The following is a 72,089-nucleotide window of genomic DNA, read 5'->3' as shown; positions in this document are numbered from 1 at the left end:
ATTAGGTATCGCTATACTCTTCACTAAAAATCAGAATCAGGCAGAACTGAACAGTGAACTTTTCATTAACCCCTCCATTGAATCTGTGTCTGTAATGATTGAAGGCATTGCAAATAAAGTGTACGCTCAGAAGATGATACCAAGACAATTTTGGCGAGAGGTGCGACGGTATTTTGCTGAAGATAAAGATTGGTGTGAAATTGATATAGATGAGGCCGATTATTTGAAGAATAAATTCTGTCTGTTTATCGATCTGCGTAGCTTTAAAGATATTGAGTTTCATGGAAATAGTTTAAAAGTAATTAACACAAAGGACGGAATTCAACTTGAGATCCTGAAGAAGATACCGTGTGGGTTGGCGATGACGCTCACAATGATAATATATTTGCCCACATTTATGTTATCAGTGATGCCCTAGTCTCTATTGAAAATAGTAGATTAATGTCTTTACAATTTTAAACCGTAACCATGACCCGTCGTCCGTCCTATCGGCCATGTTTCTGCCAGCCATTCGCCCGTGTCTGGATTGTATAACTGCACACGTTTGATATCATTTGGCGCCATCATGATTTTACTGCGCTTTTCACTACGGATTTCTCCAGCCTTTTTCCGTACAAACTGTACAAACTGTGCCGGCTCGGGCTCCTTCCCAGTTTCAAACAGATCTTTATAATCTTCAAAGTTCAAATGTTTTCTAACACAAACATCTTTCACCCCTTTATTTTTTTTCGTCTCCGAAGTTGGAGTTCGAAAAGCATACACTTTCGAGCGTATGCCGACAAAATCAAGAATGGTTCACCATTCAACTCATCTTTAAATTTACCTATCACTTTTTTATTAATCTTCGGAAAGTTGGGGCCGCTCATCCCACTAGTATCATATATAGACTTCTCACCATTCTTTTCCACATCTTCTCGGACTATATCATTGAAAGTTACGTTCGGGGAAGGTATCGGTACACTGTAAACAAAACTGTCAGTATCCATGTAGGCTAATCGTATTCCAGGGAACTGGGTCCGAAAGTAATTGTAATGCGTCTCATACATTAGCAGCTTAGAAAGTTCAAGCACCGCCGCGCCGATGAAAACTGGTTTTACATATTTATGCTCATCCGTTTTCAGTTCCAGTAGGGCACTGTCGCAGGAATCGCCATCCTCTTCGGAAGTTATGAAAGTTATATGTTTCATCTTTGGATTATACTTCTGAATCTTTTTACGGCCGGAACCGCGGTCCGAAACAAATTTAAAGTCTCTGTACTTTCGAACATCCTCTATTGTCTTACCGAACATTGCATTATTCATCAGCTTATAGAAATTCTTTTCAAATCTGTCTTTCCCTTTGTCCTCATTTTAGTGTTAAAGTCAATATATTTTGCAAGACATGGAGCTTCATCGAAAGCAAGCACCCGATAAATCTTTTTCAATCTCATTCCCATCCGAAGATAGAATTCCAGCAACTTGTAGTGTAAGACGTATCTCTCTCTATCCATCACACTTGTAATCAGTCGACCGCCCTGCCTCGGAAATTCATAGTGATGCGGCGCTAATGGCAAATCCGAATGTTCTTCATGTAATTCGGGGGGATATTCTAAGTCTACTTCTAGAAAACTTGGTGGAAAGGTGGAACCAGGTCCCCACGCTCCGCCAGCTCCACCGTCTCGGGCATACCATTCCTCCCACTCTTCCATCGTCATCCAATGAAGTCCGCCCGTAGGCATTGCCTGACTCATTGCCCAGCCGTAGAGATTGTTTGCATCGAGATATTTTATTTCGGTCACTGGCTTCTCTGGATCCCAGTTCCCGCCAGCTCCGTTTGTGGTGTAAGCAGGATGATTGTCTGTAAATAATGAATATTACACTGGCTGATACCGCCTCAAATTCCCCTCTGTACGAAAGTCATCTGCTCTTTATCCTGAATGAGCCCAAATTTATTACCCGTGTAAAGTAACATAGCATCCCATGTCAAGCCGGGCGCCGACATGTAATGGGCCGGATCTAACTTGTACGCTTCTAAACATGTGTCGCGGAAATTTTCGAATATATTTGCAAGAAGGAGAACGTCCGTCTCACAATAGAATTCCATATAATCTTTAATCGTCTTACATCCAACTTCGTCCCATACCTTCAATGCATGCTCATAATCAGATTCTGAAATCCCCTCTTCCGTCAATTCGCTATAAAATTTGCCCCTCGGTGGTAGCTCCTCTTCTTCCAATCGCTCTGGAGAATCTAAATATTCATACGGAAAGAAACCTTTCGCTCTTTGAATGTCCGGGTACGAAAGTGGCACCGCCGCCCATCCGTGGTCCGGCACAGTCTTTGCCAACTTCGCGAGCGACCCAGACATCAACTGAGCACTGTCCATAAACTTTATAGAAAAGTGGCGTCTCTTTATCTCCATCTCCCCATCGACAACAATTGAGGCGTGAAAAATAAATGTTTTCGAGAGACCCATAATTCCACCATTGCTCGTCTTAGCTATTAAATTTGGCTCTTGTCCGGGACCATCATCTATTTCATGTAACTTTTTCAAAATAAAAGAACCATCGTATCCCTTGAGGTTGTGAAAGTAGATAGGAATGGTTCTCGACGGACGGCACTTTTCACAATAAAAAGTCGTTCCGTCTTGGTATCCTGCCGGCTCTCCACATGCAATACAGACTGGATTGCCGTAATTAGAAGGATCCCCCATCGTTTTTATTTTCAATAATACGATTTCGAATAATTCTCAGCCCTCCGCTTCATATCCTTTAGAAATTCTGTAACACAGGAGAGCCCCGTGAATGTTCTTTTACCATAAACAGTGGGTGGTCGCCCTTCGCCCCACCGTTCCACCATAACATACGACAGACAAATTGGAATGTGTCGGCCAGTGCCCCGCTCAATAATTGCTTCAGTATCTGCGTAGACGACGTAGGGGGCGGGACCTTCTTCCGATGTCCTTCAAATTGACATACTTCCTTAGGAAAAACTGGCTGGGCAGTGTCTGTTCCACAATAATTCTCATGTTCTTCCAACTCTCCTGTTGACGCAAATCCTTTTCCACAAACCAGGCAAATACACTTCCGTCTGTGCACATTCTTACGATTTTTATTAGAATTAAGAAGGCGATTTTCCGCAGTAATTGGTACGAAGTGGGCCCCGCCGTCTTCGCCGACTATTAGTAAAATCTTCGCTGTCTGGACGGTTCCGGGACGGGTTCTGTTAGGAGCTCCGCTACTATAAAACACAGTTATACCGGACGGATCGGGATCGGAGTCTGATGCCTGGATTTTGCTGCTCGAAGCGCCTGAACACAGTCAGATCGGCGGGTGTAGGAAAGGGAATACCTTCCCAACAGTAATCGGCTATAAATGGAGAGTACGTATTCCAATTTTTTCTGGTATTACCAGCCTTCTTTTTACGAAACTCGGGTCGGCTAACTTTAAACTTGCTACGACGGCATACTGGAAGCAGTCCTCGGCGCCTCTGAGTAGGACCAGATCGCTCACACATTTCTTATTTTTCAACCATTCCGGCAGTTGGGGGCCGGGGCCAGCCCCAAGTAGTAATTCTACCAGTCTTACTTTAAAATTAAGTATCTCCTCGAGAACTAGACCAGAGCCCTCAACAGCTTCAGCTTTATCAAGCCATTCTTTGTAGTCTTTTACTAATTGTTCTTTCACTGCCGCCCCTCCCTTATCTTTGTGTATATACCCTCCTTATAGTTAACATAGTGTGTGCGATTTTGCACACTTTGATCTTTTGGATTTGAAATTTGACTTCCATTTCTGTAAAAACACGGTACATCTTTCTTTCTTTGGCCATACCTTCAATATCAATCTGCGCGATATCCTCGACTCGCTTGACTTCGGAGGAAAAATCTTTTTCTATAACTACACCTTTGAATGTCCTCCGTAAGCGGCGTTTTTTTATGCTGTAATGCACAGTAAGTCTCCTTGGAATAAACTGCGGCGGCACCTTCTCCCATTTCTTCACCAATTCTTCTCTAAGATCATTGAAATCTATCCATGGTTTTTTACCGAAGGGATTTTCTAGAGTAAAACCTTTACCTGAAGAATCTGTTAAATCTGTGTGAGTCATGGTATACAGATAATTCTGAGTGTCTAGCCCTCTATTTAAATCGAGGTCAAGTATATCGGCCAATTGGTTTATCTTATATTCATTCACGATTGGATCCATTGTACTGTCCTATATATATCATAAAAAATTTTCTTAAAAGAAATATCTATTCTAATTCATCAAAATCCACTATAATATTTTTGGCAGCATTTATTTGTTTATATATCTCGCCTAATCTTTCTAAGTCGACTAGTTCTTCCGCATCTTGAATTTCTGGTTTATTAGGTGCAGCACAAAATATTAATCTCTCAACAGTGAAAGAAAGAGCACGCTTACTTAATCGCGGTTTAAATGCTAAGAATTCTATCTTACTACCTTTCCTGATATTACGAGGTACAATAGCAGGATTTTCTCGGACTGGCAATGGGCTCACTGTTTTAAAAGCACAGTCAATTTCTTGAACCATATCAATACATGTAGCGAAATCAGAAGCCCCTCTTTTAAACCGAAATTTAAAATACGCCACTGGCTGTGCCTCGCTCCCTCGCTTCTGATACACTTTAGATGGATTGTAAAATGTTATCGGAACATTCTTGGAGTGAGCGGCCAGGCTTGCAGCATAACTTTTAGCAGTGCTTGCATCGAAACTTTCACCTAGGGTACGGAATATTATTAAATCGGTAAACTTTTGAAGACTCGGTTGCCAACGGACACACACCCCATCACATGTAGCTGGATCTTTAGAACCATATTTAGGTCCGATGTTGAAAACTACTTCTAGCTCACTGTCTACGTATATGAAAGGATCTACATATTCACCAAATACTAATTTGCCTCCATCATCAATTTTGATGTTTTCTCCGGTTTCAAGTATTTTTATTGCATCTGAAATAGAAAGGATTGTCATTGTATTATCGTATATATCTTAATAAAATAATTTAAAAAAAATTTTTCTATGATATAGTATCCCCAAAATGTCATACATATTCATAAATGGACCAACTGGAAGTGGTAAGAGTTACGATGCAGTAAATTTGGATCCGTATCACGTACCAGAATTTGACACTAGTTTTTCCAGCAACATTGCCGACTTTTATAATGGGCGCTCCACGTTTCGATTGCCGATTTTCAGAACCAGTTTATAGAACATACGCTTAGTTTACAATGTCAGGCTGGGCTCCCTTCAGAACAATACATTATTTGTGACTCTTCCATAATTCAACATCTGACTTTTTCTCGAATCCGGGGCGTTTCCACGGAGTCGGAAGAAAAAAAGATTGTTTCTAGAGCATTTGACCATTTACCCAGTTTCATTATCATATTCAAAGATATGCCTTGGGATTATTGCAGGCGGAATGTGTTGACTCGAGCCAGGTCGTACGAAATAGCCGCCTTAGAAGAACTAGAAGAGATTCACAACAAGTTCAAACAGACTTTCTTAGAAATTTGCCACGACTACAGACTTCCATGTTTGGTAATTCGGAACGCTCTTACCCCCCTCGTTCTCAAGAATATACTTAATCCAACAATTGATACCGAGACAGTCGGACCAGTAGAATATCCACGAGCTTTTGACTTTGGAATTGCATGGAGCGGCGGCAGCCAGGGATTTTTAATAGACGGTTTCAAGGAGGAAAAACTTGAAAAAGCGTACTTCCCACCTAATCAAGAACAACTAGAACAACCTCGAGTCTCACTAAGAACCTACACAAACTTCTTAACGCTTGTGAATCTGTGTGTGCTTATAATGCTTCGTTTGACCTACGAGCACTTGACATTATGAAACCCTACGGTTCTGTAACACCGGACTTTGAAGTTACTTGTCTATGGCTCATGTCATTGTGTACATTATACTTCAACCAGAACTTATATATAAAGCTGAAAAAGGGGGACTCGAAAGAACGGACTGTGGTAACATGAGAAGTCGTTTTGAAGATCTTGCAAACTTAATATGTTCAGGAACCGAGGGGCCCCCACCTCATCCACATACGGCCGAAAAAGATGCAGTAAGTGAACATTACTTACGACAGTACATGATAAATACTTGGCCAGGTGGGGGGTGGAAGTGGGGTGGTAAACTGACACTTTCGGCTTTCAAGAAATTAAGACTTTTTCCATGGTACTTATTGAATAACTTTCGTAAATACTTACGTTAGTACTTACGTAGTACTTGACAAGTACCATGGACAGGAACTTACGAAGTACTTACGTAGTACCAGCACAGGAACTTACGAAGTTCTAATAACATTTTCCTCCGGCTCCCAACTATTGAAACTTTCTGGATAACCTTTCCATTTTATCAGATAATATTTCTTTCCTCTAATTTTTTTCGTCTTCAAAATTCGTTCTACTCTGTACAGCTCGTCGCGTTCTGAAGGTACGCTCTGAAGTTCATCAGAATAGAAAGTGCCGAGTATTTCCTCTCCATTCAGATCTTTTATTTTGTAAACTGGTGGTGTTCCCAAGCCAGCTGCGTACACAACTTTTGAAACTACGAAAATCTCCTCTGTCCAATTTGGCAAATATCCTTTCTTAAAAGTGGTCTTGTATTTTGTAATTCGGACACGTTCTCCCGGCTTGAATTCAGGGTCAACTCCCCCGGCTGCCAACTCAGGACCGAATAGTGTATAAAATGCCTGCCAATCGTTCTCCTCTGTTACGTCCCTGGGTTTCATTTTGATACTTCCGTGAACGGTGTTATTGTAATTCTCGAGAAGTTCTGGTAGAATAGAAAGCCATTCTCGTGTCTGTCTGTATGTAAAGTATTTCCACATCATCGTCTTAAGCGTCCGATTAAAACGTTCAACGACGCTAGCTTTTTTGTCACTGTAGGGTGAAACCAGTTAATTCCCATCTCCTGGAGCCACCCCTGCATTTTTCGATTAGTAAATTCCCGCCCCTCATCTGTCTGAAGTTTGTCAGGTTTCCTACCGGATTTCTTAATTATGTCTTGTAGTGCCTGTAACGTATCATCAGCCGTTTTTGACTGTATCGGCCTGGCCCATGCGTATTTGCTTAGCACATCGATTACTGTTAGCATGTATCGAATGTTACGATTCTCTTTTGCGAATGATGAAGGGAATTCCACGAGATCCGCTTCCCACTGGGCGTCTATCGATGTTACAAAAACGCGCCGGCCGCCCGTACCACGAGTACGAGGTACCGGTTTATGTAGATTATAAGTTAGCTGAGTTTTTAACCAGTCCTGTACCTCTTTCTTAGTGACGTGGAGTCCGCTGGCCCGTGCTGCGTCATATAATTTTTGTACACCTCCAAAACCAGTTTTCGGGTTGTAATATAATTCTCTAAGAGTTCCTTCAGCTTCCATAATTGCTATATTATACGAAAAATGTTATGCAGTACGGATTCCGTAAATGAAATACTAGTTTACTAAATGGCCTACTTTTCAATTGCTTGATTAGGCCCACGGCTTCCCGTTCTGACACCTCCATTCCATATTCTTTTATAATAGTTTTGTTGTCTATCTTGTTCGGTGTGTAAAATAGTACTAACATCTGTATGTTTTCCCTGAATGGTTTACTAATACTAGTATATTGTTGAGTCAGAACCCAGACAGATAATCCGTCATGTCTTGCGCTGAAACCAAGTTGGACTAAAACGTTACTGCGCTTCTTCATATCTTTGGACGAGGCGCAGTCGTCGAGTACTATTAAAGTGTTTGTACCGGCCCATTCTTTATGCACGTAGGCTAGTGTATCATCCACAGCATCGAGTCCGACCGGAAATATAAACACGTTGTCATCGGTGAAAATGAATCTTCTATTATACGCTTTATTATTCATGAATGTTGGGCAAATGAATATCACATATTCGAATTTCCTTAAGTACGGACCGGTGAGGAGGTCCAACATAAATTCTGTTTTGCCAGAATATGTCGGTCCAGTTATAATCATGTTGAATGGTGGGGTTGCGAACATTGCCATCGGATCGGATCTATATACTGTACATTAATGAATCTCTTCTAGTTCTTTTAAGTTACTGGCTCGAGTTAGATGAAACCCAGTCACATCGACAGCATCTGAATGAACTATATAGTTAGTGACTTTATTCCAGTACCTACAATAGTAATGAATATTGCTAAAGATAACAAACCAATTTTACCATATTCATGAATAGGGTCTGCGCCGGTCACGGCTGCTGCCTTAGGAATCCGAGTCGTGTCATTGTGAGGTGACTCTCCGGGTTCGTCCTGCCACTTCACAGGATCCGCCTCTCCTTCCATCTCATGTACAGCACTTTCTCGAACTTCCGTGTTTATATCACCGTTCACCCCGAAGGACATAGATTCTGTTGCGTATTGCAATTCATTATTATAACCTGCGATTGCCGGGCCCGAAAGGATGACCATCTCAGACGGTAAGAGAAGTAAATTGGGAGAGACTGCCATATCAAGTTTGACACCAGTATTCATTATTGTGTCTTGATATCGCCTATAACTAATTACTTTGTCGGTATTACGAATTTCATCTTCGAGGAGAACGCCGAATTCTTTTCTTACTTGCTGTGCACTGCCAGTATCACCCACAATGGTACTACGAATATTCGCTTGTGCGCCAAGTATGCAATATACGTAGGCTTCAAGGCTTTCATTGAGGCGAGCGAGACCGGCCTTTGTTAGTCCGGAGTCTCCTGTCAGAGGGATGAAACTATTATATTGTCCCTCCGATCCATCATTTCGGAAGAAATAGTAGTGCGGTCGTTCTTTGTCGGACAGTACATGTTTTTTCTTTCCAAAAATGGTATGTGTATAGAAAACGCCTCCGTCGGCGGAGAGGAAAAAGTCCCGACCGTTGTATATCGCTTTTGGCTGTCGAACAGGCCCACGATTAGTGTAATATTCATATCCATAACCAAGACCTTTATTTTGACCTTTTCGATAACGAAAGTCGGACTTCGTTGGACTTATATTTCCAAATTCTGTACATAGAAGTTCATATTGGACGAGATTGTACGGATTGTCGCCGGATTTGAAGGTGGGGGTATCGTCTGGAAGTGCAACGCCCATTTCGTGAAGGATCCTACGTATTGTAAAATATACATGGAAACGGCAGAATGATCGTATTTGCGGAGGAAATTTCCCTTCGGAACCGAAGAGATGGGCGAATGATATACCGCAACCAGTAGTGCTGCACCATACAGCGAAATTCAGTTGCTGGTCCCAATATTTCATATGCGGGCTGCCCAGCCAGACATTACTTTCTTTAGCTGATCGATGAGTGATTACGTTATCTTTGAACACATCCCGTGGATGGAAAGTAAATTTATCTGTCGGCGTTACATATATTTCTAAGTCCATGAGAATAGGTTTTATTCCTCCATTCGGTTTGGTAGGAATATCAGCATGCTGTACTGTCGGTACGCTCGTCTTATTCAATTGAAAAGCAACTGGGAATAAGTCTGTACTCATGATTTGTGTTTCTATATACAGATAGATTTAAATGGAGGAGAATTTCCATACTTCGGAATGGTACTAACATTCCAGACCATGTTAATATTATATTTCGGATTCAGGTTTAAACGAATTTTTTATTTTTTACTAAGAATAGATAATATACTGCAAACAATGGAGAATTTAATAAAGACATCGGCAAATACAACTGTGGCACTACCAACCGCAGCGTCGGACAATAATCGATCCATAATAGAGACGAAACGTGAAAAAATACTCTGTGTCATCGCAAGTGGTCAAAGCAAGTTATTTTTGGTAAGGAGATTACAGTTGTTGACGTAGAAAAATGGGGAGATGAAACGGTGAATAAAGCATTTAAAGTCTATGAAGCGAAATACATTTCTCTTATAAGTGATAATATCACTCAAAGTTTCATAGATCTAGGAGCCCGCGCAATAAGTCAGGTAGTTCCAATCGATGATCGAATCAACTATGCCACTGATCTTAAAAAGATTTTATTCTAAACAGTGAAATAAAAAGATTATCAGGACGGATAGCGTACACGTGGGGCCCCATACTTGCTCTAGTTTCCACCGGTTTAATTACGGGTAAACATTTAAATTTTAAAAAAATCGGGTTTAATATAGTACCTGAAATAAATGGATTCAACTTCGCCGACTCAGCAAACGACTCCGGCCCCGCCGACGGAGCCCACACCGGAAACGGAAACGATTCCGACACAGCGCAACATAGAGAAAGTGACGTTACCGCCGAAGCATCCAGGGAGAGTTGCTGCGGGCAAGAAATTAGCGGAATGGAACAGGAAAAACAAGGAGAAGAAACTAAAAGCAATGATTCATGATAGCGATGCGGTAGCGACTGAAGCAGACCTACCGCCTACAATGAAAGAACAGTGTGATAATAATTCACGCTGGTATAATAAATGTTATCTTGTTTTAGGAATTGTGGGAGTTTCATTGACTGCATTAGGGCTATATTGGGGGCGTGCTCGGCATACCCCCTGTCCCGTTAATCGATCGAGTCCAGATCGGAAAGATCCTCCCCAAAATAAGAAAGCGGAAAAAACAGAGCCAGTAGCGGCTCCGGGGGCCAGCTCCTCTACATTGTATGAGATGGATTAACTCCCCATATTTTTTATTTTTATTTTTTTATTTTATATACTAGTCAGCAATCATGGATATTAAAACAGTTGTAAACACAATGTACGATGGTATTGTAATCGCAGGACTTGCGATGGGATATCTTATGATCTCCAGCAAATTTCTGAAAATAGAGGTTGGCGATCCAAGTCGACCAAATTTAACTCGCTTGGCAAAATTAGGCGGTGCGACTGCTGCCGCGGTTGCGACCAAAGATCTCCTTGAACAGAAAAATATTATTCCTGCAGAACCTTATACTGTGTAATGGGCACCTTCGGAATAATAATAATATTCATCGAACACTTATACTTAGTAATATATACAACGTACAACAATGATCATTTGGATTGAAAGCCAAACAGGTGAACCAGTCACTGTTAATTTTTACCCTTGCATTGACACGACACAGTTTACGAAGATAAGACTGCTAGAGTGCGGACTATATAATTCATGGCATAACATAACATCGACAAATAATGTACTAAAATATCAAGAAGGTGACCAACCGAAGAAGACTAAATCAATACGTCCAGGTAACTACAATATCGATACGTTAAACAAAGCAATCGGTTGAAGCAAAAAATTAATTTTGAAAAACATCTGCCGACAAACCATGTTTATCTAACTTTGGCTAAAGATGTTAAAGTTTATTTCAATGTCTATTTCAATGCCACAGGTAGCTTCGCCAACGTCGTTGGTTTTTCAGATAAACCTGAGGACAACCCAGTTATAAAAAGTACTATGAGTCCGAAGAAAGTGGATTTCTTAACAGTCACTAAATATATAGTTCATTCAGATGTAGTCGATGTTACTGGAAATTATGTTTCATTTGGTTCGGGTGCCTCCGGAGGATACATACAGGGGAAAGTATCGAACTGTTTACAAATACTTCCCATCCGGGATACGAGAGAAATGTGAAAAGGTTACTTACGATTTTAAAAACGGAGCAATTTCTATGCCATTGAGAAAAGGGGAGATTACATGAATTCAATGCGTATCTGGATAACAGATCAGGATGGGAACATGATCGATTTCAATAACTGGCCAATTAGCTTTTGTATTGAATTGCTGTAGTCCCGAAGCGGGCCCCCTACCGGTGTAACCCTATCGGAAGATAAACCATCCCACGACCAATCCTCCAGCAATATAGATCATCTCATATTTCTTTTGCTCAGGACTGGGTTGATAATAATCTGAGAATTGAACTGCTCCTTCGGAACGGCCTGACGTAGAGTTGCTTTGCACCGCTTCTGCTTCTTCCAGGATTTCTGCATCTGTATCTCTTAATTCTACCGCGGCATGCGCGTCCTTTGCTTGATTTTCTCTTTCCCAGTCAGCCTGTAGTAATCTTTTTTCTGACCAGACGTTGCGATCATGTTCAAATTTTTCTAATGCTTTATCATGTCGGACCTTTTCTTCAATAAGAGCGTCGCCATTCCCAGAAAGCTTTTGACCGATAATATTTCCTCCTGTGAATGCCGTTGCATTTAATACAGCACCGAGAACTGTCATTCCTATAGCTGAAGCCATGGTTGTGTATATTACAAGGTATTATTTTAATTTTCACTGTATATAGTATAATCATGTCTGATCCAAGTGGCTTCGGTCTAGGTACAATTCGTGTACAAAATCTTGAGCTTGAAGATTTAAGTGATGTTAAAGTTAACAATAATACTAAGATAGCAGGTAATCATAATAAGGATTATGTCTTTCGTTATAAGGACCGCGAGAAACAATTCGTGTTATCGCCAGCGACAGCACAGAAACATATACATGCTGTAGAATTTTCTGAACTTAAAGACATTGATGAAACTGTAATTGACGCCACAAAGGCTTTGAATGATTCTACTCCTTTTGCTCTGACATGGGATGGGGATAGTAAGAAATTCATGCCTTATAATGTACCGCGTAACATCTTAGATATATTGGATAGTGAAATTGCAGGTGGTGTTGATGAACCACCAGGAACTCCGAATGTGATTTATTTTGATAGCAATGTAAACAAATATAAATTGTCCGATTTTCGTCTTTATCTTAAGCCTAATAATCCATACATTACACTATCGGTATACCAGTTCACCTTAAAATTAGTCCTCTTAATACAATAATGTCTTCAGATAATACACTAAGAAGGTGGATAAATGCTGGTGAGAATTATTGTTCATATACAGCTAGCAGAGTTCCAGTAAGATTATTTTGGGACACAACTTTAAAGAAACTAGGTCTGAAAGTGTGGGGGAGGAGGTGGCTGAATTAAATTTACAGACTGTAAATCAACAGATGACAGATAATATGAAAATAATTGAGCATGGTACAGTTGTTATCAAATGTATAAAATTGGGTACAGGAGACGAGTTTGATGATTTAATAGGAAATATTGCTTTAAAAACAGATTCAAGAACGAGTTGCACTATTTTCATAACTATTGATAAAGATCGAAAAGATTTAGATATTTTTACTCATACCGTTCCGACAGGGGAAGAAAGTAGTTCCGACAACATTTCATTTGTTAAAAAAGATACAACTACTTACACTTTAGATATCAGTACCATTTATCTAAAACGTCTCATATTGTTTGAAGTAATGGTCTTCCGACATATTTTAAGTTCAGAGGAAAATTCTAAAATTTTATCTATCGGGTGAACAAGTTCGTACCGATAGGAACTAGAGTCGTTCAGAAAAAATTCCACAGAAAATTTTCTGAAAACTGTAGAGTTTCAGACCTCTGAAACCACGTGACAAGTTGCTAAGTAACTGAAGTCCGGTATTGCGAAACGTTCCGTAGGGGTATTGCGAAATTCCCTACCGGAAAGTTCCTGCCTGAAAACGTTCCGATAGGGGTATTGCGCAACATCCCTATGGTTCCGGTAGGGACTAAAATCTCGTTCCGATAGGCGTAGGAAAAACAAATTCACACAACCAGAAAACAAGTATATACTTACCTCCAGAAGACGAGAATCAGCACTGGAACCCTTAAGGAGCTGTACAGAGCTGCAGCACAGTCGGAATCTATCTAACAAATGATCCGATAATGTTGTTCCGACAGATGTACTGATAGTGAGTCATAGCTAGTGTATTGCGCAAGTTCCATTTGGAATGTGAATGACTCAGCAGGGAATTTCCCTGCTTAGTACAGGACAATGCACTGCTGCGCAAGCTGCTGCGCGTGAGTTCATATATAGGTCAGGGTCACACTTTAGTTACATGGATGGTTAAATTTTCCTTCGCTCCATGTAGATAAATGAATAAAATGGGTGTAAAAATTCTTGTTTTATCCTGGAGGTCAATAAACTCTTACTACTAACAGCATACACACTACCTGTAATATTTCACGGTATTCAGATTATTGTAAATCCTGACATTGTCTTTTCCACAGCAATTCTGACAGTCAGCATGTGGTACATGACATCATTGTGCTGCTTCTTCCCCTGTATTGTATACAAATGATAGTTTTCTAAAGTGACATATAAATGTACCAGTACCCAGTAACTCTTTTGATACGTTTACCTTGTGTGCAGCAGATACTAAAATTCACCTTAGAGTCATGTATACAGATGCCAGAAGGTCTGAACAGCCATGAAAAAGTTGAGAGGATATACTTCCAACACGTCTTCATTCCAGTGGACACATTCAATCACACTTGACTGTAAAAGAAAAACCTCGCCATATGTTCTCAACTTCTCAAAGAACAGTGGTTGGTTTGAAATAGTCCCCTAAGGTGTGGAAAGTGTTGAAGTAGCAAACTCTCAGTTGAAACGTCACGAAAAGGCTGGAAAATTCAACATGTCCACGGCCGGCCATACACTGTAAATAACGGACATCCACTGATCGAAGTTTAACTTACATAAACTCTAAGTGTCTAACGCAGGCAACGTCCTTCAATCATTACAGTTGTTCTCCTAAACCTCTTCTGTGTTCCCTTCATCATCGACTGAGAGAAGTAATCGACGATTTCTCCCAAAAACCGTGGCTTAATGGAGTGAATGATTATCCAGACTCACATATTCCAACACTGGAATTCAAAATGGCAACCTTGGCAAAATTGGCCAATCAGAAGTCTTGTTTTACAACACGTGATGTTTTACAACACGTGATGTTGTAATGTCAAAGTTCGAATACATGATGATCTGTTTGACCTGTGACCTCCTGGCTGCTGCCGCTGCCTTTTCAAACATTAGTTTTGCGAGAATGGGAGAGTATATTACTTTTATGCCAACTTTATACACTATAAATCAGTCAGTGTACCTCTATGGCCTTCCGACATGTATGATTATGCAAGTAACTATCGTGAGTAGTCAGATTTTAAGCCAATTACCTTTCTAAATGTGTTTGCATGTATCAACGTTACAGGACAGTAACACTTTACTGATCAACACATGACGGAGGCAATGGCCTTATTTAGTGTTCGGTGCTACACGGCAACACAGAAAAACCTTGAACAGGGCCCATGGCTAATTTGCAGCTATTCAGTGGTATGACTTGTAAACCAAACAAAAAAATTGTAGTTCTTTTCCTGAAATTCGTCACAAGCTTTTTTGAAACTTATCATTTAAAAACATTAATGTCCAGAGAAATAACCTTCATGCATTGATGTTTTTCAGTACATTTATTTCATATTCCAAGGTAATGGTTTGATAAATTTGTGCATTCCACAAATTGACCTATCTAAATTTTTTTTCAAAAAATAGTATTTCTCAAATCATTAATCCTTTGACTTTTCTTTTTCTTAAGGATTATGTGGTATTTACAGTACATACCACCTATAACTTACTTCGATTTTGTTTATTTATTGAGTGATTCTGATATTTGGTATCCTGTTGTCTTCATCGTTGGACACGTGTTAAATTCTGCCTGAAAATATTCTTTATGATTTGTTGAAGAGAATTTTGCAATATTACAATTTAACCAAAATAAAAATTTAAAACATGGTCATCAAGAAAATTTGTCATTCTAGGACGATGGTCGCATTGATAACGATGGTCAGAAATATAATCAGTCATCAAATAACATGGTTGACCATGGTTGCCGACAATCATGAACAGATCAGCGATGATAGCCGTGGTCAACTGTGATAGACCAAGGTATTTGACTGCTTACTGTGGTCTCATATCATAGCCAACCAAGGTAGTTCATGGTCAAACATCAAAAACCATCAAATACCCTGTTGATCATGGTACATCACGGTTGACATTTCGCCGGGGTTAACACGCTAGGAACATTAAACACCAAGGAAAAACGGCACTGGAGTCAACATATCAGTTTTCTGGCGCATGCTTACAACTGTACCAAGATTGATGCCACTGAGTTCTCACCGTATTACCTCATGTTTGGAACAGAAGCCAGAATACCCATTAATCTCTGTTTTGGTGTTAGCCCAGATGAATACACCAACATGATTACCTACAGTACGTCGAGGACCTGAAAAGCAGACTGAAAGGAGCCTATGAATTACCCGACAATGAAGCGAAGAAGAAAGCACTCACCAGCAAGAGATGCTATGACAGCAAGGTGCGTGGTAGTGATTCGCTTGTTGGAGACACAGTACTAATACGCAACATTGAGCTGATAGGCAAACACAAACTGGCCGATTGCTAAAAACCTGATGTGCATGTTGTTGAGAAGAGATTGGAGGAAAACTTGCCTGTTTATGTCGTAAAGCCAGAAACTGGAGATGGGGTAGAATGGACACTACATAGGAACATGCAACTTCCTATTGGCTATTTGTCCGCCTAAGAACAAGAAGAGGTTGAAATTGAAGAAAGAAGACCAGTTACCAGACAGTCCGCTAGACAACAGACTGATAAGAAAGAGGAGACAGACACTGATTCAGATATGAAGGAATTGTTTCCTACCCGCCAATCCCCAAAGCATCACCAATAGTAACCGACGACAATGATATTAGCACCATAGAAACAGCAGCCAACCCTACTGATATATGCAGATGTGCCTGATCAACGAGAAACACGCCAGAATGAAGTGGAAATTATACCACAACCACCCAAAGAAAGAAGACCAAAACGACATGCCGGACGGCCTGCTGATAAATTGACCTATGACCGAATGGGGTAACACGTGAATTGCAAATTACTTAGCTTGCTAAGTCCCAACACTCATGTAATACCTATACCAGGTACAGAGATGTGTCTTTTTGCCAAGACATGAAATATAATTAGAGTGACTGACTGTTAACAACAATAACAGTGGGTTGCATTGACAATGACTTTTACCCTTTAAAGTTTAATGTTTTAACCTTGCGGTCCTATTATATCAATTACTAAAGTAACTTACACCCGGAGTGTGTAAGCATCTGAGGGGAATGTGTAACCCCGGTTGTAAGTCATGTGATTAGATTTGCTGCGTGTTGTTGAGTGTGATGACACCTGTGTGGAATTTCATTGATTGCATCTTCACCAACAATGCATTGCAATGCTGTACTGATTTTCACTGCTTGAAGATTGTACTTTGGTGTGGACGTACATTTAGGAATTATAATCTGTTTTACTACCAAGAAAATTCCAAGACAACGTAATTGGCCTTTTACATGACTGTGCTCACAGGTATGTGCATTTGAATACTTTGGTATTGAAAGCAAATGAACTTTTAAAAGTCTCAGAGTGTGAGACACACCCTCAAGTTTGAAACGTGGAAGGACCATGTGTTTTTTCCAATTAACGTGGAAAAGTTTCTAAGTTGCTATTCTGTAGTTAGTTTAATTCCAATAGTGATCTTTAAAGTAGTGAAGTTTTATTTTAGATGTTGAAATTGGGTTTTCTGATTTTGAACGAAATTTTCTGTGATTCTTAGTTTTTGTCTCAATGGGGTTTTTGTACAATGTATTTGCTATCATCCTGAATGAGATTGTGTAAACAGAAGGAAACGCTTACATAATTGCCATTGGTCTTTTACATGACTATGCTTACAGAGGAGATCCAGAAATGAATTACTGATAGACTGTGTGTGTTCCTATTGTGTGGCCTGAGTAGAGAGCCAAGGAGTGCCTGGAAGTGTTCGTATCAATCATCAACTCGATTATTGCTACCAGGGTTGGAATACCAAATCCCAAGGGAGGATCGTCTGGAAAGACTGTCATCGTCATAGCAACTGGACGGATATTGATCTACAACTCAAGGAGCAATCATTGTACAACCATGAAAAATAGCCAAGTGAATGAACCCTAGACAACAGCAATTTTATAATTACCAGGAACTTTATGCGACACTTTTTCTCTTCCTGGCCTTTGTGTCGTGAGTTGGGTTAGTACAGGGCTTTACACAGTGAGTATATCTTAACAGGATAAGTGGTAGCCGGCCCGAGTAATACTACACTGCTCAGAGGTCCCGTAAGGGTTTCTAACTTAATGGTACCTGCCGGCGAAGTTCTGCTTGGGTTAACGGCCCAACCCAGGCCAATAAAACACCTGGAGTCGTGTATTACAGCTCTCTGCCATTCGGCTTATATTCTTTATTATTAAATGGTTAAATACAGCATTCAACAGGAACTACAGCAACAGTTTACTGGATCTAAAGTGACAGCTTTACTGCTAAATGGCTAAGACTTATACTCTCTGCTTACTTTACTCAGGATCGTACGTAGCTCCACCCAGCAGGGAATGAATGTCTGGAATGCCAAGTATGCCCACTGGAACTATACGACAGCAATGGAGTACTGGAACGAACTGTGTTTCTGTTTAATAAGACAGTCTAGCAAGGCTAGAGCAGCAACACCAGAGTTTAAGGTGATACTCTGGGAACAGGATCGAGCAGCATACAGCCATTAACCAAGTCCTTAAACTGGATTTACCCATCCTCTCGCTTAACAGGAATCTGGTCTCAGTGGGGTTGGCTTTCAGCAAATTGGCCGCTGGATCGATGCTGAAGCAACTCCAGGCTAAGTCAGCAGCTGCTTAGGATATCTGCAAGAGACGTCTGAGATGTCTCGTACACATACAGCAATTCTGTCCTCTCAGCAACTCAGTTCTATCTTCTTACAAAACTCTAAGTCCAGAGCTTAGAGATCTCTGCTACTACTGCTGGCCACAACAGAATCCTTCCCCTGTGCGTGGAGTAGCGCCCGATGCTAACTCAACAAAATCACACAAAGCACTGGCTTAAGTATGACTTCTCTAGCCAATCAGAAGATACTTTTGCACACGACAAAGCCTTAAGCTAATGACATACAATATTTTCCTCATTATGATTGCCTAATCTGTATATTAATATCCCTACTTAATATCATCTTAATACTAATGCTGCCATGTTGGCAAAATCACTTACCACACACTCTTTGTCTTAGAGTGTGTAGTAAATGATAAATTACTACACACTCTAATTATAAGACAAAGAGATGCATTGGAATGCAGTCCAGGCAAGTCATCGAATAGGTCTACAGACCTCTTAAGGGACTGGTCAGTTTTCTTCAGCCTGGGGGGGGGGTCACCCTGTTTTTGACTTTGGTGATAGGGGGGGTCACCATGTTTTTGAAATACCCAATGGGGGGGTCAGTGTGTTTTTGAATTTTGACACAGGCTCATCATTGCCTAAAATGCTAGTGTCAGCCACAAATTTCATCATTCAGTTGTATTTTTCGGCGCGCCCTTCGGGCGCGTAACTTTAATAATCAGTCATATTTTTCAGCACGCCCAACTTTAACATATCAAGCATACATACATCAGAGATATCTGTATGTTCAATATTTTTCAGCGTGCTCTTCAAGCTCATTACTTTAATATATCAGACATTTTTCAGCATGCCCTTCAGGTGCATGACTTTAATATACAAGGCATATATATCAGAGATATCAGGATGTTTCATATTTTTCAGCGTGCCCTTCGGGCGCCATACTTTAATAAATCAGAGATATCTTGATGTTTGCAAAGTGAAAGTGTACATTATGAAATCTGCATTTCATATGAAAAGGATGACAAATTCCTGATACTTTTCTGTTCTCTCTATGAGAATTCAGTATGAGAAAGCAACATGCACAAATATTTCACAATATATATTTGATACAGTGACTTATTTTAGAGATAGAAAAATGACAAGATATCTTTCCTTCTCATTGATTCAATTATTTTCCTTTGTGTCAAGGTTTCTGTAGAAAGATGCTTTTTTATGAACAAAATAACAGTTTAAAAAGGCAGTTTTTGTCATTATTAGCTGTGCTTTTATGGTTTCAATGTTACAAGAAAAGGTCCTCTCAGACACTGTACACATCAGATTTGGCTAAAAAAGCTCTCTATGGCTTCTCAGGAGATTTAATTGGATGGTTGGCAAGTCTTAACACCCATCAAAGTTTTTGATTCACTGCTTTTTCCTCTTTGATATTAATGATTGACATCCATTTCTGTACAACAGTTCAGGACATCTGGTTAAGCATAGAAAGTGTGAAATACATTCACAGCTCATTCAAAATACAGCTCATTCAAATGTACTGTATTCAAACTTTAAGATTGACACTTTGAAATTCCTATCTTACAACTGACATGTTAAAGGCGGAGCCTCCCTTTAAAAGGGTGCCAACCTATGGCGGCGTTCATTGTGTAAGTGGACACCAAACAGGTAAAATGAGGGCACCACGCTCCAGAAAATGCCACTTTTTAGTTTTTTTCCGACCGCAAAAACGTTGACAGGCTGCCAAGTGGTTAGCATGAAGCTGCTGCCGATCAAACCCTGTGGTTATATTCAAATTCTAACTTGACTGGACGATGTTTTTTAAGGAAATTTGAGTGTGGTGCTGAGGAACAAATGACCGTTAGCAATTTGAACCGACCGTCAATCAAACGGTTATATAAGCTCTGTTTGTAGGATTAGCAAAAGGTGACAAAAGATTGAGATCAGTTTGTGTAAGTAATGTTATAGAAATCAAACATCGTACTGGCCATGTGTTTGACTGGGAGGAGAACTCCACTAATGCGAGAACCTGGGATTGAAAAGTGCGGCTTTTAACAATTTCATTAAAACATAGAATGACTATTTAAAATATAAATATATATGTAAATGTAAAATATAATATATATATATATATATATATATATATATAATATATATATATAGATAGTATATATATATATATATATATATATATATATATATATATTACATATATATATATAATTTATGTCCACCTTTTATATATATATAATTTATGTCCACCTTTTGTTTTACCTATGTCGCGCCCGGGGGGGGTCACCCTGTTTTCGAAATTTGGAATAGGGGGGGTCACCCTGTTTTCAAAATTTGGAATGGGGGGTCAGCCACTTTTTGACGTCGGCAAAAAATAATCCACCGCCCCCCCCCCCAGGCCGAAGAAACTGACCAGTCCCTAAGTGCATGTACCAAGGACAGTACGCTACTCGCTTCTATAATTAAAAAATAAACACAACAATTAAGGTAGCTTTCCGCCTTTGCGACGACCTATTTTCAAACGTGAATTTTGCCATCAAGATGTGTACTTTTACCCTAGTATTATATATCACCTGAAAGCTATTTCTATGAATATTTTTGTTTTATCAAGAAAAATAGTGTGCGATGAATTTTTTTGAAGATTTTAGTGAAAGTGTAAAGAAAATGGGTGGTCTCACATAAAAATGTTTAAGTCTGAGCGGAGAGGGGCTATTGTTTAGGTGTTAACGGGCAATTGGTCTTCAGAATACTGGCTACAAAACTTTGTCTCAGATATTTGAAAAAGGCCTTAGTTTTTTCATATCGTTGAGTCAAAGTTTATCCACCGATTAGTCTTACAATACCGCCTAATTAAGCAGTAATAACTCGACTTTAAAACCTTCATAAAGAAACTGAGACACGGTTTTGGAGACAACCTACTTGACAAATGTCTGTGAAAATCTGGTGAACTTCCGTTCACGCGTTCTCGAGTTAAACTCTTTTGAACGTGCTGCAATGTGACAAAATGCCGAACTGAGAAAAAGGCGATTTAGTAAATTGGTTCGGTTTTTTTCCTTTTGAATGGCAATAAACAATGTACTCAACCGACAAACACTAAAACCAGATAGTGAAATCAAAGTGTTCAACTTCAACAGTATATTCACTCATTGAAATCAGTGTCAACGGTCAAAATGAGGCTAAAAAGGGTGAATTTTGGGAGCGTTGTACTCTTTTAGAGCGCAATCTACACAGTAGCTGATGAGTAAATAAACTTGGGGAGTGCCAGGGAAGGGATTATGCATAACCTGTCGACTGATTAGTTGTAAGGTTTAAATAGAGTATTAGCTGTTCGACCTAACTGTCGGAACTGCTACGGCATCTCGATGCTGTCTACATGAGCGCTTGGACTAATTACCTCCATGACAAGCGTACACTACAGTGTAAGTTTATGGCAGCATTCGATTCGACGTCGGAAACGACTCACGGCTGCGGAATGAAAGCAAGCCCGATGAGTGATATAGGGAAAACAATATTGGCTGACAACAAAAATATCTGCGTTTGTATGTGGATGTACATTTGCGGTGTCTGTGATCATGGAGATAAAAAAGAACAGCTCCATGCTGAGCAGCCATTTTTAGATCTTCACGCGCCTTGAAAACCGATTAACACTAATCAAACTACGAGCATTTCTGAGACAATAGTTCGTCCTCACTCTGAACAGCATTTCTGTGGGTGAAGACAGTTTCTGGAGTCATTTATGCTAAAATGAACCAATCGCCTGTCGGCAGCATAAAAGTCAAAGGAGAGAAGTTGAGAAAACATGAACATAGAGAAAAGTACGTCATTTCATCAAGCGCAAGTTGCATGCGATAGACCGCTCGTCAAGCGTCATACGTCACAGATAGATAACTCTCTGCTGTTGTTCGTATCCAACATTGAGTACCATCGATTCCAGGCGAATATGATATCAGACCCGTCTTCATTACATGTAAATCTCAGGATTAGGATGGTGGTTTGCACCAGTGTGCGAAATTAAGAGAAAATAGCTTCAGGTCATAAGGACCTGCACCAAGCCAAAGCTTCAGGTCCTTACAGAAAACTGCCGGTCCTCAATAAATGCAGTTGTTAACGACCATTAAAGTTAACACTCTCTCGACTAATTACTATGCTTTTGAATGTTGTAATATTTAATTTTTCATGTCCTTTTATCAATACAAAAGGACTATTGTTCACATAGATTGCAGAATAGTGTAAGTCAATGCATCATTCAGCTACATGATCTGGAATCTGAAAAAGATCACAGCCCTCATCTTCCTCACTGTCATGCGCACACATTTATCAATGTTTTCCACCACGGGGTGGGAGGGGGACTATGGGACTAACAGGAGAATTTGACTTTTTTTCTAGCCATGTCAAATCCCCCGCTTTCGGACCATAAAATGATGTCAAACACCCAGGGGCCGGCGAATACAGACTCATGCACTGACTACGTGTGGGTGATGAAAGCGAGACAGTTTGTCTCTCGTGACAGTCTATGGGAGATGATGTTCTCTACATGGCTGTGTAAAATTGTACACTACACCAGGGCATGTGATATTGTGATTTGAAAATGGTTGGCGAGCTGAAAATCACTTCTGAAATTAGCCAACGTGAGTGGTAGAGGAGTGAGTGAATACCTTTAACCCTGAAAACGGTCATGAGTAAGGGGAGTGTGTGAATAATATTTTATGCAAACATTGATCACTACGTCTTTTTTAATTGTAATGTAAAACAGAAGGAAGAAAATACTTGGTATGTATTTTGATATGACGTATGGCTTACTTTAAAATTTTTCAAAAAATAAATGTGCTTAAATGTGGCCTCTGTTGCATTCACGAAGAAACAGGTGAAGTTATACTTTTAATTAAAAGGTCAGGTATCGCAACTTTTTTCTCGATTATAGAAATTGCAGACAACATGAATGGCACACGTCGCCACTCGCGGAAATGAATGCATATTTTCTGATTGAAAAGTTTTGACTGAGCGATTGCTGCGTCTCATCGCCTTTTAAAATGATTCTGAAAAGTTTGACAGACACTCTATACTGCTGAAAACGATCGCGACACGATCAGTTAATGATACTGTAAAATCTTAAAAGACGTATTTTTTGCGATATTTAGGCGTACAGCCCAGGATGACGGTGAGTTTTGCATGCCTGTCGTCAAACGGTATACATCGAAACAATTTGAAGCCCTACTCTCGGCCTCTGAGAGTATACACGACGGATCGTGCAACTCGATAAAACTGTTACAAAATGTTATGATAAGGCCGCTCTGTTATATAAAATGTGCACTTGTTATCACGTCGATATATTGTGCAAACAGTCGGCCTTGTGAACTTTGGTTGAAAACCAACGAGCAAGCAAGATGATCTAGCGGTCCAGAAACAAACGTAGCGAAACGTGAACTTGACTGTCGACTGTAGGTAGCACTATTGGTCTGTCGTGTAACATCTTATCCTTGTATCGGGCGTAGTTCAAAACCTTGGAGGTAAAAAAATACCTCCATGTTCAAAACCAAATATGTTTAGGCAACAGCACTGTACTCGTAGTAGGTTTTGTCTTAAACTCTTCTATGAACCGTTTATGTTTTGAACGCGTCAATTGAAAATCAAAGCAAAGAAAACGGAGTCAGTTTGATAAAATGAAGGGCTGTATGTACATGTACATACATGTACATACATGTACATGTATGTACATTTGTGTAATTGTAAATTCCGAACACTTGAAGTGTGGAATTAGTGAAGTGATACTGGGTGTTGTTATCATATGACACAGATATGCTAAAATTACCAGGGTAATGTATCGCATTGTTGCACCAAAATAAATCCATTCCATTGCTGGAATCTGCATGCACGGACGTAATTCATACTGATCTGAATGTAATCAGCTGCACCGTGCTATGCGCCTCGATCAGAGGGATTAGACTCCGTAAATGTAAAACGTCGAAAGACAAAAAAATACTATGTTGCGACATTGTCATCCCCTCCCCGTCTGGCGTACCATAGATCGAATTCCCCACTACCAGGACACGAAGTGCGATCAATATCCCCTGTTGCCCCGCACTCCCACGGTGGAAAACATTGATAGGTGCATGACATTCAAGTCTGAATCATATGATTCAAAGTTAGTCATTATCTGCATCTGTTACAGGTCTTGACGGAGAAATTCTCATCATCTATTCCAAATTCCAGTCGGTCATAAGGACCGACATGTTGCTAAAAACTTTCGGCCCGACGAGAAATCTGTCGGTCTCGGACCGTCGGACCGACGTTAATTTCGCACACTGTTGTTTGCACTGTATTCAAGTAGTTAGCCCATAAGCGTCTCATTCAATGGTTTACCGACCAATGATGACATGTTGATGAAAACTCAGGGCGATTACGTTATTACGTTGTGACGGTCAAATTCATATTGAAATTTGTCTTCGGTCCTGCAGAATTTTGGCTACTGCCATGATAACTGATAACAATGTTGTCATGTCCATTCCAATAAAATCATTTGATTCACATTCGTCCGGTGTACGATGAACATTTGTTAGTCGACGTATGTTTTTACCTTGTCAAGGTCGGTTTCTCATTTAGTGGTAGGGTGGTTGCATTGTATGATTATTGGGTAATAACGCGGACGAAATGGGACAAGGAAAAACGAGACCGCGGGATTGAAACGACTTCGACATTATCAGTTCACTGCCATTGTGCCAAAACGTCTGCAAACCAAAGCAGCTATTGTTTTGTGGCGTGCGATTTCTGCATCGCTAGGTATTTTGCCTTGGGAAAATTTCCTGTCGCTGTCTTGAAGCCCATGCAATTTGTTTCCACCTTGTATTTTCTAATCCCAAGTAGTTCCAGTGCCGCGATTTCTGATATTTCATTTTTATTCATCAATTGTTCAACTCGCCTTAGTATTCTCATCGAACGGACAATGTCGGGTTTCTAGACCTTTTGGCGCAAAGTCGTTTCGGCCGCACAATTTCCGACCCCAAGACATTTAGGCAGCGCAACCAAAGACGTTTCGGCACTACCTGGTGGGGAACTCGTGCCAAATGTTACAAATCAAAACACTGAGAAGTATAGTGTCAGCATTCACATGCTTTAAAGTTTGTGAGAACATGGTGAAAAACCGTGAGAAAAGAGTTTCATATCATTTTCAATAGCAATAGCCGCCAGTGATAGTGGAATTGTCACTGATCGTGAAACTGAACTCGACAGAGATAGCGGAAGTCAAATTTCAAATGACAACTCTGGTATGATTGCGATTATTTCAATATGTTCCCGAACCAGTTGAGCAAAGACAGAGATTGCAAGCAAGACAGGAAGGTAGGCCAGCTGAGCATGCTGAGAGAAAAGTGCGACAAAGGGTCGGTGACCGACGTCACAAACATTGATGGGGTATCCTGTGGATGTTGTACGACATCAATCTATCAATGACAATTACACATCGGACTAGCTACCAGTATATAAGCTTATATATAATATAGCTCTGTTTTGAATGTCAGATGATACCTGTTGTTCGAAGATGAACTTGTAATAAATATGCATATTAACCTCATTTATGTGGAATATGTTTTAGAGTATGTGTTACCCCTACTGTATTTGACTTAATAAAACGTACGTAGTAATATTTAAAGTGTTACACTGAAAAACATACATTTATATATTGAAATAACAAAAAATGCAACATTTTCTGAATTTTTTTGGTAAAATCCAATATGGCCGCCATGATCACGTGACCTTCCAGGTGTGTCACATGACATTTTGTTCATTTTTATGATGCTCTGTCATATCGCAATACTCACTGAAAAAATTGTCCCGAATACTCTTATAATTACAAAGATACAGCTCATGCATGTAAACCAATATTTATAAGGCCATTTATCCATAGGAAACTACGCACAGGAATGCATGTATAAAAATTTATTACGCAGTGAAAGTGTTAAGGTCATCTAGGGACACTCTTCCAGGGAATGTTTCAGTGTCACCAAGATTGTAGTCTTTAGGCATGGTATTGTCTATCACTTCAGGTGAGGCAGATTTCTTGCCAATTGGGTGGTCTCTGGTCCTGCTGACGCCAATCAACTGCTTGCGTCCCCTCTAGCATTTCAGTCGGTTGTAATGCACTACCTTTGGTTTTGAGTGCTGCCTCCGCTGAATATGGAAAGTGACGTCAGAAAGTTTGTCAATAATCAGGATCGGTCCTTCCTATCGATTTTCTGCTAATTTCTTGAATTTCCTCTCTTGCAGATTTCAGCTCGCAGCCAGACAAATTGACCAGTTGTCAATTCACTTCCATGCTGCCCCTGGTTCTTAATGTCGTTTCTGGGCAATTTCACTTTTCTGCAATGCAATTCTAGCTCTGCGATGTGCTGATTGTAATTTCTCCCTCAGCTGCAAGGCATAATCAATACGCTCGGTCGAGTCAGTTGGTAGGGGTTCGACCATCAAGTCGACAGGTAAATCTACCTGTCTCCGCAGCAGCATCATATCCGGTTTCTTGCCAGTACTCTCCTGGGTGAACTTCTGTATGCCCCCATAGCATAGGGTATCACCTCGTCCCAGTTTGATTGATCAGGGTCACTAGTACTGACACTGTCTTGGCTAGGGTTTTCATGTATTGTTCAATGAAGCCGTCAGATTTTGCATTGTATAGTATCGCCCTCGTCTTATTGACGCCCGAAAGTCGACATACCTCAGCTATCACTGCAGACTCAAAATATCTGCCTTGGTCTGAGTGGAGTTGCCTGGGCACTCAAAAACGGCTTACAAACTCCTTAGTGAGTTTTGCTGCAACAGTTGTGGCTTCCTGGTTTGGGATAGCATAGGCTTCTACCCACTTTGTAAAATAGTCACCTTTCATTAGTGCCCATTTGTTTCCACGTTCAGTCTCTAGAAATGGACCTATGATGTCAAAGGCCACTCTCTCCATCGGCACGCCAACAATATATTGTTGAATTGGTGCATGCCGTGTCTTAGTTTGTGCTTTTTGTGCAGCACAAACATCACACCCTCGTATCATGGATTTGATATCGGCTGTCAGACCTTACCAATAATAACGCTGCTTTATTTTCTCCTTGGTTTTGAACATGCCAAAGTGGGCGGCGGTCTTTGCAGAGTGTAACTCTGCAAAGACTGCTTGCTGGAGTGTTGATGGCAAAAGTAGCTGCCATTCACAAGTGTTTCCACCAACAGACTCATATCTGCAATACAGCACTCCATTTCTCAGTTCGAGCTGCTTCCATTGGCCCCAATATGCTTTGGTTGCCTATGATTGTGGTGATATTTTCTTCCAATCTGGTGGGTCTGCACTCAGCTCTTTGTGTTTAATGATTGGGCCAATGTCAGGATCGTCAAGCTGTAATTGACGTAATACAGGATCTAGACTGATTGCTCTTTCTGCTACCACTGGTGTGCTGGTGTGACCTGCTAAATCTCTGTCCTGAGAGCTGACCTTCTCAGGGTCAACCATCTGTGCAACAAGGGATGGTGCAACAGGTACTGGTAGTGTTTCTACAGAGATGCTGCTCTCCTCTGTTTGTGCAGCAATGGTACACTGTGTCTCTGTCTGCGTTGATACACTGGCAGTAACTGCTCCCACAGTGTGATTGTTTGGTCCCTGTTGATCTGTGTGTGACTGTCCACATTGTCTGCATGGCCTCCGGGACAGGCTATCAGCATTTTGATGTTTTCTGCCGGGTCAGTGATGACATTAAAGTTGTACTCGCTGAGTACTTCTAGCCGTTGTGCTAGCAGTCCCTCTGGATATCTGAAGTTCAGCAGCCAGCATAATGAGCTATGGTCAGTGCGCAAGGTGAACGGCTGCCCATACAGGTATGGACGGAAATACTTCACAAAGTGAACTGCTGCTAACAGCTCCCTCCTCGTCACACAGTAATTTTGTTCAGGTTTACTTAGACTTCGGCTGGCATAAGCAATAACCAGATCTCCTCCATCCTGTATCTGAGACAGGACTCCACCTATAGCGTATAGGCTCGCATCTGTGTCCAGGATCAGTTGTGCACCTGGTATTCGGTATGCCAGGACAGGTGAGTTAACAAGTCTGTTTTTCAGCATCGCAAATGCTGTGTCGCATTCATCGTCCCACAGGAAAGGCCGGTACTTTTCGTTGAGTTGAACCATGGGTCTGGCTGTTATCCTTGTAATCCTGATAATACAGACTCCATCAGTCTCTGGAAAGTGGCCGAGGCATTGCACAAACCAATAACTTGACTTTCCATTGGTATAGTCCTATCCAGGTGGTAAATGCTGACTTCTCCTGTGCATCACCGTCCAGCTAAACTTGCCAGTAACCACTCATTAGATCTAATGTGCTGAACCACTAAGCACCAGCAAGCGCATTTATACTATCTTCAATTCTGGGTATGGCATATGCGTTTTTCACTGTTATATCGTTCAGGTGGTGATAGTTTACGCAGAAACATGTGCTACTTATCGTTTCTTGACTAAGACAACTGGTGCTGCATAAGGACTATTGGACTTTTCGATCATATCTTTCTCCAACATGTCATGTATGAGACGTCTGGTCTCCTCCCACCACCATGGCGATTGTCAGCGGGGCTGCTGACAGATGGGTTGTTGTTGCCAGTGTCAATGTGATGTTTTGTCAGACTGATGCATCCAAAGTCCAGCTTGTCTTTTGAGAAAATATCCTCCCATTTCAATAGAAACTGGACAATTTCTCTCCACATCCTGTGCCAAGTTCATTGATACTCTCCTCCAATAGGGCCTGCAGGTGGTCAGGTACAGGTGTCGTTTGTTTACCTGTCTTGGGTTGACTGGTCTCCACAGGTCGTTGGCCAGGATTGGCCTCACTGTCCACACCACTAGCATGTGCTATAGTTGTCACCTCCTGCATTATGTGGGTCGTTTCGCCTACATTCATAACTTGGACAGGAACAGTGTTACTGGTGACATCAACGAGTACGCGTCCTACCAGGACACCTTCGGCTGACAGTGGTTTGCGCTTGGTCGCATTAACCAAGGATATTGGGTTCAGGTCGATAGCTTGGGACAGGTGTCCAGGTATGACCATCTCATGTCTAGCTTTAACAGCCATTGTCTCTGCTACCACAACTCGAGCCCATAGGTGTCTACCGGTATGGTCAAGTAGGGGTACATTCCTCTCATGGAAACCCATAGTAAGACTATGTGTTCTGATTTCAGCAGACACAGCCAGGATGTGGTCATTGCCAAGTATTACTCCCTCACTGATCTCCGTCACAACAACTCTAATTGTTGCTTTATTCGGCCCAACTTTGATCTGGAAGTCGGCCTCTCCATTCACAGGTATAGGTGTTTTCCGATCAGCCTGCAACGCCCTGATTGTAGATGGCAACAGGGCAGGTTTCTGTGCAGCTGGTATCGAGTTGTAGACATCGGGAGAGAGGAGGGTCAACTCCAATCCAGTGTCGACAAACGAACAAGCACCTACACCATGGATTTCTGCAAGAATATAAAACTGCGGCCGTCTTTTCTTTACTTTTACATCATTTACCTGCAACACCTGCTGGGCTTCCATGTCAGGTTTCTCGTCATTCTCTATTTTGTCGTCACTGGCTGGGACTGGTTGTCTGTTGTCGACTGAGTGTCGGTCCCCACACTCGGTCCTTGCATGTTTCCCGAGGTTTTGGCCTTTGGGCAGTTGTGCCTTATATGGCCTACTTCCCCACATCAGAAACACTTTATCGGTCCTTTCTTCTTTTGTCACTCAGCTTTATCTCTTTTCATCTCAATTTGATCGCATTTACAGCTACCATGAGTTAAGTGAACTCTGACTGGGTTGGCAAACAGGTGTGTTGATCATTAAAGGAGTCTGCAATCTCTACTGCATCACCGTACAGGTCATCATCGATGCCAACCTGTCTGATATGTTGGCGTCATTTCATTCGTCCAGCTTCAGATGCAGGAATGGCTCAGTATGAATAATAATTCAAATTGCTGCATCGAATGTTCTGGGCCGTTGTCTGAATAAGTCTGCACGAATTTCTGCATCAGGGATTGCATCGGAAAAATACCACTACGGCCCAAAAGTATGCCTTAGTGTACTGTATTCCGCAAAGCATAATTTCTATCGAACAGCACTTTCAGCTGGTCGCTATTGACAACAGCGAACATTGTATAAATTTATTTTCAATGGATTATCGATCGAAAATCTGTTTGGATGCCGCTCGTGCTGGGCGCTCGTGTATTGAGGTCACGTCATAATATTTCCACAATAACCTGTATATTGACCTTTACACTTTAACATCAAGGTATCGGTTGCTTTCCTGTACTTTCATTAAATCGACGACACTTTTTCAGTTTTGGTAATACTTTTACGTAAGTTTAAGCACATTTTGGCGCACTTCGGCATAATTTTGCGCAATTGTGAATTGAGAACTACACATGAGTGAGCGAGACAACAATGTATCAATTTCAGACAAAAGAATATCGATCGATAACGTTCACTGCATGATTACAGTGGAGACTCTACGCCCTTTCGCCTCCGTTCTGTGTTATTTTTGCAGTTTACTGGAATTTTCATGGTTGATATTCGCCAAAATTTGGTATAAATTACAACAACCTGACAGGTATTTGGTCTGTACAATTTAAAGGACGCTAACCGATTAAAATGCGTCAATATAAGACCCGATTCTGCATATGCAGATGCCGTAACATCACCATTTTAATGACGGCAAGAGCAAAATTTCAGCGATCGGAAAAATAAAATGCAACAAAACAAGTTTCGTCGAGAAATTCAAAAAACTAAAACCACAGGAATTTTGTATATCAATCAAAAAACACCGTGCCACTTTTCACTATCATTGGTTCAGAATTGAGAAATTTGAACGAGCGAGAATTGTACGGTCCGTTCAGTACATTAAACGCCATTGTTTTCATTGAGAAATCAAGCTCATTAGACACATCGTAAAATGAAAATACATCTGAAAAAAAACTGTTGGTTTAACTTTTTCATTTCGCTGTTTTGTTGATAATATTTGGTATGACACATATCATGAAGGGTAACTAAAACTCTATGGTTTTACTTTTTTGAGTTTCCCTCTTATTTTTATGAAATGACAAGTTGAAGATTGTTTTGCTGTTGACTGCGGTTTTGCTTAATTTTGCATATGATTGTTATCGCTTAGGTATTTTTGAAATTCCCATGTGAAATTCTTCCCAAAATATTATAATTGTAAGAGCAGCATATACGAGAAATAGGACCTGTTACTCTTTCATCAATATTTAGCTGTGCAGCAAGGAAATACGGCATAATTTTCAACATGACATGGGAGGTGAAATTGACTCTCTGAATGCGCACTCCACGTATGTGTGGCGAAACGTCGGGACGCTAATACAGTACAAAATGGGTCGCCTTTGGGCCGTAGTGTACTGCCTAGCCAACTTGTCAATAGCCATTGGGTCAAGTTCAGGATAAGCCTGCTTAGTCAAATCTAGGATAGCTTATCCTAGATCTGCTGGTGTTTCATCTTTCATCTGCTTTCTGCATTTCATCTGGGTTAAACGTAACTCAGCTTTGCCCAAGAACCAAATCGTGCTTCGAATATGGCTACTAATTCATCATACTGCATCTCCTTAGGCAAGCCATAAATACGGGGAAGCATGTTCTTGGCACGGCCTCTCAGGGAAGCTGCCAGAAAATGACCCTTTTCCACTGCATCCCACCAATTAATTGCTGCACTGTCAGTAAAGTGACATTAGTAGTCATGCCAGGACCTGCAGCCATCATATTTGACAGGCATCACAGCCGGCTTTTTCAGCCTGGCTCCCATTACTAGATTATGGGGAATCCTATTTTGTCGACTTCCCCTTCCCCAGGCAGGTGAGGTCCTCTGTATTGACTGCTCTCTCCCTGACCTGAGCTATTTTGTCGCCCCATCACTGGATCAAGACGGGCATTCAGTCTGGCAAAGGGGACATGTATCTATCTGCATTTTCAGCCTTTGGTCTAGCCCCATACATATGGTGATTTCTGCCCTCAAGTGCGCCCTCTCTGTTCCATCTCAGGAAACTGCTTTCTGGTCGGTATGGAAACTGCATTCCATACTCATTCTCACTTTGCAGCCGGTTTCCTAAAGTTAACCATGGCCGCACATTATGGGTGCTTGTGACAAGAGCACTGCCTGAGAAACCGCTGCCAGGGAAACGATAGTCAGGGCCTTTTATTTATCCCCTTTCTGTAGTTTCTCTGATCATGCTGCCACAAGTCGCACCAAAAGCTAGTGTGTCATATCCACTTTCGCCTATACAGCCTTCCACTGTGCCGTAGTTTCCCCTTTTATCTGACGTTCTGCTATTGGACTGTTGACCTTGCCTCTATAGTTTGTCACCAAATGTTACTCTTTATCATACATCCTATGCCTATATTGCTACTCTCCTATTGTTTAGATGGTACTAATATGAACCCGTATTTTAACTAGTGAAAATACAAATTATATTTTCACTGTAACCGAACTACTTACAGCTACGTGTACGCATGACCTTTGCTGGGATGTTCACATACGTGTAAAACTGCTGAGCGAATAGACTTGTGACACTCCGAAAAGTCATTGTATTTGCAGTCAGTTCATTGGCATTGCACTTAGGTACAAGTAGTTGTACCAAAAACATACAAACGACCGCATTGAAAATGTTTATGTTTTGCCGACCCGACACCTGTCCTCGCCTCGTTTCACGGCCAGTCCCATACGGTGGTGATTTCATGTCGTCTACTCTGCGCTGGCCAAAATTACGATCTCGGTTGACAGAACGCCTATACGAAAAGTTTCCTGTTGACGAGTTTAAATATCCGAGTGGTTAATTACATCGTTTAAAGCCGTAAATGAGCCACAAAAATCCAACCGCACTGAAAATACTCACGACAGACGATGTGCATATATAATATTTCCGATTTATACCTGTGTCACTGTCAGTGAGATATACAGGTCATGATAGTGTCCGGTAGCACCTGTGCGGGTTTCGGAGACAATACAAGATACTAGGGAAAGTGAAACATTGTTTAGGTTGTTGTGAAAGAAATTTAGTTCTATTTAGGCAAGCCAGTGATGAAAATATACGAGCAGACGATGAAAATACCTTTGAAATGTGTTATTCATATGGCAACAAAATCACAACAAAATCTGGCAACAAAACATATGGCAACAAAATCACAACAAAATCACGAGTTACGACACTACAGCTTACAGTGTACTCACTTCAGGTTTTCCCTAATCTGCTCACAAATTCCTTTCTAAGATGGTAAATTCGGCATATTTTACGACTGAGGACATTTATAATTCTTGGAGATAAACTGACTGGTACGGCTATTACATCCACTGTGTATTCATAGATGTCGCAGAGCTGCTTGCTTAATGCTCTCAGCTGCTTGATCGAGTTTGACATCGAACGTTGGCGCGGCGCGAGTATTTTGACCCAATTTTGGCTTGCCTTATAACTTTCGCGAAGGGATGAGTTTATGTTTCAAAACACGGAAACACACTCATTTTACACACTCCAGCCTATTTTTTACATCCACCGCCATTTTAAGTAAAAAATAAATCTTCTTCAAAGTATGGAAACCTGTGGACAACTTAATATTGAAATTGTTTGCTTTAAAAGTGTGCTATAACCCTCCTTTGAAGTGGAATGGCCCAACAGCGGAATAATATCAAGAAGTGATACGGTTGTCATCACTCCTTAGCAACCAACTTTTTATCAGTACAGCGAGTAGAAAGCAAGGTCGATTTCAGTTGATTTCGTCGCTAATTTCGGAACGTCCGTAGGAAAACAGTCATAACCAAAGCATGCATGTATGATAAAGGGGTTATTACACGAAGTTTGGGCGATACCGCGTCGTATTCTCGTGATGTGTCCGCATTTTGACTCATTGCTGCACAACTCGTCAAAATACGGACACACTCAAATACGACGCGGTATCTCCCAACTTCGTGTAATAACCCCTAAGTATCATTTATTTGCCTAAGTCAGAATATCATTCAACCGCTGCCACCATTGCGACACTTTTTCTCTTTCTGGCCTTTGTGTCATGAGTCTGGTTTGTACAGGGCTTTACACAGTGAGTATATATTAACACGATAAGTGGTAACCAGCTAGAGTAATACTACACTGCTCAGATGCCCCGTAAGGGTTTCTGACTTAATGGTACCTGCCAGCGAAGTTCTGCTTGGGTTAACGGCCCAACCCAGGCCAATAATACACCTGGAGTCGTGTATTACCGATCTCTACCATTCGGCTTATATTCTTTAATGGTTAAATACAGCATTCAACAGGAACTACAGGTACAGTTTACTTGATCTAAAGCAACAGCTTTACTGCTACACAGCTAAAACTTAAACTCTCTGCTTACTTTACTCAGGGTTGTACGTAGCTCAACCCAGCAAGGGAATGAATGTCTGGAATGCCAAGTACTGAGTACTGGAACGAACTGTCTTTCTGTTAAGACAGTCTAGCAAGGCTAGAGCAGCAACAGCATAGTTTAAGGTGATACTCTGGGAACAGGATCGAGCAGCATACAGCCATTAACCTAGTCCTTAACTGGATTTACCCCTCCTCTCGCTTAACGGGATCTGGTCTCGGTGGGGTTGGCTGTCAGCACACTGGCCGGTGGATCGATGCTGAAGCCCCTTGAGGCTAAGTCAGCAGCTGCTCAGGTCATCTGCAAGCCTTGCCGTGGAGACGTCTGTGATGTCTCGTACACATACAGCAACTTCATCTATTAGCAACTCAGTTCTATCTGCTAACAAAACTCTAAGTCCAGAGCTTAGAAATCTCTGCTGCTACTGCTTGGCACAACAGCATCCTTCCCCTGTGCGTGGAGTAGCGCCCGATGCTAACTCAACAAAATTACACAAAACACTGGCTTAAGTATGACTTCTCTAGCCAATCAGAAGATACTTTTGCACACGGATACAGCCTTAAGCTAGTGACATACAATATTTTGCTCATTATGATTGCTTATCTGTATATTAATATCCCTACTTACTGTCATCTTAATACTAATACTGCCACGTTGGCAAAAACAACTATCAGAAGAAGTGATAAATTACTACACACTCTAAGACAAAGAGACGCATTGGAATGCAGTCCAGGCATGTCGTTGGATATGTCTACTGACCTCTTAAGTGAATGTACTAAGGACAGTACGCTACTCGCTACTATAATTAAAACGTAAACACAACAATTAAAAGGCACTGAACTAATTAAGAAACTATTACAAAGACGATTACATATAAAGAAATGTCACATTCATTACTATGGATGAACTTAAGATTTTGCACCTGGAAATTATTTCAAGTAACAATACTATCAGTTTTAATCATTGTTGACCAGGTTTTATTCTTTTATTATTATTATCATTAGTAGTAGAGATTGTAGTTGAAGTAAAATAAACCTCAACATAAACTGCAACGCAAATTGTGCGATAATCATCTTTCCTTGTTGTTGATTGAATAATATGTACTTGGGTCGAGGTTTAGTTGACTGCCATGGCAGAGTTAAAAGACAGTTTCACTACCTGAGTTACAAAATTGGGCGCTTGTCCAGTATGGAGGAATGAGTTACTATCGTACAGTTTGTTGCAGTTTGTTTTTACATTAATGTCTCGGAACTGGAGGTTTTAAAAAATGGGAAAGACCAACCACGTCGTCAGTCGTCACATCACCAGCAAGATGGGTGATACCACTCACGGCACAGGTGTATCAATGCCTTTGTTTTATTGTTAGTTTTATATAGTGTAGATGGAGGGAGTATTTGGATGAAGAGAATAACTGTAATGAAGTATCACACATGACATATGATTCCTGAGGGGAATAGGAGCTTTGTTGCATGTTTTTATGGCATGTAAACATCAACACCTCCATATGTTAAAGTTGTATGGCTTTTCATTTGTTTCACTTGGTGTTCCGTAGGTCAAGTGACCTTCTTTTCTGGTTTCTGCTTTGGAATTTGCATTATTGAGTTGTGATTATCTGTCAAAGGAGTTCACTTACACCCAGAGTGTGTAAGCTTCTGAGGGGAATGTGTAACCCCTGTTATGAAGTAAGTCACGTGATTTGGTCTTCCATCCCATCTAACAGTTTAGTAATCAGATGGAATTCCTTGATTGCCGTTATCTCCCACAATGCACTGCAAGCACACACATACTACGTGGAGTGGTGTGGTTGTGCGGGCAGAGACTCGGTCTAAGAGAATAAGTTCTTCTTGCTAGTAACCAAGACGACGTGGTTGGTCTTTTTGCATGGCCTGTGAATTTCTAGGTAGGTTTTCATATTTGTTGCAATGCTATTTTGTAACGTGTTTTCATGGTGTATTTCTTGAAGTTTGAGACCACACCCATTGTGAAGCAGATTGGAGGGGCCATGTGCTTTCCGATTGGACAGTGAGCCATTCTGAATCGAGATCTCAAGCTTCCACAGTATTAGATTGATCTGTTTTGTAGCTTTGTACTTTTTGTTTTGTTTTCTGAATACCAATAGCTTGACAAGAGAATAAATTTGTTCACCTTGACATAGTGACTAGAATGGCATTGCCATGCCATGGCTTTAGATCCAGTTGATGTCACAATCTGCTGACTCAAGAGCTTATGTAACTTTGTCTTTTTGCATGGCTTAAGAATTTCTAGTTTCCCGACATACCAACCCATTGACAGAAGTGTTTGGACTGCTAATGAGTTAATCCCCAAAGGAGAACTGTCTAGAGGACGCTTTTTGTGAATCAGTTTCCTAATGAGTTAATCCCCAAAGGAGAACTGTCTAGAGGTCGCTTTGTGTGAATGAGTATATATATATATATATTATATATATATATATATATATATATATATATATATATATATATATATATATATATATATATATATATATATATATATATATATATATATATATATATATATTATATATATATATATATATATTTATATATATAAAAGACGTCGCCTCGCAGAGGGGTTCACCCTGTTTTTCAAAGTTTGAATAAGGGGTCACTCTGTTTTCCAAAGTTTGAATAGGGGGTCAGCCACTTTTTGATGTCGGCAAAAAGTAATCAAACTTGTCATCTGATATAGTAATCTGTGACCCCTCATTGTTTGTGTACAAAATTTAGAAGTCTTCATGACACAACGATGGGATAACTTGTTTACTTAGGTAAAACTACAAAAGTTCGTAACAGTATCGGGGTTTGGTATACAATCTCCAATGAGAACCTGCGGAATACTGGGATTTCCTGCCGTACATCTCGTGCAGGGCGGGGAGGAATTCGAAAGATTTGATTTGCTATGCTGAAAAATATGAAAGGGTGGTCAGCAACTATATTGAAGCTTTAAACTGAATAACTGATGACTGAAGTTTAGTGACAACTTTGCAAAACTTGGCTTGAAATTACAACTTTTCACTGAAATACAGTGGTTTAATTCATAACTAAATGTGTTAATTTTTACGTAAATTATCTGTAAATGTTATGTGACCTGACCACCCTAATTAAAAATCACTCTGGCCATTTCTACATCTAATCACCCAGTCGCTGCCAAAAACGGTGAAATCATGCGGCGCCTTTCATGTTGCTTTGTTTACATGCGTCTCGACTAGACATTCTGCACGGCTGGCTTTCTTTCTTTTCTAGTTCTGTTAATTGACTTCCAGGTCTTACAAAGAATTGCATGAACCTGCAAATTTCTAACGACGGATGCCTTTTGCACATTTTTGTTACATTAGGATATCATTGAGCATCTTGTTGTCAAGGGTGCCGACTGCTCTGAAAAGGAATTGTACGGCTGTACTCCTCTACACTTTGCTGCAATGAAGGACAATGTAAAAGCCATTGAAGTTCTTACAGAAAGAACAAAAGGGAAATTTTTAAAGTTAACGCAGGTATTGAAGTTTCGGGAGAGCTTCCCATTTTTCATAGTACAGAAGTGCAAGAGTTCTAGCACTGACAGTCAGATAAATTTATCCCGCATATACTTCGATAGGTCAATGTATTCCCAACGATCTCTGCATTAGAACCATGCACGATCCATCTAACGTTCCGAGTTTGATTAAAAATGCCTCGTGATATTAATTGTATCTAATAATGTATTAAATGAAGCTTGTGAATATGTGAGAACATAATTATTAAATTTCTTCAAACGCCGGGGTCAAACGCTATTCAATAATATTGAGTTTGCAACAATGTCGACAATTTTGTCAGTGGAAATTACTTGCAGTCTTATACTCAGTGTTCTGAATCCCTTTTGCAATTTATAGCCGCCATATCCTGGGGCTTGCCTGACGCCAATCGGTTGTGAAAGCATCTTCTGTCCTCTTCTTTATCTTTAAATTGTTATACTTCTATCATTTAAAATACTATATAGGACTAAGCCCTTGGTGTCACGACAGAGGTTTTAAAATTAGAAATATTCTTTCTGTCTGAAGATGCGTAGCAGTCGATAATAATATTGATTTATTATTGGAGAATGAAAAAGATCATACATTGCACATTTCGTATATTTGTTTCTTTACAAACACAAAAAAACGTGGCAGCCCATGATATTTGCCAGATACACTTCCGGTTACTCGCATGGTACATAAATGTATTGAAACTGTGCATGCTTAGTCAGTTAGCCGCTGGAGCGACTATTACTTTATTGTGAATGTGACTTTTGGATGTCCTTTGGCGATCTAGGAATGTGATAAACAGGAGATGACGCCATTGCACATGGCTTGCCTATATGGTCATGAGGCAATGGCCGAGACATTATTGAAAAACAACGCTAATCCTATCGTCGTCGACGACCAAAACAGAACACCTATGCACTTGGCGTGCCTCCGCGGCTCAGAGGAAATATGTAAAGCCCTGATTAAAAGTGTTAAAAATGAGAAAACGAAGAAGGTTGAAAGAACTACGAAAAAGGTGAATTAATATCTGTTATCACCAGGTGATAATTCTTGTACGTTAACAAACTCACCTGAAATTTTATATTGCATACATATTTCACCTCAGTATTGGGCAGGTTATGTATCAGCTTATCTTGATCAAATGTGATTGTCTGTATATTTTTGTACCGGAGTACATTAATTAAGAAATAATGCCATGTAAACAGCCCATGTAAATACAAAGCAATGTGAGAACAAGGAATCGAGGACTATCGTTTAAGCGATGACGGAATCTCGATGAGCTATTTTGCTACCACCGACATTGTCATAAGGAACAGAGCACAAAACGATCAAACAACGAACAAACGTTGCAAACAGAAGTACAGCAACACACTTGGTCATAGTTTTGGCATATTCAATAAAGAATGCTTCGCTAACGTGATTTCGAAAGCTACTTTTATTTTCTAGTGCAAAAAACTCATTAATGAAGCTGACAATGCTGGAAGTACTCCTCTGGAAAATGCTGTGTGCAGCGGAAAAAAAGAACTTGTAGCTTTTTGTCTTGAAAACGGTGAGTCAGCTTTAAATGCTTGGGCGTTGTCTATTTGTAAATACAGATTTCAATAACAACTCAAATCGTGCTTCTAGTGTTGCAAAGCGATTGCCATTATGACTAACAACGACATTTTTTTATTAGAAATAAGATATAAACTTCTTCACAAATCAATTATAACTGCACCACCCTGGTTTGCACAAGATAAATGTTATGTAAATCCCATGCTACAGTACGTAACAATTTATATGAGCACTTAGTTGACATGTTAAACAGACGTCTCTTAAGTAAAGAGGTATTCTAGCTGTTATTTATTTATTTATTTATTTATTTATTTATTTATTTATTTATTTATTTATTTATTTATTTACACTTTTATTGAGCGGCCGAATTACTAGTACAGTAATTTTCAAGTCACATTTAAAGATGTACAGACAGTAGTTTGTTTGATTTCGATTGGTAAAGCATTCCATACTTTGGCAGCTCTGTATTGAAACCTACGTTGACCATATTCTAAGAAGCATCTAGGTACATAAAAATCCTGGCGAGAAGAAGACCGTGTATGATGACTATGTACATCACTCTAAACGGTAAACAAATCGGATAAATACTGTTGCCCATACCCTTTCAAACAATTAAATGTTTCAATTGCGGCGAAGTAAACTATTCGTTGTCTGCCAGACATGACATTATAGTAATGAAAATATATCTGCTGAAGGGAAATCAAACGGAAGTTCACAAAGTGTACGCAGAGCTCTTTTCTGAAATATAAACACTTTATCAATATTCTTAACTGTTGTGTTCCCCCAAACTTCACAGCAATAATCAAGAATACTCTAGAATGGACCATAATACAGTACTATACGCTGATCAAAGGAATATAAGTACGAAGTTTACCTAAAAATCCAATGCGCACACTCAATTTCTTGCACAAATTATCAATATGAACATCCCAGGATATGGTTTTATCTAAAGATATACCTCAAATCTCTGCTGAAATAACTTTGGGGATCTTAATATCAGACATCTCTACAGTCAGTGAAACATCGGAATTATTCAAATGACCCGACTTAAAAGGTGAAGTTATCAAAATGCACTTTGTTTTCCTTGCGTTTATACGCATATGATTATTGGTTATCCAATTAGAAATCGGCAAAACATCACAATTTACAGCATCATCGACTACACTAATACACTTTCCCTTCGTTAGTAGTGTCTGATAATCAGCATACATGTGGAGGGTGGAAGAATTAACAGACAATGACATATCATTAATAAATAACATGAAAAGTAAAGGTTCTAAAGTAGACCCTTTGATAGATCAAGCAGAAGTACACTATTCAAATAACCACTGTCAACATAACACAAAATTTAATCTGTTAAACGGATTAGAGCTGTTTGGCATGAGTAGTTCTTTCTAAAACCAGACTGAGTATCGAAAAGAAGATCAAACATAGATAAATATTCAAATGAAGCATTGAACACATATCTTTTGATGATTTTCGAAAGAGCTGGTAAGATTGAAATAGGACGATAGTTTGACATATCACTGATTTCACCAGACCCTTTGTTAATGGGAACAACTCTAGCACATTAAAAGACTCATTCAAGCTCTTATTGAACAGATAAGTAAGAGTAGCAGAAATTACAGGTGCAGCAACTCTTAAGAGCTTACAGTTAACATTATCAGTACCCGTGCTTGTTGAAAAGATTTACAAACAAAATCATTCTTCAGTAAAGGAAAACTAAAAGAGGGACATCATATAATACCGTAATTACAAAATTACGTAATGACTCCAGATTAGAATCATCGGTACAGTGACTGATACCTACAAAATGCTTATTGAAAGCGTCAGCAATCTCAGAGTGGTTTTCAAAGCAAACCCGATTCGATATAAATGTAGGATCCTTAAAGTTATTTACATTGATCAAATTGTTGGAAACACTCCAGATAGCCGTGGCATAATTGCTAGTGCCTGCCCTTTGTGAATGCAGCCTTATTAACCAAAAACCACATTTTAGGCGCTGATGTACCTGTCAACCACAAAGACCGTTTGCGTTTGATAAGGCGAGCATCCCAATCAAACGATGCGGATATAATGGGAAAACTTGTGGACAGAGAGAAACGCCTGAAAGAGGGGGCTCTACATATCGCAGCAGCGTGTGGTCACAAAGGTATCGTCAATGTCTTGATAGGGTAAGTAGAAAAACTACATTGGATTACAATGTGTCTTACAAACAATGATCAAATACCTGTAGTTGCCAGTTTTGAACTAATGATGTTATTTCTTTTACCTAACTGGAGTAAATTGTGAGCTAAAAGTATGCCCTACAGTTAGGCCCTATAATACTATATGAAGAGGTCATCCGTTACGAGTAGAAACAATATTTATTTTATCATATAGTTAGCATTCGTATGTATCAAGTCCGTTGTCTGTGTTGAGACATTTTCCCTCGACTAAGGTATCAGGTTACATGTATCAGTGGATGTATACGATGTGACCAAATTACAGCCATGTGACCACTTATAGAATAAAAGTTCTTTGAATTTAAATTTGCTGATTTCCCAACACCATGAAACAATAAATTCTGTATATAGAATCCATTTTCTGGTCGGTTTACACAAGTTATGTCTTAAACCATTGGTGTTATTTATATATATGAGTTGAATGTTTCATATCAAATTAAGGAAAGGATACTTTGACAACACTGTACCAGACAGTCTCGATTAAAGTTTCAATGCGAGAGAAAGAATCTCACGCATTAAAAACCCGTCCCGAGAAATCAAGAATTATAAACCAAAACAACATTTTACCGGCATACAGTAGACAAGTTGTTTCACAAGAAAGCAAATAAATGAGCAAGTCGTATATATACTTGTTGACTTTTCACCCTTACCAATGGTATAGATACTCATAAACAAGTCATTGACTATATTGACATATCAGACTAATTACGAAAGTTCAATAATTGACATGATACTGTCCCTGCCGTTAAACAAATTTATAAGCATATATATGGCATAGGTCAATATCCTTGTGCCAACTTTTAATGCCACTGGTGGAAACATGTCTGAATTATAGCCCTGTAAATTAAAAATCGTAACAAAATTGCTACCAGGCAGCGATGATATTACATATTACACTGTGAAACCAATAGACATGCATATTTATGACATGATAGGTCAATGTGCCTGTACCAACATTGAATAAAATCGGTTGAAACGTGCCTGAGTTATGGGCCCGTACATGTAAAAATGTAACAAACTGGCCGCACGGCGGCCATATTGGATCATATCGTGAAACAAATCGACGTGCATATGTATGACATATGAAGAAATCCTTGCACCAATTTCGAATGAAATCGCTCTAGACATCTCTGACATATCTGAACGTACGGACGGACGCAAGACAGTGTCCGTGGGGATAAAGTAGCTTGAGTGTACCTATATGGAATGCAACAGGCATTCAAAAACACTGTCAGTTATATTCCGACCTTTTCATGGCGACAAAATGATGAGCAAACACAGATTTTCTTTGCATGGAGCATCAGTGTAGCATTTCCATGCAATGTGGATGAAACACCCATCAGTGGAAACCCTTTATGGAAAGAGCATGAGCAAGTCACATTAAAGTTTAATTTCAAAGGCAGTCCACTTCCAATGATCACACAACCGGTGCCGGTGGTACTCTATCTATCGAAACAACTGTTCCACTCCATCATCATCAGGGTCACCTTGATGGTTAACGTGCTGATAACGTTGTAGCTATTGTTAATTATAAGTTCATATTTATGCTTCCCTATTATTTGTATCGTTTCCTATCTGTATATAAGAACTGAAAGTATGCGATAAAGTTATGCGTTGTTCACCACATGGGGGAAAGTTACTCTTTATCTTGAATCTTAAAATATAATCATTTGTCGTCAACTGATGAATAACAGATCTCTATTTGAGTAAAGTAACAATATATTGTATATATTTACCACTTTCATTCAATTGAGACGTAATAAATCAAACCAAGGATTTTGGTTGGGGTATAATTAAACTTTATTGAAAAGTTATTGAAAATTGCTGAGGCATAGTGCTCATTTGAGAAATTACGATTTGCTTTTTGTTAATATTTGTCTGAAATTAATATTCCATCGAAATGAAAAGTTGTAATCGGTACGGATTCTATTCGTGCTAGCAAGATGCACTCAAGTAATTGCAATTTTAGCTCCTTGATAACACACGATTCATTTACCTTTGTATGCCTGTCTATGAGCACGATGTGAAAAGAACACCATTTGATTCGAACCAAAATGTTTAGTATAGAATTTGTAGATGTGGCAATTAATCTGCAATTAACATATCAATGAATTTATGGAACAGGTAGGTATTGTCTGGTGTATTATCCATACGTTGGCAACGATCGAAATGTAAATTACAAAATATGCTATGGTTGGGCTTCCTTTGATTTATCACAATAGTTGATATCGATCGGTCAGCGATAATTAAGTTTCCCCATTCACTGCTCCGGTGTAATTATCACTCCCCTGATTGTTTAGGGAGTGTGAAACATCACCCTGTTCTTTTAATTCAATGATATAGGAGCGATGAGAATAACGATTCATCTGAAAAACTAAATTTAGAGGACGAGGATGAGGAAAATAGAACTCCATTGCTTGTCGCTGCCCAACATGGCCAATTCGTCACTGTTGGGCATCTTCTAGAACTGGGAGCAAGCATTCACAAAAGTGATAAATATGGTAACACTGCTCTTTTCCTCGCGGCTGAATACAACCACGAAGACGTAGTAAAGGTATGCTGTATGAACACACTGAAATATTTTGAACAATGTGCCCTCGCCTATGTTGTCTTGTTGACTTTTGCAAGTTTTAACGAAGGTGAGAGCTACTTAAGAAAATACGTAAATGACAGCTGTGTTTGAATATTAGTTCAATAACCATACTTGTGATGTACTTGTTCCATTTATAGTTGCTTTCGAACATGAAAAGTAAACGTTACCTTTGTAATCTACAAAATAGAAAATGAAGGATGGATTCGAGAGTAAATCCAGTACGTTAATGTTTGCTTCGATTTATTAAACTTGGCAGAATCTCTATTCAGACAAAATCAGTCTTCTAAAATGAGTAATAAACCTGAAATGTTTCGTTAATTTTTTGTTTTTATATCCAGTGCCATACTTCAAGACTCCAGAAACAGATCACAAATTACCATTATTAGCGATTTATCCCACAAGGTGATATTTACACAGATGGAAGGAAATAATTTTTTTCATTTTGATTTTACCTTACAGCTTTTACTAGAAAAAGCAAAAAGCCATAAAGATGAGCCAGAAGACGCGGAGACGCACGCCCACGGAGATTCATCAACAGACGTACAAACACAACAAACGTGTGAAGACATTGAAGTTCAGAAAGGTGCAGATAGTGCAGCCCATGGAGCTAGTCTGGAAGAAGTGGACACATCGCAAACAAATAAAGACGGAAAAGAAAATAATACAAAGACTGACTCTTTGGATGGTAAAGAAAGTTCTTCAGAAAAAAAAACTAAAAAGGGAAAGAATCGTTTATCGAGATTGCTCGAAAGGTTTAATCTGACAAGTCCAAATGAGGACAGACCCAAAGATCCCATACCCGCAATATCTGCAAATGCAAAAGAAAAAGATTTTGTGAACTTAAGCAATACCTTTGGGAATACTCCACTTCATATTGCCTCGAAGAAGGGTCATCCAGGCGTTGTGAAGGTTTGTTAAAAGATTGTAATACATTGTCTGAATAAGATAAGCAGCTCCATGTTTGTAATTTTGCTACATTATTCACTTTTATAATGCATAAAAAGAGAATACTAAGAAAAACTCCACTGAAAGGGAAACAGCTAAATACACTCTACAAACTTAATTAATCTTCACAATTGATAAATAAAAGGTACCGTCTCTTTAAATTGGTGTTCCCTGTGAAGATCAAGTACATTGCGTAAGCTTCCTCGCAGCAAGCAAAACTATGTAATTGTTTATCCTCAACAAAGTAAAACTATAGCTGAAGACCATGTGAGCTATAGCAGTGACCAGGAGTGGTTGACACCATGTAGTATCAAATGACTACTACCACCTGCTCCTGGGTTAACTTGACACCCAGGCTAACGATAGTATTCCCTTGATAGTGAAGTTTTTCCACTTCAGGAAGTTGGAACCACCCTGCTAGCACCTGCTTCTTGGATTGAAATTGACAATCAATAATTAATAGTCGCGCCAGCGGCTTACTGACTACGCATGCGCTTATTCATAATATACTATGCGACTAACCGGAAGTGTACCCTTCTTTCTCATGATGGGCGCCGCCATGTTTTTTTTTTTGAGTACTCGTAAATAAACAAATACGAAACAAATTACCATGATATAACATGCCTTTTATAAAATATACCTCTTTTATTAGCCAGTAAATGTTATTATACACCTTGTCGCTGATACAAAGTATCGTTGATATAGATAAACGGAGAAAACTGTCGTGCATATGAACGGGGGCATACGCAAAGAATGCTGGGATTGAATTATAGAAGAGCGCCCCCTGTGTCAATAATTAGATTCAAAATTGCAAGTTTTTCGACGGAACGCTATAGTTTTCAGCTTGCAAGTGGAAGGTGGGCAGTGCGGTTACCATTGCAATGATAATTATTGCATAATACGCCCCTTGTTTAACGCCATAGGCTGTTATCATTGTAAAAATTGCCAATTTTTGTCCAAAATTTTTACACGCTACAGAAAATCTATACCTACCCTGCTGCAGGGTTTGACGTCGTGTAAGTACGTGAACTGCTTTCATCAGAGGGAAACTGGGCATAGTTGTCATATAAACGTTTATGAAGTAACAATTACAGTTTATCATGAATCAATACAAATAATTTTGCCATCTTAACCCCTGGCGCGACACCAAGGGCTGAGCCCTATATAATATTAAAGTATTATATAGAAATAATAACACGAATAATAATAGGTTCAATTTCCGTGAAAATTTCACCATAAGGGTATTTTGGGTCGAAAAGACCAAATATGATATCGATTTCACTGCCCCATGTTTCCATGGTAACCATTTTAGGTGTTGAAAATTTCAGTTTTTCTAATATCCCATGAAAAGTTACTTTGATTGAAATGAAAATTATCTAGTGGGGAAGTTCGGGTCAGAGAACACAAATGCCAGACTTATTTTAATGTTTCGAGTTGCCATAGTAACTATTTTGGGATTGAAAATGTTACTTTTTCCCTAATTCCTATCAAAGAACTATTAATTGATGTAAAAAATTGATAATAAGGGGTTTTCTGGTTAGCACACCAAAAAAAACACTCATTTTAATGTGAGATGTTTCCATGGCAACCATTCAGGAGTAACAACACCTTTTTTTCAGAAGTCCCACAGCTTAAATGAACTGTTTTTAGATTTCTATATAATACTTATAGCCCCTAAACTTGTAATAATAATAATAATAATAATAATAATAATAATAATAATAATAATTAATATAAGTATTATATAGAAATAATAACGCGAATAATAATAGGTTCAATTTCCGTGAAAATTTCACCATAAGGGTATTTTGGGTCGAAAAGACCAAATATGATATCGATTTCATTGCCCCATGTTTCCATGGTAACCATTTTAGGGGTTGAAAATTTCAGTTTTTCTAATATCCCATGAAAAGTTACTTTGGTTGATATAAAAATTATCTAGTGGGGGAGTTCGGGTGAGAGAACACAAAAACCAGACTCATTTTAATGTTTCGAGTTGCCATGGTAACTATTTTGGGATCAGAAATGTCACTTTTTCCCTAATTTCTATTAGAGAACTATTGATTGATGTAAAAAGATTGATCATAAGGGTTTTTCTGGTTAGCATACCAAAAAAATCACACGCATTTTACTGTGAGATGTTTCCATGGCAACCATTCAGGAGTAAAAATTACCAGTTTTTCAAAGATTCCACCTAAAATCCAGTAATCAACAGAATGTGTTATATCAGAGGGATATTTTGGGGTTAGAAAGACCAAATATCCAGTTAAAAATCCAGTAATCAACAGAAATATTATACCAAAGGGTTATTTTGGGTTAGAAAGACAAAATATGATATCCATTTTACTGCCCTGTGTTCCCAAAGTAACATATTTGCGTTTTAAAATTCAATTTTTTTTCCGAATTCCATTAAAAGTAATCCCAGATACTATGCAAATGCTCTCCTAAGTGCATTTATCACAGCATGAACTCTATGTTCATTTTGTTTTATGTTGCCATGGTAACCATTTTGTTAACCACAGTTTTTTATTTAAAACATAATTCATTGTTTTTTTATTTATTTATTGCTTTCTAAGTAACAACTCTTAACATGTGTTCTATAATAATTGTAGTTTCTTTGCCTTCATTCTAGAAGAATAATATAAGATTATTCCCTAAATACCGGGATTTATTGACATAATGGTGTTTTGAGGTCAAAGGTCAAATAGCGTCAAATAACACCAAAAGTTATTGTACTCCCCGTCAAAGATGGACTCTGCGTCCTCTGATACAGAAATTCACTGTACAAAGAAACTCCATAGATTGCAGACACAGTTGTATAATAGTAAGGATAATGTATATTGGGGCCATTCTGGTCAAATTATTGTTTTTCCGTCAATTTTAGTGTGTTAGAATTGATTTTATATGGACCAGAAATAATTTTTCAAGCATTTTTAATTTTGTGTCATGCAGTCATCCCAAATCAGTGTTATATAGTACATTACTAACTTACTAGTATGCATTCATCGAATTAAACTTGTAGTGGTGCATTATTTTTGTGTGACCTGGCGTGACCCCATAAACTCTATGATTAGCTAGATCCCTTACCATGGTGGTAACGGTTTAAATTTCAACATGGTGCCTGTATACCTTTGAACACTTTTTAAAAACCCAGCAGGCCAAGTCACGGGGGAAATATTACAGGATAAATGTTTCACGCTTAATACTGCTCTACTTGACATAGATAGGGCTCTCAATTGTGCGAACGTCGTAGGAAACACTTATTGCAACAATTTACCCTAAATAAAGAATCGGCTGTCAATTAAGCTGCGGTTGCTAACCAACCGGAGGTAAACACTGAGACTTAACGTGCCCAGAAATACGAGTGCAATAGAATAATCGTTTCGGCGTGTGCCAACACACACTAAAGAAAACCGCAAAGGCTAGTCGTTTGGCGTGTGCCGGCTAATCAGCTAACAAAAAACAGGAAACCGCAAAACCGCAAAAAGTGATAAAGAAATGTAAGTAGCTATGGAATAGTTTCTATAAAAATCTCTACGTATATCAACCTGGGGAATGAGATTTTGACCTGTTGCAGAGTGCTCAAAGGAATAGCCAGTATTATTGTAAAAGGCGATAGTCATATCAAACTACTGACGTGCTACAAAATAATTAATCTTTCCACCTTTCAGCTTGGTGAAAAACGCATTTATTGATTCGGCAAAGGCCTGTGGATTCGCTTGTTTTTGCACAAGTTCTACATGGACATAGGAAAAAGTTCGACTCACCCTCTGGATTGTTGAGAATACAACTGACTGCAGTCGCTGTTTCAGTGAATCTGACATGATGAGAGTTCTCGAATCAAAAACTGTACTGTGGCCGTGCTCGAATACTAATGTCTTCTCATCAAATTACGTCATTGTTATACAAGAGTTAGCATCCAAAGTCTGTCACCCTGTCTTTTTCAAAGTTTGGAGTAGAGGGTGGCATTCCATCTGAATAATTGAAGACGTTGAACGCAAACATTTCCATCGCATATGTTCCGGCAATATGTAGGCCTACCTTAGAAATACTGTTTACGCTGCAGTTACGTAAGCTTATAAGCTTATACTCCACAAAATGGCCACAGGCTGCGTGAACTTTCTGGAAGGATTTCCTAAACGTCCTACTTGGTACATTAGACACTCACATGTGATATCCTGAAAACTATTCTCTGCAGTAATTCCAGTTTCTGTTGACATTCCATCATTTTTAAAGCTAACGACACGATAGCACGAGATCGGAGACGTTCTGTCACGCGCACACACTCTCAATTGCGCATGCTCTGGGATTCGCGTCGCGCTTCTGAAGGGCGTGCGGTGTTCCAACAGAGAAGAACGCAAATCGCAGGGTCTCTGCCAGACTACACTGGTTAGATTTATATAATGAACTTTTAATGTTACCCCTAATGTATGGAAAATATTCGTTCAGTGGTCGCAGCATAGCAATTTCACTTCCGAGAGAGAGAGAGAGAGAAAGAGAGAGAGAGAGAGAGAGAGAGAGACAGACAGACAGACAGACAGTTAATTTACATAGGAAATCTTTTTCATAGTCGTAAGAGAGAGAGAGAGAGAGAGAGAGAGAGAGAGAGAGTTAATTTACATAGGAAATCTTTTCATAGTCGTAAGAGAGAGAAGAGAGAGAGAGAGAGAGAGAGAGAGAGAGAGAGTTAATTTATATTGGAAATCTTTTTCATAGTCGTGACTTTTGATGGAAGAAACTGCACTGCACGTACATCAAATGGAAGTCACCCCTATTGACAAAATTATGATATACAACACCTCTTTATCAGAATTCCCACACAGCCTCAATGAACTATTATTAGATTTCTATATAATACTTATAGCCCCTAAACTTGTAGTAGTAATAATAATAATAATAATAATAATAATAATAATAATAATAATAATAATAATAATAACAAGGCAGTATTGCTGAAGGCAATGAGTACTTGGGCCATGATAGAGTAATTTTGAGGACAATATATACTACTATTCAAATATGGTCTTGAATTTCCTCCTGTCAATTAGGCATTTGATTGACTGGTTATTAAACGAAGCAATGGCATGACAACGGCAAAATATGTCTAGCAACTTTTGTTGAGTTTGAGGCAGGGGTTCTTTATTTATAGTGAAAATTGCTTAAACTCCTTAAATATTCAAATTACAGCAAATTTCTTTTGTTCTCGATGGTAGATGTCTAATATTTAGATGGGCATATTTAGATTTCTACCCTATAGTTATCCCTATATACCAAAAATCGGACATCCAGCTCTATTGGCTTGCTCAGAATTAGATATGCGCATAATTAATGAGGTACAATATGTGGTGTCATAATGTGTCCCATCATACCAAATATGAAGGGTGTAGCACTTGTGGTTACTGAGTTGTGGACAAATATATATATTTGAGGTCAAAGGTCATTGAGGTCACGTGACATTTTGTCATAATAATTGTATTGCTAAGTTATTCCTATATACCAAAAATCAGACCTCTAGCTCTATTGGCTCGCTCAAAATTAGATATGCGCATAATTGATGAGGTACAATATGTGGTGTCATAAGATGTCTTATCATACCAAATATGAAGGGTGTAGCACTTGTGGTTACTGAGTGTGGACAAATATATATTTGAGGTCAAAGGTCATTGAAGTCACGTCACATTATGTCATAAAAATTGTATTGCTAAGTTATTCCTATATACCAAAAATCAGACCTCTAGCTCTATTGGCTCGCTCAAAATAAGATATGCGCATAATTAATGAGGTACAATATATGGTGTCATAAGGTGTCCTATCATACCAAATATGAAGGGTGTAGCACTTGTGGTTACTGAGTTATGGACAATAATGTATATTTGAGGTCAAAGGTCACCAAGGTCACATGATATTTTGTCAAAATGTCTGAGATATCTGCGTGAACAGATGGACTCACTGATGGACTCACGGACGGATATGACCCAATCTATAAGCCCCCTGGACTTTATCCGTGGGGACAAAAAACTGTGTCACTGCATCCTTTAGGCAATATGAATACGATGAGAAACTAAATTTTTATTTTTCTTGGCCTTATACATGGGAGTCTATGGAGGTGTAAACTAAAAAGTCCTCTAACACGGCCAAATTCGATCGCATTGTAAAACAAATCGACGTGCATCTGTATGGGTTGGGTACTATTCTTGTGCAAAGTTTGAAAGACATTGACCTGGGCATGTCTGAGATATCTGCGTGAACAGACAGACCGACGGCCGACGGACTGACATGACCAAACCTATAACTCCCCCAGGACTTCGTCCGTGGGCACTAAAAACAACGCAACAGTTATTACAGCTACACTGGCGGTAGGTTCATATCCAGAGCCCCGTACGGTCTGCCGCCGTCGCTTGAAAACAATCTCATAAACCTGGCCATATGGGCAACTGTGTATGTGCAGCTAGCTGGATGCTTGACTTCCCGGAGAAGGCGAGCTGTCACCACAGTCGCTCGAGAGCTATTCAGCTCTGGGACTATTCGCCCCATAGACGAGTGTACAGAAGCAAGAAATATTTCTCGCTTCTGTACACTCGTCTATGGGGCGAACAGTCCCAGAGCTGAATAGCTCTCGAGCGACTGTGCTGTCACGTTCAAGCTCAGGATTATTTGTCGATCAAATTTCAGTAAATTTACCTTACCTAAATGAATTTCGCCGAAGTTTGACAAAATTGCATCGATTTTTCAGGTTCATATCCGACATTTTTGAGTTTTGAGTGCAGACAGAAATAAGTTTTGAGGCAACATGGCTGCGACCCCATGTTGACCCCTAGCCCTGCGTACGATGCTATGTGCTACAGCTAACACACAGCATCGTACGCAGGGCTAGCGAGAGAGTTGCCGACATCGACGGTTATTTACGAGAAGTGAATAAAAGACTGTCATTTTTGGAAGCAATCGAGTAGCTGAGGTAGGCTGGGATACGACTTGGGCCCAAGAACGCTGAATTTCGGCAGTAATTTGGCTTTTTACGTCAAGTCCCAAAATGGATTTGAAGTCACCGACCCTACGTACGGGTCTTTGCAGGGCTGTGGTGAGCGGGGCGATTAGCTGTAGCGGAACACACAGCATCGTACGCAGGGCTAGTTGACCCCAACGTGAAAATGTGTTCGCGATCAAATTTTCATATATTTTTTTCAGAATTTTCGACAAAATCATTGCTTCTTAAATCTTTTGTAAAATATAAAATACTAAAATAAAAATGCGATGTGCCATGTCTCCAGATTTCTAAAATATCGTTCGTTGACCGTTCGACGGAATACTCATTTTGCAAACTTGTGACGCAGTTGAAATTCAATACTGACCGCCAAATAATCTTAATGAGACGAGATCATTCTAGACATCCTCCAAATTATCCAACCATTTGTGTTAGAGTTCAGCTCGCTTAGAGTATCATAACATTCTTCTTCGGCCTTTGTTTAAATTGACCCTAATCTCTCCCATTTAGGAAATAAATACACAAGCCACCTTGACTAAACTTCGTGCTCTTTCCAGGACCAAACGCACTGCAAATCTGTCTTGACATCATCATCTCCTTACATGGTAATCGGCATACCGTATTTTTTAGCAAAGGAGACACAGAATACGTCGGAGTATTCCATTTCAAAACGTATTACATTGTGTGATGTTGTCAAAAAAGGTAATGTTACTGCAGTGGTATAAATTACAAAACACAAAAGTTCAAATCAGTTTATTTTGGACTGGCTTTACCCAACATTTCATATTGTTTCTTATGCCAGATTTGACCACGTGCTTACTGGCGACCCCTTTACATGCAAATTTTGTGTCAAATGGTGTGTTCTCCTGGAAAAACAAACGTACGATTTCTATATGAAGGAGGCGAAATTTGCCCTCAAAACTCGAACCACCCCTTTATGGGGTGTACCTAGCTATTTTGAACGAGCTTCTTGAATCTGCAGCTCTATTTCGAAATGATGGTCTGGTTTTCTCAGCTCAAGGATAAGTGTTCTCCATCGCTGTGGGCATTACTATTCTCAACTGGGGGTACAGTTTCCAGTCCTAATGTTTTTCATTGTGTCCGGGATATAAAACCTTTCCTTTTCACACTTTTACTTGGATTAAGACTAGTCCACATCTTGTCAGCGATTAAACATGTTTCAAGTTTAAATGTTAAATTCTGGTCTCGAGCCCTCCTGTTCAACCAACCGAAATTACCCCTCCCACTTTGGCTCGTCCAGTGGGTGTAGCAGGGTCGTGCCATCGCCTAGGAAACAGAGGGTGCATTAATTGTTGCATTTCGATGCACATTTTGATTATATTCAGAAGATTTTGTGGCAAAAACTCAGATAGAGAAGCATTAATATTCACATCTCACTTATTCAAGACTGGCTGAGAGCATCATTTCCATTCAGTTAACATCATTACGCCATTTATTATGCCAAGAAAGATGAAGCCAAGACATTTTGCCCTCCCTGGTCTCAGCCAGAAATGGTTATACCTTACAGAGTTTTTTCCCACGGAATGAAAACAAATGTACTTGGGCTGAGGCCCAAGTACAATAATAATAATAATAATAATAATAATTGTAATAAAGTAGTACATTTGAGGTGCCTAATCTCTGAGAACAGAGCTCGAGGCGCAATAATGACAAAGTACGCTGTATCAGAGGAAATACGATGGTTTCAATTAGAATTTTGAATCTCTTGGACTGGAGACTAGGCGAACAAAAAAGGTTGAACTTCTGTTTAAAGAGAAAGGTCTTGAGGGAACGGCGAAAGGAAAGGGCATAGTTGAAGTGGCGAAGGTCATAAAGAAGTTTGTTCCATAATGCAGGGCCAATGTAAGAGAAAGATTTCTCACCAAACGTCTTTGTGGAAACTCTTTGAATACTGAGAAGTCGAGAATCTAAGGAAGAGCGGAGTTGTCTTTTTGGAGTGTATTGATGTAGAAGCAAAGCGAGATTCGTGGTCCTGTACGAATAACTGAATTGAAGCTAGTAGATAGAATTTTGTAGTGGATAAGAGAACGAATAGGCAGCTAGTGTAATGTTTGCAAAACTGGTTGGATATTACCATACTCTTAAGCATTAAAGACGAGACGAGCTGCAGCATTTTGCACTCTTTGCAACTTGTCTATAAGCTGTTTAGGGCAACCAGAAAGGAGACAGTTACAATAATCTAAGTGAGACAGAACAAGTGCGGAGACAAATTTTTGAGTAGCCTGTAAAGAGAGGAAGTGACGAATAGAGCTAATTTGTCTTATTTGAATTTTTGTAGCTTTGCAAATATTATGCACATGTTGAAATATATTCATGTTAGAGTCGAGTGTGACTCCTAAGTTTCTAACACTGGAGGCGAAAATTACATCGAAATCGCAAATAATTATAAATGAAGGGAGAGATGATTTCGCAGCTTGTCTGGGTGAAGATATAAGTATTGCTCCTGTTTTACTGTTATTCAACTCGAGTTTATTGAATGTCATACACTGCTTGATGGCAGTGATACAACTTTGCACAGATTGAACGCTTTATTTGATTTGATTTGATTGATTGTAGTTTCTTTGTATGATTGATTGTCATAGGCAAAGGTGTGGTCATTTAATGAATCTTTTCTGATGGGGTTGAAAAGAGGGTCAGTGTACAAAACAAATAGAACAGGACCAAGAACAGAGCATTGTGGGACACCAAAGGGATAGACGATGTTGTTGATCTTATGCTATTGATAGTTACAATTTGAGTTCTGCCTGAGAGGTAAGATTTAAACAAGGATAGGGCAGTTCTTGATATGCCAAAAGTGTGTTCAAGGGGATTGAGAAAAATGCCATGATCGACCGTATTGAATGCGGCGGATAGATCTTATAGAGATAATGGTAATTTGCAAGATTCAAAGGCGGCCAAAATGATTTGACGATTTTCAATAGAGCAGGTTCAGTACTGTGGTGGGTTTGTTTGCAGATTGAAGAGAGTTCAAAAGGTTGTGTGGAATGAGATGAACAAATAGGTTTGATAGAATAATTCTTTCAAGTATTTTAGAAAAAAAGGTTTGAAACAGGTCGGTAGTTTTTTATTTGATTATGGCCGACAGATTGTTTATTCAGCAGTGGTTTAACAAGAGCAGTTTTGAAGCTAGAAGAAAATGTGCCAGATGCAAGGGAATGATTGATATCCCGTTTGATGTATGGTAACACGATGTCTAAGCATTCTATAAACAAATCGGTCGGTGTGGCATCTAGGTTGCATGTCTTTACAGTGGAACGTAAAATACGGTGGTTTCAATCGGATTCCAACCCACAATGTACGGCACCCAGTCACCTAGCGGAGAAGCCAAAGACAAAACCGATCGGCCCCAATCTCAATTAAAGATTGGTTCAATAACCGAACTAAATTGTTACATTTTTCTGATTGCGACCCCTCCACACGCTTTAGAGTTCATGAAGCATTCATACACACACACATACACACACACACCATACACCACACACGAACTTTATCGAAGCAAAGCAATGGATCAACCGCTTAAACTGGGCGAAAAACAGCCTCGGGGACAATTCTGTCAACTGGCAGCATGGTATTCTTTACAACATTATCATTCACAGGAATAAAGTCACTGAGAGGCATATTTTAAGGTAACTGTCTGAGCTCAAAGGCTGCGACATATATTGACAATCAAGACTGGCTCTGATTGTCTCATCTATTTCATGAAAAAAGTCTAGAAAACGCCGAGGAAGTTCTACTGCAGGGAAAATCATTGGTGTAAGCCGTTTTGGTTAAAAGTAATTTATGCGTGATGCCGAACAGTTGCTTCGATGTACAGCTCTCACTAACCTTAGGCTGCATTCACAAACACCTCTCTAAGGGGACGGGAGATTTCAGGGGTGACTTGAAAAAATTACAACATACCAAGGGGACTTGCAAATTTATTGAATATCAATTTCCTTTTTCAAATACCTCCTTTCATGCACTTTCATTTCTTGCCATTTCCTTATATAACATACATTTCTGATGATCCTAGCAACCACATTGAGGCAAAAGATTTTGGTTGTCATGATTTTTACTTACCAAACCCATCTGTTGTGCAAACCTGTACTGTGTAATGACTAAAAGTTTCAACTTAGGGACCGTTCAGTTTTTACAGCCGGGGGCCGGCAAAATCCAGGGGGGGGGGGGGTCATCGTAATTTTGGAATCCGCAAAGGGGGGTGGTCATCGCTTTTTCACTGGTAGGAAAGGGGTGTCACCACATTTTCAAAAACATAATACCAACAATAAAGTTCACTTTATGCCATGGCCATGATCGACCCTCTTTACCGGCAGGCTGCCTTCGGCGGCCCACTACAATAAATATACATTATGTATTACCATGACCCTCTTAACCGGCAGACGCCTTTGGTGGCCCACTCCAATTAGGTTTACTTCATGCAATGGCCATGATCGACCCTCTTTACCGGCGGGCTGCCTGCGGTGGCTCACTTCAATAAATTGACTTTATGTAATACCCCATGACAATCTTACCGTAAAATTCCCAATCGAAGCCGCGGCTTGTATTAGAAACATTTCTGAGGGACCCCTGGGATCACGCACTGAATAATGGTAATGGCCGTGCGCCTTCTGAGCGGCCCTGTCCAGTAAAGTCTACTTTATGCAATAGCCATGATCGACCCTCTTTACCGGCGGGCCACCTTTGGTGGCCCACTAGAATAAAGTTGACTTTACGTAATGGCTCATGACCCTCTTAACCGGAGGGCTGCCTTTGACGAACCACTCCAATAAAGTTTACTTTATACAATGTCCATGGACATGAGTTGTCTATGGAAATGAAGTTTAAAATTGCCTTACAGTCGTCCTAATTAACAGACGTTTGAATGGATGTGGCTGAGAAGTTTGTGCACTGGCATCTCTGCTACATGAATAAAGTGCGCTGCGTACCGGAGTTCAAATCCAAACCATGCGGGTAAATTTGACATATGGGTTTTGGTTATTTTTCAGGTGAGGGGAGGTCATCAATTTTTTTCGTCTGACAAAGGGGGGTCATCTTTTTTTCACAAAAAATGCAGGGGGGTCTATATTTTTTTGAACACCGGCAACAAGATTTTGCCGCCCCCCCCCCCAGGACGTAAAAACTGAACGCTCCCTTAACCTTTCAATAACAATTTAGGAGATAACTTATTTGATATCATTTTCCCATTGAGAATACATTGGATGTAGGCCAGTGTCAAATGTTCTCATTGCCGCATGTACATTTTATTTTTGAGGACTTTGACAGAATACAAACTATTTAGAATAATGCATACAAACTACATGTATTTAGAATAGTGCATATTGTCATCAATAATAACTGGAGTTTCAGGTCAACATCTTTTGAATAAAAATCTGGGAGTTGATAACCTGTGTGTTATTTGCAGCTCCCTCATAGCCTACAATATACAGTGAATCAACATTTTCAGTGAACTTCCAAAATCAAATTTCTGGCCCACGCATGCACTTGTAACTACCCAAAGTCTAATCCAGTACATTAATATCAAAAATCAAGTATACATAAATACACAGATTGAGCTTGTTTTGTATTAAAAAAATATTCATTTTTTCCTCATAGACTACAATATATACATATATATATTGTATATATATATATATATATATATATATATATATATATATATATATATATATTGTCATAGTACTATCTGTGTTGTAATGTGGATCTCGCATCGAATGATTGTGCGCATCATTCCTACCCTCGTGTATCTCTCCCGCTTGCCCTGTGAGATGTGATTGAGAACGGACGCCATTTTCTCTGCGCTGGAGAGCTGAAACTGTCAGGCATCACTAGAAATAGGCTCTGGGGACCCGGGATCCAGATTCTGAGCATCCTTGTTTATATCGTCTCCCAGGATTTATTTTGATGCTTGTTGTTGAGGCACTTGGTTGATTTGCGACCACCTTTTCTGTCATATGTGTGTCGGACCATAGCCATCGCATTGATCGAGTATCGAACAACATGTAAATGACAGCAGGACTTTATAAAATTGTTATCAGAGCCACATTCGCCACGTTACCAAAACAGAAGTCTAGTCTATTTAGAAATCCATGTCAACTGGTGGCAGCAGTGGGATACAGTTTGGTCGATCTAAGCCTTCAGTTATCGACACAACAGTTTATTTGGTCGGCGCACCTTCACGCACAATAATTCAGTTACCATCAAAATTCATCGTAGAACTGTATATACGGTAAGAGAGGAATTCGATCTCTTGTTCACATTTACTATAAGCATAGAACACCTTGATCGCTATTCATCCGGAGCGCAATATCTCGAATGAGTAGCAGTCGATTGTGTTTTGAGATCAATTCCTTCAAATATGATCAGATTTTATCCTCAAGATTAGTCATCATCCTTCGCCTATGCCAAACCATGAAGATACGGTACAGTTCAAAGATACGGACAGAAAGCAATTTGATAGTGGCGTTGTATTACAAACTGAATGGACACCTCAGAAAAATAGTACCGTGGGTAGTTGCAGAGACGAGGGATCATGATCAAATGCCAGTTTTAATGACTCCTCTGGGGACACCATCCCCAAAGGAAAAAGTTGCTTTACTGGAATGTTTGAAACAAGTGAGCGAAACAATAGACGCCATTCATGGACGGGTTTACAGAGTGACCCTTGTTCTCCTGCTAGTGGTACCGGCCATGATTCTGTAGGTTCCCCAACACATTTGTCTACACCTGGTAAGCTTGATACAAATAGCAAAATCGATAAGAAACAGCAATTATCCTGAGGTTATTTGAATGGTGGAAATAAATCAGCTTTCGAGTCCCCCATAATTTGCGACTCAAAACACTCATTGATAGAAGGTGCCCTCATGGTGATAGATTGATACCATGCACTCGTAAGAGAAGGTGGAGCTTGTAGCTGAGACTCTAAGGAAATTGTAAAACCTGAATTGTTTGATGGGACAAATGATCTGAAAGAGTACCAAACGCATTTTGAAATGTGTACAGAATTGAACAGATGGACAGATAATAAGAAATTTGGTTCGTTAATGTCACGTTTGCGAGGTCAGGCTTTACAATCTATTGCCCATGGGAAAAGTAATATTACAGTTTATGAGAAATTAGCTAAGATTTTATGCCAACGGTTTAGTACTGGAGGGCACAATGATGTATTTCGTTTGTCAGCAAAGACGATTGTCATGGAAAAGTGACAGTCTCTCAAAGAGCTTGCTGAACAGGTTAGGGAAATCATTTTGAAAGCGTATCCGAGCACACAAGAAGATTTATTGAAAAGGTTGAGTATAGACACATTCTCTGAGGAGTCTCAGGTTTTGATTTTAAACGGAAATTAATGACACATGTCGGCATCCAGGAGCTACACTAGAGTTGTGGTGCAAGCGTGGGAATCCTAAATTGTACCACAAGGACAAATATGCAAAAGTAATGAAAATCTATCATGAGAAGGTCTGGGATGGGAGGCCATTTGACTAAAATTTCTGATCGTCTGCATAAGATTTAAAAGGATATTTTAAAGGGAAGTTCTCATAAGTCTAATTGTGAAGGAAAGCCTATGTATAAATCAGTTGATGCTGTTTCAAAATCTCAGCAACTGTGCTGGACACGTAATCAGCCAGGATACTGTGTCCACAATATTTGCAGCAGAAGTTGACGTCTAACGAGTGTGACAATAAACAGTCAAATTCCACTGTGCAATCTCAGAATGACCAGGCAAATACATGGTGACAAATAACTGGGGGAAAAACAGAAAAGGTAAAAAGCCATAGGAGTCAAAGGGTGAAAACAAAAGAACATCTTCATTGGTCCATGTGATACAGAAGGGTCAAATGAAGAAGATTTCCAAAGTTACAATGAAAAAAAATGTATACCAACATTGAAGTTTGGGGCATTTCAGCTAGTCTTTTATTTAATACAGTGTGCAGTCATACAATAATTTCAGAGGAGTATTACTGTAGTACACCTATTGAAATCAGACCTCGATTGTCTGGCATGGGTCAACACTTAATTCAGGCAGATGCATAGGTTTACATGTATTAGGTAGTGCCCCTATGAAAGTTAGAATCGGTTCAGTAGAAAGAACGTATTCCAATTTTAGTGGTGAGTTTCATGATAATTTATCTGGTTTGTTGGGATGGACTTGTTGAGACTGTTTAATTATGAATTGAATATTCGCCATGGTATAGTTACTATAGCAGGTAAAAGCATTAAAACAGTCAGCAATGACCTCAAACCCTTTTATTGTTGTGTGCAAAACTCCTCGCCAGAAGTGGTATTGCCTGGTCATGAAACCATAGTGCCAGTCCGCATGGGACGTGTTCCTGGTATCGTGGGAAATGAATTGTTCTGTGGTTGTTATAACTGTGTTGATGTAGATACAGTTAAAGACCCATTTTCCAAAGTAGCTGCCACTATTGACCCAAAATCATCGTCAAGGAACTTATACTTAGGTATCGGTGTTGCTAGCACCATGGTCAGACCAAGTCAGCCATTTCTGCCAATGAGAATTATAAATGGAGACCGCAGAAATAAAAGAAAAAATGGCGATTTGATTTCTTAAATTTGAGCAAATAGCGTATTTGATATTTAAAAACATTTCCAATTCTGCAAAGTAAAGACAATGTCTCGGCAGTTGCACATGAAGCATTGCCCAACACAGGTCGTTGTGAGAAAGTACAAGTTGTCAATGACAACTATAAACTCAGAAAAACGGGACAGGCAAGTGCTGTTGTTTCTCTGTAGGATCTATCTTGGAATACATTAATAAGTTTAATTGCCAAACGGTCCCCGACAACAATATTTCGTACTTAAATTTAATCTCATTAACGATCGAACTGACGTTGTGCATATGTACACCTTGCGCTTGCATAGCACGTTCCGAGTAATGACACAGAGATTTTTGAGGGTTTTTGATACCAGTCATGGTGAATGTTCTGATAACAATGAAGATAGCGATTTTGGATTCTAGCCTAAGCCTACAGGAAAACACCAGACGAAAAAAACAGTGTATAATTAGCCATAGACGCTACAGAAAATTCTTTCTTTGTATCTGCTTCTAAAGATTATATAGAAAAATCTCCGATAACAACAAACCTTTACAAGTTAGACACGTCTACACTTCTCCAGTTATGAGAAACAAATATCTGACTTTTATTTCATCTGTCACGCAAAATTTGACGAAAATCAGGGTATACAAAAAATGACTACTTCATCAGAGCTCGAGTACATGACCTATAACATTTTGGTACTATTTTAGCCTCAAGTAACACCAAATTTCGGATATGCTACATGTACACATGTTTACACTCGCAAAGTACTAGAAAAAAACATTTTTAACACTGTCTTTCGCTGTCAAGCGAAACCTTGCAATAAATTGGGACTCAACAACGGTTGGTGGAGTCAGAAGCGGTAAGGTAGACAAGCATTTACACTAAGCTAAATGCTGTCCTCGCAAATTTGGCCGTTCACAGTTTTCAAACAACAACATTTCAGTAGTTAACATACATACTTTACCGAATCATGGAGCACTCCTCGCACAGAAAATATTCTGACGGTTAAAAAAACTGCAAAAAACGAGGGAAAATTTGGAGATACACGGATGATTGTGGAACAAAAAAGCTCTGTGATGTCAACTGCTAATAAGTGTGGAACTGCAGTGATATGTGTTTCAGATTGGTATTCGAAACTTTATCACTTTACAGCAACATACTGACTCCCTGTAGACTTCTATTTGCATCGAATCTCGCTACCAATATGTAAAAAGTACTTTAAAACCATTTTGACGAATTCTTCTCAAAATATTTCATTTGTAACACTTTTCTTTCTAAAAATGGACTTATGGGTAAATCGAAATAACTTGTAATCCGAAAACATTCTTACTGTATACCCGCTTGTAGTGTCTATGAACTGGACGTCGTGCAGTCGATCACGTCAAGTTCCATTGCGTGCCCCTCCCATTAACATATCTTAATTATTCCAAGAAGGATCATACTCTGCCAATCCAAAGTCCCTTTGATCTTTACCGCTGTTGCCTGTCCTGTTTTTTTTCTCGAGGGTCTATGTGTCAACCAAATGCTGATGCCACCACACCTGGAGGATTTTTATGAGAGAAGCTGTACAAATTTATTTACGGATGAACATAAAAATTCTGTAATTATGCTGCTAGCCATGTCTATAATAAAGATTGTATGGATTTAGGCTGTACTGATATTGTTTCTCATACAATAGATACTGGTAATGTAGAACCTAGAAGCAAAAGACATACCATGTTCCATTTTGAAAAGACACAAAAAATAACGAACAGTTACAATCATTATTGGTTAAGGGCTTAATGCAGGAATTAAATTCTCCCTGTGCATCGCCTTGTTTGTTGGTCGGAAAGAAAGATAGTACACAGAGATTGGTAGTAAATAATCGTAAGATAAATTCAGTTACAATTAAAGATGCACAGCCAAATCCATGTATGAAGGATAATTTAGAGGCTACACGCAAGGACATGAGTACCAGATTTGCATAAATTTATGGTATGCAAATGATATATAATAGCGCGAGCCTCGCTTTGAGATGAGGCCTGCTTACCACACTATATAGATCACCTGAAATTTCTCATGTATAAGCATTTTGAAGAGTAATTGACCAGCAGCCTTGTTTGTGCAGTTTTATAGCAATAAAGTAAGTGAAACGGACATTTATTTTCCAGTAGCTTTGTGGCCTGGTTCATAGCAATGTCGTCAACATAGGGGGGTACGCATCTGTAGACTGATTGGCTAAGAAATAAGGGTCGAAGGCTGTGAATTCTTTTCAAACTCTGTATACATATTCATGAGTTATATTTCCACGTTCTGTGTGAATGAGAACAGTGTAAGACCATGTTAACGCGAAAGACACATTTGGAACTATGTGAATACCTCAACCCACAGCTAACTCCACGTATTTGATTCCCGGTGGTAATGTTAATGCTTTTATGAAGTTAAGTGTTTAATATCTCGTGTATAGAGATTTTTCATATCTTTCTTTTAAAATTAATTGGGTTAATTTCGATTAAAAGCGACGAGCACACCTGGAAGTTGTTTTGCCCTAAATTACTATACGTGTGTGTGTGTAGGCAAAACCATAGACACTGGACTACACGCCTGATACTGTGCATGGGGACATTCTATACAGATACCCAGGTACCCTGTGTAGCGACAAACCATCACTGGTCAAGATTACAGTGATAAAGAATTGCATAGAGGTTGTAGAATCCGTAATTCTGAGAAATTCTTAGTCGTAAAGGATATAGCTTATAAGTCATGATACTAAATCTATAGTGCAGCACAGCTAAGAATGAAGGTAGATGCTGTTAATATAAATCTATTTACATAGGTGAAATCAACACAAATCACTACTGTTATTAAATTTGTATGATCATTTTTAGTGTAATTGCATATCAAAGGTCATCTATGCATCTTCCATGTCAGTATCAGTTCCACAATAAATTCCACCATCCTCTATATCATCACTGTCTGTAATTTCAACAATATTGTCTTCAGACATGTCATATTCACCTTCTTCATCCTCAGCAATCTTTTCATTACAGGTTTTCATTAAAGAAATTATACGTTAGGTGCAAAAACTTCATTCTTGCCGAAGACATCTTCACAAACAAGATGGCATGATTTTTTTGTGCTGACCAAGAATGTCAAGAGAGTTCTACTAAGCCTATCAGACTTGAGGTTGCTTATTTTTGCTTTGCCAATAGCAAATTCAGTCCATCATCCTCTACATCATTACTGTCTGTAATTTCAACAATATTGTCTTCAGACATGTCATATTTACCTTCAACATCCTCAGCAATCGTTTCATTACAGGTTTTCATTAAAGAAATTATACGCTAGTGCAAAAACTTCATTCTTGCTGAAGACACCTTCACAAACAAGATGGCATGATTTTTTGTGCTGGCCAAGAAAGTCAAGAGAGTTCTACTAAGCCTATCAGACTTGAGGTTGCTTATTTTTGCTTTACCAATAGCAAATTCATATTTCCTGCATGAACATTTTTACAAATAGCATCTATCCTTAGCAGAAAATGCTTACTCAATCTTGTCAGTTATAGAATACCTGACCCGATGCCTCCACAGACCAACACTTTTTTCAAGCACACTTATGCAGTTGTTTAATTATTACAAATGCTTATACATGAAAATAAACTATATAGTATAGATAAAACAGAATAAAACTTTGCATCAATTAGTATGCAGAACGTAAATGCACCACAAAGAGTAACTCTACTAAGCAGAGCAATTCTATGAAAACTATGTCTTAAAACTATGTCTTAAAATGAACCTTTCGCTACGACCATTTGCTACAAAACTATCAAATGTAAAGAAAAAGCTACTATTGTACTGCATACTAAATGTGGACTGGTGAAAAAAAACGGTGTCTTATTCAAGTGTGCACTTCCACGGTAAGTCTATACATGTGCTTACATGTGCTTACACCGGTGGCCATCTTAGTCTGAATAGGGATTTGCGAAGTCAGATTCAGATTTTTCACTAACTAGACCTCGAACACCAAAATAATTGGTTACACAAAGTAATGCAGGTCTGGTATTGGAAAGATACTCATTAGGGTCGTCATAGACACGTCAACGAAAACAATGCAATCATTAATGGGACCTTGCACTGGCTGCGGTTAAAAAATAACATCTGGGATTCATGAATAACTACTCCACCGAAGTCGATTTTTCCCTCCAGACTATAATAACACTTACTAGGAACGTATGGAATGAACAACTTGAAAATCTATGGAGTGCTTTAACAATAATCTGTATTTTCCTACAACAGAGAAAACTTTCATCTGTGAGCCCTGGCTGCGAGTGTGGGTTTGAAGTAAATCCACGTTATGCATGCTAATTAGGTACCAATGCTATGTATGGGTCCATCTGGTTTCTAGACTGGATTTAAATCTTGGATATTATCAGGTGAAACTTGATAAGAATAGTCATCAGAAGTCAGCAGTAGCTCTGGCTTGGGTAGCTTGTTAGAATTTACTGTTCTTCCAATGGGACTCTGTAATGGTACGGCTACTTTTGAGCTCTTACTGGAGAAGGTTTTTAGAGGTTTACTGTGGGGATATTGTTGTTATATTTAGGTGACATAATTGTGTTTGGGCGCACATTCGACGAAAAACTCGAAAGGTTACAGACTTGCTTTGATAGATTGAGCGAGGCAAACCTAAAGCTTAAACCAAGCAAAAGTCATCTGTTTGCTGGGCAGGTTGAATTTCTAGGTCACAAGGTTTCCTTTCATGGCGTGTCCACAGATCCAAATAAAGTTTCAGCTATAATGGGTAGGTATAGTAGGTTAATCTCGAATAATTCGAGATTAACCTACTCCCAAGTCATTGACTGAAGTTCATAGCTTTCGCGGACCAGAATCTTACTATCAGATGTTTCAAGGAGGTTTTGACAGAATTGCTAAGCCATTAAACATCAAAGTCCCTTTAAAAAGGGGATTATGGTAAGACTGCAACTGTGAAGCCTTGCTATTGGTGAGACGCATCGATTATCTCAGATATTTCCAGAAAAATTGATGTATGAACAGTGTTTATTTCCATCCATTCGTTTTGTGTGTGTCCTGTTCTTCAATGGCAATTTGCCAAAAACAGGACATCATACTAAAGTCGACAGGTATTTGTGTTTCTGGTCACTGATCATTTCAAGAGATTCTGTAAGGTTAGGGATAGGAAATATATTTGGTTTGTAATGGCATTGACCTTCCTCTAATCTACGCAAAACCTTAATTTCTTTGAAGGCTTGGCTACAAGAACAACCAGACTTGAGAATTGAGAAGTACTTGGGGAAATAATACCCTTGGCAAGCAAATTATCGATTTCTTTCTCTGTGACTTTACGTTTTTCTGGATCCACACTGTATGGCGGTATTTTAACAGGTTGAGCATCTGGAACTTATTCAATTATATGTTTTATCACATCACAATAACCCGATCTCTTATCATCATCAACGAATGCCTGGCAATTCTTCCATAACACTTCGTGCAAACACTTTGTTTGTTGATCACATAGGAATGAATCACTAATATCAAAATTGCTTAAAAACAATTGTCCGACATTTTCACACATCGAATCATTTTTAATGTTACCAATTTCAAGGTCCAAATTATGAATAGTGGCACCCCAGGAAGTAGACGAAAATCCCAATTTGGTCCCTTTTCTTATGTAAACATCCCTTTCATTGTATTCACCAACCTTATTGGAACTTCGCCCCTATCTGTTATACACAACACACGTGCTGTCACGACTCCCAAGTGGCTTAAAGTTTTGGTGTTTTCTGTATATCCAAGAATTCCATTGGGCATACGACTATTAAACTTGCCAGAAATTTTGCATTCTTAACGAGATGGAATGGTAAAGCCCTCTTTAGTTTTGACAACTAATGAGGAACGAAGTTTCAATTTCTTACTGTCAACATCAATTACAGCTCTATACTTTGACAAAATATTAACACCAATTATTAATTTCTGCTTTAAACTTTCAACTAAATGAATTGACATCAACACTTTCTTACCAGCAACATTAACACGTATATTTATAACATCCTTAATTGGCATTTGTCTATCATCAGCTAATTTGATTGCATTATAATTTAATTTATGAATTCTAAGATTACTCAACTTCGGAATTTCAGACAGCAAACTCATTGGAGCAACCGTGATGGGAGCCCGTGTATCAACTAGTGCTTAACATTATCTTAAGATCAATTACATTTATACCTTGTACGCCATTATCATAAATATTTAAAGTACATACACTCTTAATATTATCCCCTTTATTCGGCCGTTCACAGGCATCTTTTCTCTTTTTTCAACCAATTACCTGCCGGCTTCATTCGTTATTTTTCTTGCGATTTTTGCCTCCCTGCAGGACAATTACGAGCAATATGTCCAGTCTGACCGCAATTGTAACAAGCTTTGACACTTTGCTCACTATTCTTACTCAGACAGACGGAACTAATATGCCCAACATCCCCGCAAGTATAGCAGATTACATTAGGATTGACTTGACGATTTTAAAACTCTGTTGTCTTCCATTGTTCCTAAAATGTCGGCTATTTTGCTGTTGATATGAGTTCCCGTTCTGTCTCTCATCATAATTATTACTAAAATTCGAATGTACCGTATTTTCACTTTGTATCGGTTCTGGTCTCACTTCATTTGTCGCCACAGCTTGCAGTTGGATTGCGTTCTTTTCTTCTTCAAGTCTTTCATTCTGTTCTGCCAGCATCATGACGATCTTTATCAATTCCGACGTCGATGTACTACCCTCATCAGGCAAATCAACCACTAGTTCTCCAGTCTTGTTGGATGCAAAGGCTGTTCTAAAGTCTTCAGGTTCCCTTCCAGCAACGAATTTCTTCAACTTGGGACGTAGTCCCTGAAGGAAAGCGCCTTGAAGTTCTGCATCGCTGTGGCCATATCGATTACACTTTTCTTTCAAACGACCTGCAAATGTCTCCACACATTCATTAGGCGCCTGTCGAATACTACGAATTTCTTCGTTATTTTGCCATCATGGTGCTTGTCAGGTAAAACGCTCTAGGAAAACAGCTCTAAGAGCATCCCGATCTTCTAAAACTGTTGGTGGCTAGGAATTGAACCAACACTCTGCTTCATCCATCATAGGTAAACCAAAAATGTCTCCTCAAGTTCACGTACATTTCAAATTTTTGCAGCCATCTCTGTGGACAATCACCATCTCGTCCAGTGCATCTGGCAGGCATAAAATTCGCACCTATACTCATATAGGTGGTCCATTCTTGTCTCTCTGTCGTGCAAAACCTGCACCTGTTGAACCAACCCTTCAATGCGCTGCTGGATGTTACCATAGAGTTGATCGTGCTGCTGGTTCAGGTGTACTTTTGCTAGTTCTGCCATCTCTTGTTCTTTGATTGATTCTGCTACAGATCTCAGTATCATGAAGCCATGCTACTTCAGTTTAATCCTGATTCACACACTTTCTGGGAGTAGAGCAGAACGGAGCTGTGCTGGTAGAGACTTTGTTGTCTTCGTTGCTGTTTAGTAATAGAGATTGAAGATGTACTTACATCAGACAATTTTGGTGTCAGCTTCAGTTACTGAAAGCATTACGATCATAGACCGGATACCCGGATTCTCCACTAATTTGTCATGGCTGTGCTTTCACTATCTTTGGGTTGAGGTACCGTTCTGGGATCGTAACGCTTTCATTAACTGAAGCTGACTCCAAAGTTGTCGGTTGTAAGCACAACTTCGACCTTTATTACTAAACAGCTATAACCATGACGTTATCAGTATCAGTCTAATACAGGCAAACTTCTTTTGAAACTCCAGCAATTGTCACAAGCGTTAAACAAAAGGGGTATTGTTAAGGATCCATTCTCCTATATAACATATGCATGCTCGTACCTTGAATTCATCAATCTGATACAACCACCCGACGAGTGTAGCCAGCCTTGTAGACAATACTAAACAAATTTGTAGTGGGAATATAGACTGGTTTATACTGGCAAAACTAGTATTTTATCTACATCTGCTACGGTATGGAGCACTCTACTCTAAGTGATCTTGAAAATCATAAGCGATATACACACACACACACACACACACACACACACACACACACACACACACACACACACACACACACACACACACGACACACACACACACACACACACACACACACACATATATATATATATATATATATATATATATATATAAACAGATAACTTCAAGTACAAAGTAATGAAATCTATTACTTGAGTTTCATGCATCTTGCAATCCTCAGATAGAGTGAAAGTGAAAATCTACACTGTTCAACAAACGCTCTGAGTTGGTTTCAAAATGTCGCCACTAAAACAAATATTATTTATCGAATTTTAACACTACCTACAAATAGAATGGTTCGTCCAAATAATATATGTAAGAGTGTCGAGCTAGTAATCCTTTCACTTTATCTGAGGATTGCAAGATGCATGAAACTTAAGTAATGGATTTCATTACTTTGTACTTGAAGTAATCTGTTTATTATAATGCTCTGCTTTTGCATTTAGCACAGTTCCACGAGAGGACATCTGTATACTTCGATATATATATATATATATATATATATTATATATATATATATATATATATATATATATATATATATATATATATATATATATATATATATATAATAGATGCATTATGAAGCACTCTACTCTAAGTGATCATATATATGTGTATATATATATATATATATATATATATATATATATATATATAATAGATGCAATATGAATATATATAAAGGAAAATGAAGGCAACTTCACGTCAGTTCTACCTTTGATACTATAGTGACTAGATCAACATGATTTTACGATAATAGGAACATGATGAGACACCAGTTTTATGATAATGGGACCCGTGGAGAGACATCAATGAATAGTGCTTTGACCGTGGTTATGTGACCTGGACCGCTGAAAAAGTTTTATGTTTTCTATTTTACATGTCGCGGTGTGTGCAGTAACGGACATATGGTTTGCGAATGGCAGGTCTCTTCTTGGATGATGTGGTGGCCTGAAAAAGGCCTGTGGGTTTTGGTTTTATGAGCAAAGACAAGAATTTATTTGTTCTTGCTTTTGGGAGCTAGCGTACCTTGTTTTTTGCAGCGCCGTGAATTTCATGAAAAGATTTTTTGCCTTTCGTTTACCAAAACGTAAAAAACACCACAGGGCTCGTAAAAACAAATGGAGGGTTAAACAAAAACGAGAACTATGAAAGAATCTGAGATCGAATCTGAGATAGAGCAAAAGCTTTCAAATTAAACCTTAAAATTGTTGAAATCAAAGCAAAAACAAAGATTTGAAATTTATTCCCTCTCCGAAAAGCTTATACAAAACAATTCTCGTAGTAGATATCAACAAATTTATTTCCATCATGAGACTGCGCTATATTATGAGAAATAAAAGGTCAATTATCAATAAGACATCGTTAAGAGATATGTACACGTGAACACCACTAACAATGGAAAACCCAAAATTGGAAACATTTTCGACTCAACTAAGATTGCGGTAGTGGGAATTCCATTCAAAACCCACATCAGACACAATATGACTCAAGAAGAAAAGACTGCTCTGAACATCTGTCTAAAAACAAACAAAACACAATAAAACCCATCAATAAAGAAAAAAAGGCATAGCAATTGTGAAATACGACAAATGACATTAAAGAAAGTTATAGACAGCTGCGAAATGTACACTATACTGTACATTAAGGCAACACTTGGCGACATTAACTATACGGTGGAAATTGTATATGAAATCATGAAAAACATGTGCGACAAGAAAATCATTGATGAGGCGACTTACAGTTTCCTCATACCATAACTAAAAGGATTCGCACACCACGATGGTATCTCCTACCAAAAATGCACAAAACCCCACTGGAAGAACAAACTTTATCGCACGCCCTATTATTAGCAACTATTTCAGTCCAACAAAAAAATCTCGGAATTGCTAAACTTTTCATAAAACTAATCGACCAAAGAAAGCAACATATGTCAATGACACCAAAGACTTAATTAACAATGAACAATCAATAAAAATACCAGAAAACTCTACTCTGGTAACATTAGACGTGATATCAATGTAAACAAACATACCACAAAACAAAGCCGAAAATGCAGTGATCGTAGCACGGGACCCTAAAACAGTACCAGCATCGTAGCACAGGACCCTGAAACAGTACCAGCAAACAAATGCAGTATCAAAAAACCAACACCAACGTACATTAAAGCATTACTGTCGATTATTCTGAAACATGACATGTTGAATTCAACAGAGAATACCGTAACCAAATCTGTGGATGCAGCATGGGTTCACCCGCCCTACAAGAAACAGCTGGCATCACATTCAATGAAGCTAAAAATATTATATTGTATCTCAACTCCGGTCAAATACACGAATAGAAAGGTTTTTAGAGATGGCATTTTATGATTTACACAGGAAAAGAACGTGAACTTATAACATTCAGAACATTTCTCGAGGTCACCACCCATCGACAAAAATCTCATACCTTGACCTGGTGGTCTTCAAAGGTCAGAAATACAATCGAGAGACGAGGCTCGACTGTAAAACTTATCAAAAAAAAACAACTGACACGTTCCAATATATGTTACAAAATTCCTGCCATCCGAACAGCACCTTCAAAGGCTGAAGGTGAATTTTATCAGATATGTTTGCAAATGTAGCAACTACGTTGAACAGACAAAGACCATTGTTAAATAATCCATTATTTGATAATAGT

At 39.2% G+C, this 72,089-nt stretch overlaps 1 protein-coding gene across 1 annotated transcript; it reads left to right on the top strand.

The window, feature by feature from the left end:
* Positions 1 to 42,066: 42,066 nt before the first annotated feature.
* Positions 42,067 to 46,209, top strand: LOC139141570 (ankyrin repeat domain-containing protein 29-like). The gene is made up of 4 exons (XM_070711162.1): positions 42,067 to 42,164; positions 44,559 to 44,769; positions 45,268 to 45,717; positions 46,153 to 46,209. The coding sequence occupies exons 1-4, from the start codon at positions 42,067 to 42,069 to the stop codon at positions 46,207 to 46,209; spliced, it is 816 nt and encodes a 271-aa protein (XP_070567263.1).
* Positions 46,210 to 72,089: the final 25,880 nt, after the last annotated feature.

The sequence above is a fragment of the Ptychodera flava genome, chromosome 10, assembly GCF_041260155.1.
Source record: "Ptychodera flava strain L36383 chromosome 10, AS_Pfla_20210202, whole genome shotgun sequence".
Taxonomy (NCBI): Eukaryota; Metazoa; Hemichordata; class Enteropneusta; family Ptychoderidae; genus Ptychodera; species Ptychodera flava.
The sequence above is the reverse complement of the archived record's forward strand: the minus strand, read 5'-3'. Positions and strand labels throughout refer to the sequence as shown.

What these genes read in the sequence shown, in the direction of transcription:
- LOC139141570 (XM_070711162.1), top strand. Translation starts at nt 42,067, where the DNA reads ATGGGAAAACTTGTGGACAGAGAGAAACGCCTGAAAGAGGGGGCTCTA. An exon ending in ACCACGAAGACGTAGTAAAG is followed by an intron (nt 44,770 to 45,267) that starts GTATGCTGTATG and finishes TTTACCTTACAG; the next exon opens with CTTTTACTAGAAAAAGCAAA. An exon ending in GTCATCCAGGCGTTGTGAAG is followed by an intron (nt 45,718 to 46,152) that starts GTTTGTTAAAAG and finishes TTTCCACTTCAG; the next exon opens with GAAGTTGGAACCACCCTGCT.